Source organism: Meles meles, chromosome X (genome assembly GCF_922984935.1).
Source record: "Meles meles chromosome X, mMelMel3.1 paternal haplotype, whole genome shotgun sequence".
Classification (NCBI taxonomy): Eukaryota; Metazoa; Chordata; class Mammalia; order Carnivora; family Mustelidae; genus Meles; species Meles meles.
This window is the reverse complement of record NC_060087.1, coordinates 116,602,587-116,674,675: the sequence shown is the minus strand read 5'-3', so window position 1 is coordinate 116,674,675 and position 72,089 is coordinate 116,602,587. Positions and strand designations below refer to the sequence as shown.

At 43.8% G+C, this 72,089-nt stretch overlaps 1 protein-coding gene across 4 annotated transcripts; it reads right to left on the bottom strand.

Moving 5' to 3' along the window:
• Positions 1–15,243: 15,243 nt before the first annotated feature.
• On the bottom strand, positions 15,244–68,493 carry SLC9A6 (solute carrier family 9 member A6). Of its 4 annotated transcripts, none has more exons than XM_045994973.1 (17): positions 68,448–68,493; positions 68,077–68,301; positions 57,134–57,333; positions 55,451–55,528; positions 55,096–55,172; positions 54,522–54,634; positions 51,487–51,592; positions 47,718–47,859; positions 45,135–45,240; positions 44,757–44,845; positions 41,842–41,955; positions 36,797–36,908; positions 35,756–35,909; positions 30,394–30,424; positions 28,071–28,150; positions 22,126–22,231; positions 15,244–17,979 (listed from the first exon to the last, which is right to left on the bottom strand). In XM_045994973.1, the coding sequence occupies exons 2-17, from the start codon at positions 68,243–68,245 to the stop codon at positions 17,707–17,709; spliced, it is 1,950 nt and encodes a 649-aa protein (XP_045850929.1). In that variant the 5' UTR covers positions 68,246–68,301; positions 68,448–68,493; the 3' UTR covers positions 15,244–17,706. The 4 variants fall into 4 exon arrangements, with proteins under 4 accessions (XP_045850929.1, XP_045850931.1, XP_045850928.1 ...); XM_045994975.1 differs by lacking the exon at positions 68,448–68,493 and adding an exon at positions 31,562–31,651 and having other exon boundaries at positions 68,077–68,416; XM_045994972.1 differs by lacking the exon at positions 68,448–68,493 and having other exon boundaries at positions 68,077–68,416.
• Between the last annotated feature and the right edge of the window lie 3,596 nt (positions 68,494–72,089).

Here is a 72,089-nt window from a genome sequence, read left to right as displayed (position 1 = left end):
GAAACACCATATGGTAGATGCTTTGAGAAGTTGTAAGAAAAGTAGAAAGTACTTAGGCGGGGAAAGCTTCGTCTAAAAGCATGAAATTTGTCTAGAAAGGGATTAGGCTGTTTCTTTGAAATGCTTACTAGAAAACCGAGTCTAAACCAGCAGGATTAGGTAACAAGAGCGGCATTATCGAGGCAGATCCCCGGGGGAGATCTCTTTCTGGTGTTTACCTACCTTTAGTGCAGCTCAAATCCCGAACGTGCATCCGCAAGGCCTTCCCGTGACCTGCTCTTGCTGAAACCTTGGTGCCCACCACTCTCTGCCTCGTGCTCCAGGCTCCAAAATACAGCATGGAATGGCTTCTCGTTCCCCAGAGGCCCAGAGGTATGTGGCCCCCTGCTCACTGGGGTTCCTTGTTCTCGAAGTCCTGTCTCCCCTTCAAAATTCAGTCTCCTTTGCCTGTTCCCTGCCCCTCGCAAGTGTGTCCAGCACCACCCGCTTTCTGTGCTACCCTGGGCTCTTACACATGGTTCTCCTATTGTACGTACCACACTCTCCAGTCCTTTATTTGCTTATCTGACTGATTTCTTCCAAAAGACCACGAGCTCCTTGAGGTCCGATTCGTCTCTGGATCCCCAGGGCAGAGAGCGTGCTGGTGCTCGGGAAGAACCCCAGAAACCTCTGTGAGGGTAGATGCCCAATCATGGAGACACCTTACTTGCCCAGCTGTTCTCTTTTGAACCAGAGCTGTGTTTTCCAGGGCTAGCCTCAGTTAGGGCTCCAGGTGAAGGCCTCTAGAATACACAGCCTTGGCTTCCTCAGCACAAAGCTCCCGTCAGCTGTATCACTCGCATAGCTCTTCCGTTAACCAACTTAATTTCTTTCTTCCTTCTTTCTTTCTTCCTTCCTTTCTTTCTCTTTCTTTCTTTCCTTCCTTCCTTCCTTCTTTCTCTCTTTTTAAAGATTTATATATTTATCTCAGAAAGAGAGAGAGAGTACGTGCATGAGGGGAGGGGTGGAGGGAGAGAGAGGATCTCAAGCAGACGCCACACTGAGCTTGGAGCCCGACGCAGGGCTTGATCTCACAACCATGAGATCATGACCCTGAGATCTTGACCTCAGCTGAAACCACGAGTCGGACGCTCAACCGACTGTGCCACCCAGGCGCCCCTTCCGTTAACTTTCTTAACTGAGCTCTTGCATACCAAGACTTTCTGTCCTTCTCCTGGAAGTCTCCCAGCCAGCTCCCTCTTATGCTCCGGGGGCCTTCTCTTCAGGGTCTCCTCTTTCAAGAGGCTGTCCCTGACTCCCCAGTCACGGGTAGGTCTCCCCACGACTCTGTCCTGGCCCACAGTTCTTTTGCTTTGTCCCCCTCAACACCATCTGTAATGGCTGGCCATATGTCTTGACTTGTGCATGATTTGCTTCTCCCTACTGGGGGGTTAGCTCCATGAGGACACAGGACGTCCTTCTGACCCACTGTCGCGGTCTTGGCCTAGCACAGCACTTGGCACGTCAGCCAGCTTTCAGTAGCTATCTGTGGGATGCATGAAGGAACGCAGTGAGGTCTAGGTATCGTAAGCCAACCCACCCGGAATGCCTCACACAGTACTCACTGCCTGTAGGCACTCTGTGAATGTTCTCTTCGTCAACATCTCTTCAACCCCGTGAATCCCAGGAAACGACTGGGATAATGAAGCCACATTCGCCCCACTCCAGTGCTTCCAAAGATGCTTCGCTTCACCCTCAGACAAACATAAAGGGAGATGACTGCCCCCCAAAAAAGGTTAGTTGTCATCTTTCGTACCCAAATAAGACGGGCGCGGAGTTGACAGCATTCGTGTTTCCTTCAAGTGTGGCAGAAGCGAACTCCCCCACAGCCCGAGCAAAGGGAAAGACCAGAAATGGTCACACATAACCTTAAAAGTGGCTCTGACCAGGCTGCAGAGCGAGACAAGGCCGGGTTAGGAGATTATGCCCATATAAGGCCCTGCAGGCAGCTCCCAGTGGAGCCTGAGATAATTTGGCACCTCTCAGCAAAGGCCAACAGGATTGCTTTTGGGGCTTTGTTCACAAATATTTCTCGCTCTGCTGTCTACGTTTTCATCTAAACATTTGAGGAAAAACCTAATACCGCCCTACATATCCCAGGCCTCAAAGATTCTTGAAAGAAGTGCTGAAAATAACCCAAAGGCAGCCGTCATGGAGATGTTTGTTGGAGGCTCCCTGGAGCTCGCCCCAGGTGGCTGGGGAAGAAGCTGGGAGAGGAGGCCAGGGCTCTGGAAACCACCTGAATTCAGGCTGAGACCTGCTTTGTTTTTTTTTCTCTCTGCCAGTGACCTGCAAGGTGATGGGAAGGGCGGTTTGGCAAACTTCCTGTGAAGAGCTAGATAGCATTTTCGACTTTGCGGGCCATACGGTCTCTGTCACGACTCCTCAACTCCACTGTTGCAGAGGAAAGGCCTTCCGCCATGTGTAACCGAATGAGTGTGGCTGTGTCTCAATAAAACTTTATTGATCAACATTGAAATCTGAATCTCATGTAATGTTCACTTCTGAAAACACTCCTCTTTTGATTTTTTTTAAACCATTTAAAAACGTTAAAGCCTTGCTTAGCTCTGGGCAGTACAAATACAGGCAATGGGCCAGATCTGGACTACGGGCCACAGGGGACTGACCCCTGCAGTAGGCAGGACTGCGCACAAAACAGCTGCAGGCCTTTGGACTCACTTGGATTTTTCAAGCTTGCTTCTGCCACTTTTTGGTTGGGTGGCCTCTGAGCCTTAGTTTCCGCATCGTGCCAGCTCTGGAATGAGGGTTCAAAAAGACAAGGCATGGACAGCACTCGGCATAATCTTCGGCACACGGCAAGGACTCTAACCGCGTCAGCTACTGTTATCTGAGATTCCCTTTGATTCGTGTTGGGATTCTCCCTTCTGATGAGCCAAGCGCCTAGCATAGTACCTGGCACACAGTAGACACACACGAATTGTTTGTTGAATGAATGAAAGGCCCCCCACGGAAATGCAGCCTGCGATGCCTTCACTCACTATGCCTAGGCTGGTGAATTTCCACCTGCCTCAATTCCAAACTCTCAGTTTGGGCCCAGTGGCCTGATAGGGTCATCACTGGGGACCGGAGCCCGAGGCTAGACTTTGTGCCATATCGGGATGTAGAGGGAATAGGTGCTCAGTAATTCCTTGGCAAATGAACGAATGAATGGATGAACCAATGAACAAATGAATGAACAGCTATGGCCCAAGCCAAGTCCTTTGGTGTTTGAAGTCCAAGAAAAGAGACCCCTTCTCCATCATCTCTAGATTTCATGATGTTGGGGGACACTAGACGAAGGGACCCCTCTGAAAATCCACTTGCGGAGGCACAAGGTCACGGCCCAGCACTACCTGTCTGCCTTCCGGTCCTGACTTCTGCTGGTCCCACCGGGGCTGCCGGCCTGCCCGCCACCTGCCTCCCCAGGAGACACAGCTCTTGCACAAACAGACTGGGGCTTTTTGGAGCCAAACTGCTCTCTGCAGACACATCCCCATCCAGAGGGCCGCTGCTCCAGCTGCTAAGGTAAAAGAGGGGTTAGCCAGTGATTCAGGCCCATGTCCTTCATGAGGGGAAGCCATTTATTTTTTTCATAAACAGCATATGGTGTTCATCTCCCCCTCAGCTGGAGGCTGTGGGGATTCCTGACATCATTTTAAGTTTCAAAGTTTCTCCCAGGTTCTGGGGAAAAAAAAAACCTGCAGAAAACACGGGAGGGGAAATCATCTTGAGCCACCCTTGGCAGTTCTGAAACCACGAAGAGCATCATGAGCAGATCAGAGGCTCCAGCAAAGAGCTTGCTGGAGAAAGGCCCCGGCAGGGCCCTGCCAGGCCGATATGGTGCCGGTTTCCCCACCCGGAGACATGGCGCGGGCGTCAATGGGCGCAGTGTCTCGACAGCTGCCTGCCCGGAAAGCCTCAGCCTCGGGGGACACCAGGAAGGGGCCTGTGGGCTACGTGAGCACTAACAAGACCCTTAGAGGCTTCCAGCTGTCCTCCAGAGGAAGGCTTGACTTGGCTCTGACTACAAATACTGTCAACCACATCATAGCTGTGTCACAAAAGCGCTCAGAAAATGGAAAATGTTCAGGGCATTTGTGGGAACCAAGAAGGAGCCAAACACAGGCATGGCATCATTTTTCCCACCACCCAAGGAGCCACCTTCCCAAGTCTCGAAGAGGCAGAAAGGGGAAGGGGGGTCAGGGAGTCTCGTGCCCACGGAGCAGGCCTCTGTGAGCCCATGGCATCAGCCACTGCTTAGGATGAATAATAGTGATAAAGCCCATAACAGCTGCCACTGAGTGTTCCTGGTAGCCCAGGCGCCATCCTAAGCAGCTGTGTGACCTCGGACATTCCCTGACCCTCTCTGAGCCTCAGTTTATAGTTTATCTGGAAAAGAGGGGTAATACCAGTGCTTCACTCAGAGGGCTGTCGTAGGGCCTCATTGGGGCCATATGTGTGAAGGGCTTAACCGTGTCCCTGGCCCCATTAGGCACTCCGTACATGGCGGCAACTGGTCATGTAAAAAGTATCCAGTGATTAGGATCGAAGGGGAAATGAGAGTAGTCTGAGCTCTGTCTGGCTTCTGTCCTCCATCACCTTCCCTTGGCTCTCAGACACAGACTCGTCCAATTCTCCCCTGACCCCCAAAGAGGGTGGGCAGAGGGCAAGGGCTGAACCATCAGGGCGGGAAGCACAAAGCCATCTCTCGTGGCTCTGTGTGCCCATGAGTGGCGACTCTGAGCAGCCTGCCTCTTCCTTCCTCCTGGCCAGGTCCACCCTCTGCATCTCCCTGGACAACGTGACTTTGGCCCGCTTCCCCAGTGAGAAGTTGGCTGTGGGCTACCTTGCCAGGCTGTGTAGCTGTGAATCAGAAATGCCAAGGCATCCGAAAAGAAAACCCACCCCTTCTGTGATGGCCCACCCCAAACAATGCCCCCAGAGGTGTTTCTGGAGGTAGGGCAGAAGAGGAAACAAAAATGAGGGGCAGCAACGGGTCCAGGGAAGGGAGTGTTTTGTCTTGGTGTGTCGTTCTGCTCATTCTTTTCATTCTCAGTAAGCATCTACTCTTCTCTGAGTAGTATGTCTCCGGCACGGGGGAAACGGGGCAAACAGGACGAGGTGACCACGCCCAAGGGGCGCCCCGTCTAGTGGGGGAGCTGGACAAAATAAACAAGCGCTTCCAACATGCCCTGCAAAGTTCTCCGCAGGAGAGGAGCACAGGGGGGCGGCGGGCCCCCGAGGAACAGGTCCGGAGCTCATCTGGGAGTGTGTCTGTTTTAGTCTAAGAAAAAGCCAGCAGCAGCAGCAGCAGCAACAGCAACAAAAAATAGGCTCTCATGAAAACAAGCGGAACTCAGCAGCCCAGGAAACCAAATGCAGCTGGTGCAGAACTTGCAAACGAGCCCGTTCGTCAGGCTCCTGGTGATTCGGGTTTTCCTTCTTGTCCACCATCCCTGAGCTTGCCGATTAGGCTCAAGGCTCCAACCCGCCAGCAGTTCATCTTTAAGAAAATGCTCATGATTTGAGGTTATGAAATACAAAGTAAAAAGACAAAATCCTGTAGACTGGGATTCCAATTTTATAGAACACTTTGTTTCTGTACGTGGGAGAGCAGGTGCATACCCAGCAAAAGGGGTGGGAAGGAAACACATCAAAATGTTAATGAGGGTTGTCTTTGGGAAGTATTTTTATATCTTCCTGTTTCTTAAACATTTAAATGTTCCCACACTGAACATTATTAATCTTTATTATCTGAAAAACACTGTCAATTTCAAAAGTGGAGAGCCAGCCAAAGGCTCATGCTGTATGACTTTGTTTATGTGACATTCTGGAAAAGGCGAAACTATAGGGACAGAAAACGGGTCAGTGGTTGCCAGGAGTCTGGGGTAGGGACTCAAGGGAATTTTTTGGAATGATTAAAAACATTCTGTATTCTTGTGGTGATTGCATGACTGTGTGTTTTTCAAAACTCATAGAACTATACACAAAAAATGATAAATTTTACTGTATATAAATTGTTCCTTAATACATCAGAGTTTTTTTTTTCTTAATGTTGGAGTGTGGATCATTTCTCCAGTTCTATTATCTTGGGACAGTCCAATAAACATAGGAAGATAATGAATATTTTGGAGTATACAATTTCAAAAAGAAGATCAAAGAAAAAAAGAATTTTTCCTATGCCTGTCAATCTCCCCACGTTCAGCCTTAGATGGCTGGGGCTTGAGTTTTGTTTTTCATTCTTTGCTCCTTTTTTTAAAAAAAAGTCACTTGAGACCAGGATTTATGTGAAAGACATAGTTTTTCTTGGTATTTAATGAGGCGACTTTAGTATGAATTCAAGTATATGATTTACAACTGGAGTGATATCTTTATGAAACATTTCCATCTGTGACAACACCTAATAAAACTTTTTATTGGAAACACCACTTGTATGGTTAGAGCAGACTGTCAAAGTCATCCCCCTTGGACCGGACACATCACAAATTGATCATTTATACTGTTGCTTTTGCCAATCGCATACCTACAATCAATCAGAAGGGGAATGGAGAAAAGGGCAAGGCAATGACATCATTTTCTTTATGAAGCTTGGAGTTTTCATTTACTGCAAGGGACACAACATAAAGACTATCTTAGAGTAGGAAATTATATAAGCCTGAAGTTGGCAAGAAACGAAGATTATCTGTAGAAGGCAAGAGGAATACCTAGACACAGACCCTCCCTCATACATAAGGACCCGAGGGCTTACTATATCTACAGCATAGAGACAGGCACTGTGATTCCTGTCCTAAATGACCAGGGTAGGCCCTGTCCAACTCAGTCACGTCATTTAAATAGTTGTGACTGCTTTGAGCTTTATTTAATAGAGAACAGGTCATTGTCCATCATTAAGACATCAGCAGCTGTATAACTGAGATAGAATCTGGGGATGCCTGGGTGGCTCAGATGGTTAAGCCTCTGCCTTCCCTGAGGTGATGATCTCCAGGTCCTGAGATCGAGCCCCACATTGGGCTCCTGGCTCGGTAGGGAGCCTGTTTCTCTCTCTGCCTCTCCTCCCTGCTCATGCTCTCTCAAATGAATAAATAGAATCTTTTAAAAAAAATTGAGATAGAATCTAAAGCTACCCTTTGGTTTCTTCCTAAGGTCGGCAACAAGAGAGAGTTCTAATGTAATCCGTCAATGCTATGGAGGAGGGGGATAACTGCCTTAGTACAGAGAGGGGAGCTGTTCCAGCTCCTCTTTAATTTGCCTGTAAATTCTTCTGTTCTTCCTTACAAGTGGCTCCAAATGTGTGGTACAGAAACTACATGTACAGATGCTTTTGCTTCAAATAAAATCAGTCGAGAACCCACAGAGAAATACTGAGAATCAGAAAATAATCTAAGTGACTGATCCTGGAAAAGGGTGTAATGAAAATGGAGTGGCATGGAGTTCCCCACAGGAGAAAAAAAACTGGCCATGTTAGTCTACTTGGTTTGCAAACTAGGATTTTGAAACTCTAGACCCATCTAGCTAATGGCCCCCCGCCATGCTCGCTTGGAGACCCAACGTACCTCATGCTCAATGTGTCCCAACCTGAACTCCTTCCTTCTCCCTCTCCCTGCTCTTCCTGAGTTCCACATTGTGGAGAATGGAACCACCACTCACCACTCACTTGGGCCAAAAACCTGGTCATTATCCTGAATGTTCCACTCTCCGTCACTCTTCCCTCTCAGTCGGTAGGGTCTCTCCTAAACCTGCTTTGGCCGTTCCCTTACCGTCACTGTTGGTCAGTGATGTTCTCCATATTCCTGGACCCAGTGGATGCCTTTCGGTCTATTACTTGACCTCTTGACTGATGTTGACATTTTCGACCATCCCTTCCTTATGAAAATTCTTTTTCCCCCTTGGTATCTGTAACACCACCACTTTCTTATTGTTTCTCACCAACCCCTCAAGTTCTTCCCTCCCAGCCTCCTTTTATTCTACTTTCCCTTTATTTATTTATTTATTTATTTATTTCTGAGATTTATTTATCTGCCAGAGAAAGAGGTGGGGGGAGAGAGAGCACAAGCAGGGGGAGCGGCAGGCAGTGGGAGAAGCACACTTCCTGCTGAGCAAAAGGAGCCCGATGTGGGCCTCGATTCCGGGATCCCCGGATCATGACCTGAGTCCAAGGCAGACGCTTAACTGACTGAGCCACCCAGGCACCCCTCTACTTGCCCTTTAAATGTCACTGGTTTTTGTTTGCTCTGGTTTGGTTTTGGTTTATTTCCTATTTTATTTCTAGGACCTTTCTGTTGCAGACCAGGATCTCTTGGTGACCTCATCCACACCCAAAACCGAGATCTCTCTCCTGTGCTTTGGGCTCAGAGATCCAACATGGCCTTTAAAGCTGAACTTAGCGCCCCTTTACTGCAGCTCTGTCCCTATCACTAATGTGTGAGCTCCTCGCGAGCACAAACCTTGCCTTATTCACCTCTGAATTCCCAGTACCCAGGGTAGGCACTCGAAGTTTGCTCAATAAATAAATGATTAATAGAATCAAGTAATTAGCCACCTATGAAAGGTAGAGGTTTGACTCCCACTATTGACATCTCTACTAACAGGTCAGAAAAAGTAGAGCCCAGCTGGTTAGAGTACAGAGTAATGAGAGCAAGGTTGCCGGCTCCATCATTCCGCAGACCAGCCAGCTTGTCCTGGATGGTAGCCATATGCCAACTTTGAACTCTAACCGGCCATCTTGGAAATGTAATGGTGGTCACCAAGGGCTGTGGGTGAGAACAGAGAATCATCAGCCCCAAGGGCGGTAGGGTCTGACCCCAGCCCATCATTGTCATCTCTCTTTGGTGTCTCCACCTGAGCTCCCGTTGTGGGGTGTGGTTGGTGTTGGTTCAAGAAAACCTTGGAAAGAGAGAGAGAAATTTTCTGCTTCCTCAGCATCTCCAGGGGCTACACATCTCACTCCTGCCTCTCCCAGGAAAGTCTAAGGTGAGCCAAGAAAATTTTCTTTATAGTGTGAAGGGCATACTTTGTGATATTCTGAGTTTAATGCACATTTTTAGGTCAGCACATTAGTCCTACAACTTCTGGGCGGAGGACTTAAATCCTGCTGGGGAAGGACTGTAATCCTGAATTAACATAAAAGAAATTTAGGAAATATCTATCAGGACCAACATTACATTGAAAAAAACCCCCAAAACCCAAAACCTGACACCTCTCTGCAGATCATCGTTCTCTCCAGGTAGTTCTTTTTTTTAAAGATTTTATTTATTTATTTATTTGACAGACAGAGATCACAAGTAGGCAGAGAGGCAGGCAGAGAGAGAGGGAAGCAGGCTCCCCACCGAGCAGAGAGCCCAATGTGGGGCTCAATCCCAGGGCCCCGGGATCATGACCTGAGCCGAAGGCAGAGGCTTGAACCCACTGAGCCACCCAGGCGCCCCTCTCCAGGTAGTTCTGAAGTGACTTTTCCCAATGACCCTGGAGGCAACGAAGACTCCATTTTGGAAACATTGGCTGGGTGAGCTGGTGACTCACACCTCAGATGAATTAATAAAAGTTAAGAAAACAAAACCAGATGTTTCCTTCACTTCACTATAGGCCTCTATGCTTTCGTTGGTCAGTTACACTGTCCGTTGCTGATTTCCTTCTATTGAGGCAAGAATCAATTTTTTAAAAAGTTTGAGTCCCTGCTATTTGGCTCGAACTTCCACAAAGACTGCAGCTCCGGCACCGACCATTTCGGCAAAGCTACGGCAGACCAGAGAGCTTGCAACTTGCTAGAGAACGCTTGCGACAACCTTTGGGGGAAAGCAGGGTGAAGCAGGCTCCGCGCTCACAGATCAACCTCCACGGAATCAGCAAGGGTCTGGCCAACCAGCCGCGGCTTCCTCTCCAGATCCAGTATTCATTCCTTGGCCCTTGACCCTCCCAGAAAATGCTAACGACTGCATTTTAGCGAGCCCGCAACATATATTTTCATTCTTCTGGCCAGACCACTGGAGGATACAACGAAATCCAGAGTGACGCACTTTTAAATTTCCTAATCACACCACCCATCGTTCCCTGAGAACTTCGGAAGCTTTCTGCTTTTTGTAAGGAGGGAAAATAATTTATTTTTTCCTCCATCTATTGTACTTGGGTTAGAGCAATTATTTTCCCCAGACACCACCCATAGCAGAAAACTCCAGATGTTCTTGGGTTGTAATGGGAGAATGGATTACAAGTCCTGGCGTTTCTCAAACTTGGCATCCTCCCTCAACTTTCTCACTGGGGGCCCTCAGCCCCCTTCTCCCACACCTTTCCCAACTGGGCTCTGTCTTTTCTTACCTCAGGGATCCAGGGGCGAACGTATCTCTGTACCTTGACAGCTCCATCCCTTAACTTCTTTGTCATGAAAGTATTTTCTAGAACTGCAGTTACTGTCATTCTGCCCCCCTCATTTGCCCAGCTCCAGGTGGCAGGGTGTCACCATAACCACCTCCCCCGGCCCCACCCCCCAGTCATTCGCTACAGTTAGTCACTGAGTCCTGCGGGGTCTACCTACTAAATGACTTTTTTCTCCCCTGGGCCAGCTGTCTCACCTGGCCAGGTGTTCTAACCATTACCCCTGCATCCACTTTTGCCCCGTCTCGAAAATCCATCTTTCCTACTGTATCCGCAAGGAGAGAAAACTTTCTAGAACCCAAATGTAGTCAATGTCTTCCATACACTGCCACTCCCCGGGAATGTAGTGGGCATGGTGGCCCGGGAAAATTCCTTACACTAGTGAGCAATGTGTAAGTGCTCGTCATAGGAACGGCAGGGCCTTCCCAGGCTTCCCAGCCTCCTGATCCTTCCCCTCCCTGTGCGTTTACCATCTGGACTTCCTTCCGTCATGGTGCCATGTTGGCCCTTTACTTGCTGGTCTTCCCCACTGGGCTGTGGACCAGGGACCTGTTTCAGTGATGGGTCTGCAACACCTGGCACAGAGCAGACATTCAGAACTGAATAGTAACAGAGACGACACCCATTCCCTCGAAGGCAGCATGATAGCCCCCACTATGGCCCTAACAAATTAGCATAGACTCAGGGGCTTGTCCTCTTATGCTTCTGGAAGGCAGAAGTCTGAGCTGGTTTTACTGGGCTGAAGTCAAGGTGTCAGCCAGTTGCATTCCCTCCGGAGGCTGTAACGGGGAGAATCCATTTCCTTGCCTTTTCCAGCTTCCAGAGACGGCCTTCCTTTCTCTTCCGATTTAGCAACGTAGCATCTCTCTGACCCTGTTTCTGTTGTCCTAGCTCTTTCTCTGAACACGGCGGGGAAAGGGTCTCTGGGTTTGTGAGCCTGTGTGATTAGACTGGGCCCAGGAAAATCTCCCTATCTCTTGAGATCAGCTGGTTAGCAACCCAACCTACAGTCTTAATGCTCTTTGCCAGGGAACCTAACAGTCACAGGTTCCCGGGATGTCCCGTGGACATCTTTAGGGACCATTAGTCTGCCCATCGGAAGCAGGAGAGGGCGAGGGAATTCCATCTGAAGTCCCTTGCTAATGCTTTTCACACAATTGCAATACTTTGACCTAATGGGCCACAGTGGCCTGGAGATCAAAATTGTGACTGAGTCCCCTCCGTGTCCCCAGTGCCTGGCCCAGGGCTCAGCCCATTTGACATGCTCAGCGTTTGCCGACTGGAAGTCAGGGAGTAAAGGATCAGTTGGCCGGAATGTTTAAATCAACCTCTTGGCTCCCCTTAGAAAATGGAGCTTTGAGGGTCGAGGTTTCAAGCAAGTGTTAAAAAAACAATTTTGTAGCACCATCAGGGGTCCAGTTGCCATTGTCTTGCTTTCTCACACTAAACCAGCTTTAAAGTTAAAAAAACAGAAACCGGGGCGCCTGGGTGGCTCAGTGGGTTAAAGCCTCTGCCTTCGGCTCAGGTCATGATCTCAGGGTCCTGGGATCGAGCCCCGCATCGGGCTCTTTGCTCGGCAGGGAGCCTGCTTCCCCCTCTCTCTCTGCCTGCCTCTCTGCCTACTTGTGATCTCTGTCTGTCAAATAAATAAATAAAATCTTTAAAAAAAAACCCAAAACAAAACAACAACAACAAAACAAAAACCAAAAAACAGGCATCTTCCATAATTCGACAGAAGTCTTCCAGATTTTTTCAGATGAAAAAAACAGCTCACATGCTTTTTGCCTAGTCTACACGGGAACACAGCTGTATAGGAAATTCAAATGAATAAAAAAAAAAAAAGCATGCTATAAAGCCTCGTGACTCCCAGAGCAACCAAGAATTGAATCCTTCTCAAGCAATTTTTGTAAGATTAGTATTTAAACACACAGCAAGCCACTTCAGTTCCAACAAATCTGGAGAAATTAAATCTTGTTTCCAAGAAGTGCTCACTGAGCCTTCGATGCATTTTTTTCATCACTGCAAAAGAAATAACTCGCACAAATACACCGTGTCACTTTAGGGGGAGCGAGCGCCCATCCGCCAGCACCAAGTGGAAAATGAGTAGACCCGGGGTCCAGGCGGACGCCAGGGGCAGGACTCCCCGGCCACAATTGCAGTATGGTGCGTGGCAAAGGAGAGATGGTCTTTTACTAGGCAGACAGAATTGTCCAGAAACTGTCGGGTCTCACGGAGTTCCGGCTACAGCCATGACAGCCGCAGCTAAGCCGGTTCTCAGAGTTCAGTCTGCACCGTGGCAACGGCTTGGGACCCCTCCAACTTGCTGAACGGGAGATTTCAAAGAAAAGCAGCCCGGAGTCGAACCATGGTCTGTAAAGTTTTTCCATATTGTACTCAGATAGCACCTCATCAGCAAAACCTTACAGGGTGCACAACCTCAGTTTCGAGAGCCTTCGGAATCCTGGTCAAAATGTTCCGATGCACATCACTTCGTCTGCTCCCCTGAGCGGGGCTGGCAGCTGCATGGGGCCGGAATCAGAATCCAGCACCTACCACAGTGTTGGCACCCAGCAGTAGCTCAATAAATGTTTACTGAACCAGTCAGCTGGCATCATTTCATAAGGGAAGAAACAGGCTCAGAGAGGTTTAGGTGGCTTCCGGAGAGCGCCCAGGGGCAGGCAGGGCAGGGCCTCAGGCCTATCGCTTCTCCTGCTCCATGCTTAGAAGGCCTTCCAAACCCAGCTAAGTAAAAGGTCAGGAGGATGTTGCGCTTCTTTTCAACACATTCATTGAGCATCTACCCTAAACCAGACCTTTCCGCCACTCTTCCTTTTTGCTGTCTGCCTGGCTGGTTCCTTCAAGCCTTCGTGTTAACGTTATCTCCTGAGCCTTCCCACACTCCCCCTGCCGCTCCTCGTGCCCACCACCCTCCACCATGTTCCCTACCTGTCCCTGATCCCCATCTCTAATTATTTTGTGTGCGTATTTATGGTTGGCCTGCTCTGCCGGGAATATAAGCCATTTGCCAGTTATTTAAGATAGATATTCCCCTGCTGGGAGGCAATCAGCGTTTCCGTAGCATATGCTCTGTGAAAGCAGGGATGGTTGTGGAACTGTCTGCACGACAGCCACCGTGTGTGGTACAACATAAGCTCTCAAATATTTCTTGAATGAATTCACTTTATAGCTAAGGAAGCAGAAAGTCTCAGCAAAGTCAAGTAACCAGCTGACATTGTGTAACAGTGGAGCCTGGGTTTGGAACCAGATCTGTGTAGCTCCAAAGCCTGGGATTTTTCTGCTCTACCACGCTATGTGGGCACAGAGCCACTCTTTAGGACCACACGCTCTGCCACAAAAGATGGCCCCCCCTTTGGTGAAAATGGTGGAAGGCAGAGTGGGGAGGCATGGTGCTAGCCAGGCTGCCTTGCTTATGGACACAGGAGGGCACTTCACTAAGAATTCGAGAAACTTCCCAATCGGGCAAACTTGTGTTTGGCAGCCAACAGTGCAGCGAATGGAGGGACAGAGCTGAGACTTCATGCCTTTCCCTGGCCTCATGTCAGGCAGTTGGTGGGCAGCAGAATGGAAGCCCGCAATTTTCTGCACTCTCCTTCTAGTTCTCAAGATGGATTAGCCCGCAGACCGCCACTGGAGCCACTAGAGGAGTGGCTAGCAATCTAGACTTTGGATCAAGCCTGGATTTGAGTCCTGGCTCTGTCACTTCCTAGCAGGGTGGCGACCTCCCTGCACCTTACCTTCCACGTCTGTGAAATGGAAAGAACAGAACATACTCCCACAGCATGATTCGGATGACACGAAAATGTAGCTCTTCGAGAAGACCATGTACACACACAGCCTGTATCCAAGAGGGGCTCAAAAAAAATGGGAATTAGTATTGCTATCGTTTCCAATTTATTCCAAGCCTCATACCTTACACTGCATCATCTGTGTGGGGTGCCTCCTATCAAGGACTGCCTGATGGAGTTAAAACATCTGTACTTTCATCTCTTTTTGTTAAATAAACTTAGGTTGAAGAAAGTAAGCTTAAGTAACTTAAGTGAACTTAAGAAAACAATGCTCCCAACATGGGGCTCGAACTCACGACCCTGAGATGAAGGGTCGGTCGCACGCTCCACCGATTGAGCCCACCAGGCGTCCCTACCCTTCATCTCTTTACACTCCTGCGCTGAGCCAGGTTAACAACGTACTTACTCAGATCGAAGGTCAGATTTGATCTGTGAATTAGAAAACATGGTTTGTTCAAGAAAAGAGAGGTGTGTGGGCTCACCACCTGCGTCTCTCACTGGACCATGAATAAGAAAGCTGGCTACAAAACAGAGTGCTAGTGTGGTTGGTGCCTTTACTAGACAAAGTTGCTGTGAGCAGACCCTAAGCTATAAAACTGCTCAGGTACAGAAAGAAAGATCTCTCTAACTGGGGAAAGGGCTGTTTGTGTGAGCGTGCTTTCAACTAAACTTGGAATGGCTTTTCTACCTAACGGGACACAGAATCTACTCTCGCCACATCATGGAACTGACATTTTCATGACATTATCCATTACCGAGCTAACAGGCTACAAATCAGTGTGACGGAATTTGAGTGCTTTGAGTCTTATTTCTTAAATGGTCCAATTGTGACCACAAGCAAATATGTCCAGCCTTACACATAAGCCCCTTGGTTGGCAGTCCCACACGTTACGTTCTGGTAGGTTTCTGTCTGCTCTTTTTTCAAACATCAGTCTTCCCCGCTTTCCCAGTAGGTATATAGGTAGAAAAATAAATGAAGTCAGCACTCTTTACTTCTCACTAGAATAAACTGTGACTCAAATACCGTGAGTGGTTATTTGCAAGGCTATAATTTTTTTTAATGACAGATTTTCCTAAAAGAAACCACTATAACATCTGTCCAAGTACTCCAAGGGAAAACAAAAAAATACATACAGATTAAGTCTATTTCTTTAACAGCACATTGCCAAACACGGACGACGAGGATAAAATGCCAAGGAACCTTACAAAATAACTTTAAAAGATGCAATGTTTGAGTCACTCAAACGCGCAGGGTTCACAAAGAACAGAACAGTTAAGTCCGAGAGCAGCTCTTCTTTGTGCGTGATGGTAATAACTCAGACTGTCCTTCATTCGAGTTCACTCAGGTGTCGAAAACCGACGGGCATATGAGCACAGTTTGTTGGTTCTTCTTTGCTTGGAGATGTGCACACAGATTAGAGGAGAAGAAAAGCTTCCAGATGCTGATATAAGCACAGCAGCCCTGGTTCCCCTTTGATAAAGTACGAAGGCAGATTTAGTTGACTCAAGCTGTATCGGTTTCCCTAAGAAAAAGTCTGATGCATGCTGAAAGAGACAAGTTACTGACTGTGTCATGCTAAGTATTTACAGCCATTTTCCTAAAGTGAGCTCAGTAACCTGACAGAATAAAAAAGGTAGTTGTTAATTTCTTGTATGACCTTTTACAACTTGAATAACTTCATGGGTGAAGGACGCTGAAGTTCAAAGCCCCTCAAACACACATTAACAAGAAATGAGAGACTGTATGAAGAGGCGCGTGTCCTCTTGAATGCACACGTCACGGGGCTCCTGCATAGCAGGAAAGTCGCTACCACTACGTAACAAATGGTGATGCCAACAGTTAGAGCTGCCGCTCAAGAGTCCGACAGGAGAATTCCCTTAAAATCTCAGAGTGTTCGCAACAGTACAGACACCTTGGGGAGAATAAGTACATATTTTGTTTGGAAAGACATCTTTTGCTGGGAAATTTGAACATCATGTAAACACATCAGTTTGCAAATCGGGTTAAGATTTAAGGTAATGCTACTCAGACCCGAGGCGGGGGGAAGACCCACACAAGTTTCCATTTGTCTTCAGAAACATTAACAACAGGCCAGGATCCACATCAGAACGTATCCCCCTTTGAAGCATTCACTGCACCTGTAGGATTTTTCAGCATTACAAAATAGAATCTACTTTCATTCTCTGAATAGGAAATGGGAAGTTGCTATGTATTCTTCCTTGAAAACTGTAAAAGAAAAAACAAACCCACACCCACACACACCCACACGGCAGCTTCGGTATTTCATATTAACATGTAACATGGAGAGGAAGACAAGTCTAGCCGGAGCACGTAAAGGAACACTGCCCTTATGATGAGTTCCAAAGCGGTGCGCTTCTCCCCGACTGACCTTGATGTAGTGTGGAACGATCATGGGAGTCATAAATTAACTTTAAACATCAACTACAGACTAACGAATGACAATGAGACACAGTAAAGTTCAAAAATTTTACATTTTGCTCCTGTTTGGCTGCTAAAGAGCAGCGATTTAAATCGATATAAAAACACCTGACCACAAAGCTTGCTATACAGATAAAGTATATAATCCAAAAGTAAGCAGCACTGAGTTTCTTATTTAAACTTATCTGGTATGGAATATTTACACATCTGGGAAGAGAGCTCTCCGAAGCACCCCCCCTTCTCTTGACTCCGCTCCCGCGCTCTGCCCCGGCCCCCACCAATGCAAACCACCTGCTGTGTGCCATGTACACCCGTACTTTGGCTAACCTGGCAGGATGATACGACTCCTTCCTATGGTCTTGGTCTGGGAGAAAAGCAACACAGTCTTGGATGTCATTTGTAGCCCTTCTTTTCTGAATACCAGTGTGCTATAGTCAATGAATCTGTTCTTTCACAGCAAGGGTGGGGGGAAGAGGCCCCCCAACTTCACTCCCAACTCCCAACGGGACAAGATCCGAACACCATCAGCCTCTAATGCCACAACAGGCCACCAGAGAAAAAGGAAAGACAAAGGTCACGACCAAGGCAGTAGCAACGAACACAAGTTTCTCAACAGAGGAACCTATCCATCCCTGGGCTTTCCCAGAGATAACACTCCCTCTTTCCTCTCCCTCCCCTCCCACGAAAAAAAATTAATTCACGGCACAAGAACTTGGTACTCTGGTTAAGTATCAGGTAAGTGTAAGAAAGAGTAAATCTGTCACTTCGTGTACTTTAACTGAGACGTAAAGCTAACGGAACACACAACATCACTGTGAAAATAACTTTTTTCTAAAACAGATCCAAGCTACATAGTGCAGCCAATGAAACATAAAAGAATAGTTTGTTCACAATCTGCCTTGTACAGGATATTTATATTCTCTCGATGCCATATAAAGAGTATTTATACAGCTTAAACATTCAGAGACATGCACTGGGACTTTTTAGGTAGTACAAATTTCTTCACAATCACATGTGCAAATTTTACAAATCACTAGGTGAGTATTAGTAAGCTTAGGCTGGACTGTGTCTTGTATTATCTAACAAATTTAATGGGGGCTCAGAATCATCCATAGGAAGAACCAGGCGTGTTCCCCGAATGACCAGTTCGTGGTCCCCAAACGCAAGCTCCCGATCCAAGGCATCTTCAGAACTGTTTCCCATAAACCTCCTAGGGGCACCAGATGCTCCCGATTCGGTGTTCACAGTGGAATCCCCATACGTCAAACTAATATCGCCATCATTGAGAATAAGATCGGAGTCATCGTCTTTCAATTGCTCCTGGTTCTAAATGCAAATAAAATAAGTCTTAAGAATTGCTATGTGACTGACTCAAGAAACATTTCCAACAGAAGAATTTTTCAAGGATTCGTATTAAAACCCTTCAGGGCGGGACGCCTGGGTGGCTCAGTGGGTTAAGCCGCTGCCTTCGGCTCGGGTCATGATCCCAGGGTCCTGGGATCGAGTCCCGCATGGTCTCCTTGCTCGGCAGGGAGCCTGCTTCTCTCTCCACCTCTGCCTGCCTGTGTACTCTCTCTCTCTCTCCTTCTCTCTGACAAATAAATAAAAAAAAAATTAAAAAAAAAAAAAAAGACCCTTCAGGGCTAGTCTGCTGCCTTCAGGATAAAGCCCACAGTCCTCACCTTGGCTTAAAAACACCTCGTGACTCAGGCGTTTCACCATCCCCCCACCCCTTCCCGCTCTGGCATCTGCCTCACCCACTCCAGCCGCCCCACTGTGTGCCTGCCATTTGAACTGCTGACACGTACCCAAATCACTCATGCTTTCCCTTACCTTCTGTCTCCCCCGCCCTCCATCCTCTGACTAGAGCCTGCTTATCACTGAGGTCTTGGCTTAAAAGAAAGTCCCTTCCTGCTGGAGGTCTTCCTTGATCTTGCAAAGCTGGCCAAGGTGTGCCTCCTGTGCTCTCTCCTGGTGTCCTGCACTTAGCCCGGGCCCTGTAGTGCCCTTTACCCTTGTACCACAGCTGCACACACACTGGTCTGCTCTCAGCCCACACTAGCTTCTGAGCCCCTTCTACGCTCAAGTCCAACGACCAGACGGCCTGGGGCACACGGAAAGTATTCTCCAAATGTAAGGTCAATGGATCACTGAGTGGATGAGTGGATTTATGGAAATGAAGCTTTTACTTCAGTATGAACAATGCCTAGAGATACAATGTTCCCCAAATGTGTTGAAACCTCACCATATACTTGTCTCCCAGCTCAATAAGCTTTTGGTTCTCATGGAGACTTTGTGGCCAAAAGTGGAGAATTAAATAAAGTTCTACAAAAGGGTAAAAATCAAATACACACACACACACACAATGCCATTTTGGTAAATAAAAGAATGTTATATATGCATAGAAAACTTTGGAAGGGTAGTCAACAAGATGACGATCATTAGTTCTGCATGATGAAATTGCTAGTGATTTTTATTTTCTTATGTTTTTGTACTGAAATTTTATTATATTGAGTACATATTACTTTTAAAAATCAGAAAGTCATCTTTTTCTAATACAAAGCATAAGAATCATTCTAAACGCTCCTACGGATCTGGCAAAAAAAAAAAAAAAAAAATCTGTGACTAATATTCCTTGAGGGAAGCAGAGCTGATACGAACAGCGGACATCCGTCTCTCCTGAGCTGCGTGTCTGAAAATCTTAAATTCGTCTGAGAGAGTCAGACTGAGGAGACTGTTAAGCCTGGGTGGCTCAGTGGTTTAGGCCGCTGCCTTCGGCTCGGGTCATGATCTCGGGGTCCTGGGATCGAGCCCCGCATCGGGCTCTCTGCTCCACGAGGAGCCTGCTTCCCTCTCATTCTCTCTCTGCCTGCCTCTCTGCCTACTTGTGATCTCTTTCTGTCAAATAAATAAATAAAATCTTTAAAAAAAAAATAAACACCAATTTAAAACAGTTTTAATCTGCTGTTGCTAAATATTTGCCTAAATACTCGAAGCCATGTGAATTAAAAAGCAAACAAACCCATTCTACTAACCAACCGTAAGGCCCTCCTGCTCTGCAGAGGATGACATGAAGGCCCACCAGGGTCTGTCACCTCACTGAGCGATACTCAACAAAAAAGCTCGGGGGTGTCTTCACACCAGCAAGGGGTCTTCAGCACCTTTAAGGGCTGTGTTGAGTGTGAGGTTTGGGGCAATAGCTATCAAATTTTAGAATGCATATATGCCTTTTGACTCAGCAATTTAACCCTTAAAATCTATTTTATATACCTTTATATACTTGGATAAATTCACAGGTACAAGAATATTTACTATAAACACGGTTTGTAGAGACAAAAAAGGAGAGGAAACAACTTAAAGGTCTATCCATAGGAGACTGATTAAATCAATGCTGGTCTAGCCACACTAGGCAGCCATGAATAAAGAGAAGATAATGGGTCTCGTGTAGTCATGGAAAGGTAGCCACGATATATCACTAGGTGAAAAATGCAAGTAGCAGGACAATGCAATTGTGATCTCATTTGTATAAAACAGTAAGAAAGCTACACATGTAAATTTGTCTAAGTTTGTGCAAAGCTATATATACACATGTAAGTAACGTACTTCCTGTGTATCACGAAGCATACACAATAAATCGTTAATAAAGACTGTTTCCGGGGGGATGTAGGTGGGAGAAGGAGGAAACTAATTTTTCACTTTGTACATTCCATGCTGTTTGAATAGCTGGCCACAAGTAGAGTTAACTTCAATAATTAAAAAAGTAGGTGTTAATTAACAAATGAAAAAACATTAAAAATTAAGTTTTATGGTTGTTACAGGTTACATGCTGTCCCCCCCAAAGATGCTAAAATCCCAACCATGAGTACCTGTAAATATGACCTCATATAGAAATAGGGTCTTTGCAGATGCTCAAGTTAAGATGAGGTCAGTAGTGTGGGCCCCGATCCAGTATGACTGGTGGGTGTCCTTAAAAAAAGGGGAAATTTGGGGACACACACACACACACACACACACACACACGAGTGTCATGTGGAGATGAGGAGAGTGATCTATATAACTCATCTACTACAAGCCAAGCAACACCTAAGACCGGCAGCAAACCATCAGAAGCTAGGGAGAGGCCCAGAGCAGACTGAGCCTTATGGCCCTCAGAAGGGACCAACCCTGCCCACACTTGGACCTCAGACTTTGAGCCTCCAGAACTATGAGACAACACATTTCTGTTGAGCCATTCAGTCTGTGGTACTTCGTTACGGCTACCCTAGGAAACGAATATGACAATATTGTATTTTGCTATAGTCCGCAGGATGCGCAGCTGTGGAACTCTTGGCTTTCGGTGACCGTGAGTGGGTCTCTGGAATCGAAGAGCTGAGGCTCACTGACTGAGCTGACAAAGCTGGCTGTCCCTCTGCGGCCTCGTAGGCTGACAGGGCACAGAGCACAGGGAGGCTGCTCGACGTGGAGAGCCTGGGCCATGTGGGAGGGAGAGACAAGATAATACGGGTGCTCCCCCACCCCCGGGCACAATCTGTCGGGCAGCTGCATGGACTCAATGTCCCACAGAGCTGTAGGGCACCCCACCCTGTAGGTGCCACCTCTACTAAGACTCCTCTGCCCGTCCCTTCTCTGTGGGCTCTGCTCTAACATACCCCAGAGGAGGGCATAGGGAACCACACGGTGCCTGTCTACACTGCTTCGCCACGACCTTGTTGCTCTACTCAAGCTGTTCCATCAGACCAGCCCGGGTGGTGGGCTTAATCTGGGCCCTGTATCTGATGCCACAGATGATTTTGGAAGGGTTGGGTTGGAAGCAAAGGTTTTTAAAAAAAGAACTTGAAAAATAAGATGTTCATATTTTAAAGTAAAGGCTGTCAGCATTTGTCATTTCTTTCTGTGTTGTGATGCATGTTGAATCACCAATCTCATGTTGGCAGCTAAGGGAAAAAAATATGGACTCTAGGTTCTATCTCGATATGCTCTTGCCGCCGAGCAATGCGGAACACCGGTAGATAAACTCTCCCTGATGTCCAAATGTGGCGGGTTTGAAGTGAAAGACCATCTGTTATACTTTAGGGGTATCAAAAATGGTTTTATTAATCCTCTCAAAATGACTGTGACCACTCTAATTCATAGATGAAAACATAACACATTCAATACTGAGCTTGGGCCACATACTGTCAGTAAATGAAGACCAGTGGGGAAATAGAATTATTTACTAAAATCACTGACAGTAAGTGAGGCAATACACTAGATCTCTTTTCAAATGAGGTTTCAAAGACTGTGAAATTGTACCTCTAGATTTCTATATGTATCTATATGCATTTTCTGGCCGGGCAAAATAGGCTTATATTCCCTCTCATGGATTTTATACCTTAAAGGCCGGTGAAGCAAAACCGAACCAGTGATGTATCCACAGAGCAGAAAAAAATTTAACTTCATGAAGAACTTAGGTTTTGGATAAAAGCAACTTACTTCATAAGCTTGGGGGCTGGTCAGGCATCTGGCGATGGGCCCACAGCAGGCAGGGAGCGTCGTAGTGAGAGGAGGTCCACTGTGCGTCAGCAGGGGCTTCAGATAGCTGCACCCCGGGTTAAGGAAGAGCCACGCCCCTTTCCTCCCAAACGCCAAACCAGTCGTGTGCTGACCACCACCCTCACGGCGTACCCACTGCTTCTGAGGGCCGCGGAGGGCTTTCACATATGCTGCCTCATTTTGTGGCCACTGTATGCCAGTGAGTCAACAGAGCGAGATTTTGTTACCATCTCTGTTTCACAGAAATGGAAACTGAGGCTCAGGGAAAGGAATGACCCGCCTAAAAGTCACACAATGAAGCAAGTGACGGACCCATGCATGAACCCAAATTGGTTGGACTCCAAGTCCTGCACCATGTCTACTGCGTCCTATTGCTGTTTTGCTTTTACTAAAAGCAAAGGGAAGACAGAATCACTCTCAGTTTAGCACTGAAGGAGATATGGTAGAAAGTACGGAGTGGGAAGAGTCAGAAAAAAGATGAAATTTTCCAGTTGCAGAATTTCGTAACAAAAATGGTTTTAATCATCTATTGTGAATTCTGTTGGTATCTTCAATGAGTTGAAAACTTCGTATCAGAGAAAATTCAATTCTAAAAACGTTAAAAAATTATGTATCATGAGTTCCTCTATCATAGACCCTCATTTCAGTGTTCATTTACTTTCCAAAAAGTAAAAACAGACATGATAACATGCATGATACGCAGAAGAAAACAAGAGGGAATCATAAGAAAAAGTAGAGACAATGGGAGAAAGACACACATATATATTCCCCACTTTCTGAAGTCACAACCCAAAGCCTTGGGTTCTCAGTTAAAAATGAGGAATAGTGGGGTGCCTGGGTGGCTCAGTGGGTTAAGCCTCTGCCTTCAGCTCAGGTCATGATCTCAGGGTCCTGGGTTCGAGCCCCACATCGGCTCTCTGCTCAGCAGGGAGCCTGCTTCGTCCTCTCTCTCTGCCTGCCTCTCTGCCTACTTGTGATCTCTCTCTCTCTGTGTCAAATAAATAAAATCTTTAAAAAAAATGAGGAATAGTCCTGGGGCACCTGGGTGGTGACTCAGTTGGTTAAGCGTCCAACTCTTGGTTTCACATCAAGTGGTGATCTTGGGGTCATGGGATTGAGTCCCCTGCTGGGCTTCACACTCAGCACAGAGTCTGCTTGAGATTCTCTGCCTCTCCCTCTGCCCCTCCCCCTGCTTGCACACACACACTCTCTCTCTCAAATAAATAAAACATTTTTAAAAAAAAATGAGGACTAGGGGCGCCTGGGTGGCTCAGTGGCTCTGCCTTCGGCTCAGGTCATGATCTCAGGGTCCTGGGATCGAGCCCCGCATTGGGCTCTCTGCTCAGCGGAGAGCTTGCTTCCCCCCTCTCTCTGCCTGCCCCTATGCCTACTTGTGATCTCTCTCTCTGTGTCAAATACATAAATAAAATCTTCTAAAGAAAATGAGGACTCGTCCTCTATCTATTAAAGAAATGAAAACCCTCCTCAGAGAAAACACTCCAGGCCCAGGTGACTTCACTGGTACAGTCTTCCCAGCACTTAAGGAAGAAAACATACAAATCCTTCAGAAAACAGAAAAGAGAAAAATTCTTTCCCATTCATGTCATCAAACCAGCATTATCTTGCTATAGTTGCTTGACAAGGACATTACAACAATGACAAAAAAAAACCCACAAACCAGTATCACTCCCAAAAACAGACACAAAAATCAGACACAAAATATCAGTAAACTGAATCTTGTGACACACAGAAGGGATGGCGTATCACAACCGAGCGGGATTTGTTCTAACCGTCCAAGACTGGTTTAATATTCAGTCAATGAAAACAGCACAATGACAGATCAAAGGAGAACAAATTAAATACACGATCGCCTCAACTGATGCAGAAAGAGCATCTGATAATATTCAATGCCTGTTCATGCTAAAATCTCTCAGGAGACTAGAAATAGAAGAGGATATCCTTAACCTGACAAAAGCTATCTCAAAAACCTATAGTTATCATCATATTAAATGGTGAAATATTGAAAAATTTCCTCCTGAGGTCAGGATCAGACAAAAATGTCCACTATATCACTTATACTCAACATTGTACTGGAGAGGTCCAGCCAGTGTAATAAGACATTAAAAAAATGTAAGGTGTTAGAAAAGAAAAAAAGACACATTATTTTTCACTTGATTTTATGAGCAGTAAATACAAAAGAATCTATAAACTATTTGCTAATAATCAGTGAACTTGACAAGACTGCTGGATACAAGGTCAATATATTAAAAACCCCATTACAGATCTATATATTAAGAGCAAACAAGTAGAAAATAAGTACCTTTTGCAATAGCATCAAATACTTAGGGATAGTAAATACAATAAAAGATATGCAAGACTGGTCAATGAAAACTATAAAACATTAATGAGAGAAATTAAAGATCTAAAGAAATGGAAGGACATACTATGTTATTAGATTGCGAGACTCAATATTATTAAGACGTCAGTTCTCTCCAAATTCTTCTATTGATTTAATACAAACCCAAGAGAATTACCAGCAGGTTTTTTTTTTTTTGGTGAATGGATGAGTGAGTGAGAGTGTGTGTGTGTGTGTGTGTGTGTGTGGAAAGTGGCAAGCTGTTTCCAAAATTTAGATGAAGATGCAATGAACCTAGAATAGTTAAGGCAATACTAAGGAATAACAAACCTACAGAAATTCCCCTACTGGACAGCAGGATTTATTACAAAGTACAATCATTAATAGAGTGTGGTATTGATGTGAAAAAAAAAAAAAAAAAAAAAAGACAACGAGAGAAGAAAGTCCAGAAACAGACCTCCACTCGTATGGCCAAGTTATTTACAAGAAAGGCTCCATTCCAATTCAGTGGGTTAAGGACGGCATTTTCAATAAATGGTGCGGGGTTAATTGTATACTCATACGGGAAAAAAGTAGGTGTTGACCCATACCTCACACCATACACAAAAATTATTTTGTGGTGCGTCAAAAACTTCAATGTGATAGCTAAAACAATTACACTTTTAGGAGAAAATATAGGTTCTTGGGATATGAAATATAAAAGCATTATCAAGACACAAAAGCACTAAAAGAAAAGACTAGTAAGATAAAACCTCATTAAAATGAAGAATTTCTATTCCTTACAAGACAGGATTAAGAAAATGAAAAGGTGAGCTATAGACTGGGGGAAATATTCATAATATATACAACCAACAGAGAACCCAATTCAGGAATATAAAAGAACTACAAGTCAATACGAAAAAGGTAAGACAAATCAATTAAATAATGGGCAAAAGAACTAAACAGAACTGAACACACTTCATAAAAAATGAAGTCCAAATAGCCAATAAACATATGAAGGAATGCTTGATCTCACTGGCCATCAGAGAAATGCAAATTACACCACATCCGGTATCACTAGGCACCCATGGAAATGGCTACAATTTAAAAGATTGATTAAATATCAAGTTTTGGTGGAGATCGGAACAAGGGGGACTCCCTGAAGTTGCTGGTAGGAATGTAAGTTGGTTATGACCACTCTGGAAAACTGGTTGGCAGTACCTATAAAAGCCGAACAATACACTTGTCCGAAGTTTTTCCCCTAGGTATATACCCAAGAGAAATGAGTGCTGAGGGTCACTATGAGATGCATATGTGAACTTTTAACTTTGTTCGTAATAGCCAAAAGCTGAGAACAACCCAAAGGTTTATCAAACAGTAGAATGGTTGGAAACAAGCAAACCAACAAACCTGTAATATATTTGCACTTTGGAATACCACACAGCAATGAAAAAGAACGAATTACTGGTATAGGCAATGATATAGACAAATTACATGTTGCTAAGTGAAAAAGTAAGACAGAAAATAATACACAATACATGATTCCATTTATATGGAGATCAAAACCAGGTAAAACTAATTCATGCTGCCAGCAAGCAGAACAGCGGTGCCCTTTGTGGGGGGGGGGGGAGGGGCAGGGAAGGCACTACGGACTATAAGAGAACACGGGCAGCTTCAGGGATGCTGGAGATGTTCTCTGTATCTTTACAAGGGTAGCAAGCACACAGCTATATACACAGGTCGCAAGCTTAAGATTTGGGTATATTATTTCAGTTATATATCAATTATAGCGATCTGGCTACCCAAAGGATCTGAAATCCAGAATGATGAATGATTACTTCTACTAGGGTACTAGGTATTAAAATTACTGGGTTTTGGGGCGCCTGGGTGGCTCAGTTGGCTAAGTGCCTGACTCTGGGTTTTAGCTCAGGTTATGATCTCAGGTCGTGAGACTGAGCCCCACGTCAGGCTCTGTGCTGGGCATGGAGGCTGCTTAAGATTCTCTCTCTCCCTCTCCTCCTGCCCCCCGCCCCTCCCTGCCCTAGCTCGCTCTCTCTCAAAAAATAAAAAAATTACTGTGTCTTAGTCTAGCAGTACTGTGTCAAATCTTGGTGTTTACTTCTATAAAAATATACAGAAAAATAAGCTATTATTCTGCCCTTTCTCTACATCAGGATTATTTAGTTGTTTCGTACATGTATTATACAGAAAATGTGCAAAACATTTTATGCAGGAAACATTAAACAATTTTTGTTAAATCAGAGGGAAGAAAAAGCCCCAAGAGATATGGGAGTGGCTTATACCCAAAATGCTGATAATGGAGCCAGAAGTAATGACATAATCATTAAACAATTTTAAAGAGGCAGGATCTCTCTCCCTACTGGGAGGCTTAATACCACAGATATGCTTGTGTTCTTGTTTCCACAGAGTAATTTAATTTTGAGTACTTGCAAAAAGTGACTGCAAAAATCTAGCAAATGGAATATAGAAAGTAGTAGCTTCTAATGGTAAGTGCCAGTGCATTTTTCTTAAATACACAAAGCTTTCATCAGCAAGTCGAAAGCGAGGGAAACATTTTTTACGTGGTTGTCCCAAACTGGCTTTGGTGGAACACAGACCGGGTTTTGATTCATTTACTAAAAAGCCTCAGCCTAAAAGAACTGCATGCTCCCTTTTCCCAGTTCAATTTTCAAATAAGAAATTGATTTTTAAAAAAAGATTTTATGTATTTGACACAGAGAGAGAGAGAGACAGCACGAGAGAGCATGCTCATGCACAAGCAGGGGCAGAGGGAAAGGGGGAAGCAGGCTCCCCGCTGAGCAGGGAGCTCAATGCCAGACTCAATCCCAGGACCTGGCACCATGACCTGAGCTGAAGGCAGACGCTTAACCCACTGAGCCACCCAGGTGCCCCTAAGAAATTGATTTTAACAAATAGTAAGGGATAAAATATTTTCTGAAAGGCATGATTTAAACAGGTTATAGAACATAACACAACCTAAAGCAGCGCTATGAGGAAGACAGTTATAACAGAAGACAGAGATTTGGTAAACAATGAAACACTGGCACCTTGAGTGGATAGGCGGATCTTCCAGTCTCCTGACAGGTCAGGGAAAGTGGACCCACCACTGGCTACTGCGGTATCTAAGATGACTCTGTTTTCGTCTCATCTGCACGCTTTTCCCTGAGGTTGCCTTTCCTCTTTTACCCTAGCACACTGACAAGGACTGGCAAATAACCTTTTGCAAGATTCACTAAATTCACTAAAAGACAGCGACTGCTCCATAAAGTCTCCCATAAGGGCTCGTGAGGCCCATCACACAGCTACCTTCTGCACTAACCGCTCCCTGCTGGCATTGTGGGTTTTCAGAGGGATTCATTTGTGGGGATTGTCTCTCATAACCTTCTCCATCCGCCACACTGAAGGGTAAAAGGAAGACCAAAGGTAGGTTTTGTATTCCACTTCAGGAAGGGAATGGTCAAAACAGCCATCCCATTAAATTGTAACTGGCCATGTTTACACTACCATTTTTCCCCTCAGTTAAGGATACTTATGGTCAAAGTTGTACCATATCCGGAAAAGCCAGGCACTCTCGGCTTTGGTGGTTCTTCTCTCATTTTCAGGGATACCCTGCAAACAGATAATAAAGAAATCAATCCATACACCAAGATAAAGAACACATTTATTTAGAACCACTTCTTTTTAGACTTGGAAATATAGCCTACTTCACACAAGATACCCTCTATTACGGGTAGCATTAGACATTTAATAGCTTGTATACTGCAGCTTTGGAATACGGAACTGAAATGTTTTTCTGAATACCTCTATTACTCAGGCTGCCTGCTGATTTATGAGTCTACTGTCATTTAAAAAATCAATGTGTGATAATTCGCCCTTAAATCTGCAAGACTTACACCCACAATGTGAATTGCATCTTAATAGAAAACATCACATCGACATCCCTATCTTTGGGAGTTGTAATGGGTCCCAAAAGTAACGGGCTTCTGCAAAGATGCTATGTTCTTAGAACACTAGCAAAATGAAAGCAGGCAGAAAAATTCCATGGTAAGCCTGACCGGCTAGAAGGGAAAACTAACAAAGCAAGCAGGCCTCTTCTAAAATAGCTTCCAAAAACAAACTGGGTCCTTATTTGTAATGTGGTACAGTCAGCAGTGGGGCAGTTAGGTGATCTGGTTCATGTCAGCTCTGACATGAACTAGCTGGACAAGTCCCTTCCCCTCCCTGAGCCTGGATTTCTTTGTGCACACAGCGTGAGGGGTAAAGAATCTCAAAGGCCCTTTCCAGCATGGATATTCCACGGTCCCAGGCTTTCTGAAGGACACGGAGTTTAGATTCTGGGTTTTGGTTCTTTGCTGTCTTTCCTGATCTTCAAAATAAATAAGTAAATCTTTCTCTCAACATGTATCCAAACATACACAAAGAATGTTTGAGAATACTGCATGGGTTTACAAGAGCTGAAAAACACCTGCACTTCCGTCCACACTGGTACACAAAGGTTTGTATGTCTCTGTGTTTCGAAGAGCAATGGGTCTATAAATCTCACGATCCCCTCACTACGTAAACACCTATACCCCTAACCCTAAATACTTCGTGCTTCCTAACACGTTCCTCTCTGCTTCCCAGCGGACACTCGGAATACTGACTACATGATGCAACAAAGCAAGACTCCCACAGGGTTTTGAGGGCAAGGGAAAATGGTCTTTTTTTCTGTATCTCACAGGTGGTACTCACCTACCTTGTTTTCTTTTGCCCATCTCTCCTCTGTGAGGAGACATAGCAGGGAGAGACTTACGTGGACCATGACCAAGCACTGGTCTGGTGAATTGTATGATATTTGATTCTTGTTGGGACACGGGGGTGGAGGCCAGAGGAACTAGTACCCCTTAGAGACTACCCCAGCACCTCGGCATCATGGGGATTTGTCCAGCCTGGTTTGCACAAGTATTTCAAGCCCATGAAACTATACTAGTCTGGTTCTGACCACAAAAGAGGCAAGTACTTACTGTATTACATACACACTCGTCACTCAACAGCTAACAAAATTAGCATTTAGGAAGTGAATCTGAGAATTTTTTTTTTGAACCACACCCGGAAGACAAATAGACCACTGCTTGTTTGAGACAAGAAAAAGAATGTGTTTTGGAAGAGAGACTTTCCATCTTTCAAAACATTATTTCTGTGATTTCCCATCTAATGTTTAGGATGGAGTCACGTATTCAGTGGTGCTCAGAAACCATGAAAAAGCAGATGGAAAACACCAGAAATGGGTGGCCAGTCTGGAGAAGGCACCTACCAGGGTCAGGTTCAGAGGAACAAGTGAGAAAAAGACACCTAAAATTAAGCAAGGAGACCTGGCCAAGGTAGAGGCACGGGGCAAGAAAGTACATTCTCCTGACCAGCCAGGGAAGACTGGCTGAAGATCGCAAAGCTTCTAGGTGGTTCTCAAGGGCAGCTGCTGGTCATCCAATCTGAGAGTTACACAGGAAGAGCAGCTGGAGTGGAGCTGACATCAGAGACAAGCCTTCATGCGCAAACCAGAGTGGAAAAAGGCTCCATGTGCCAGAGCCGCCACTTGAAAACTAGGAGTGCTTAAGGGACTGTTTCACTCCGTGGCCAAACCCAGGCTGGCCCACAGATAGGAGAGCTGTCACCCCTGATAACCACATGTGGTCTAAAATTTGGTTTTCTCCCTATCAAGCAGTGAGAAAAGCCAGGAATGATGTCAGTTAAAAGCTGGTGCAAACAGGACAGGGTCTAAATAACAGTGGCATGAAGTCCACGGCAGGCCATTTCCTTTCCGAGCGGCTGCACATTCGACGGGAACGCTAGAGACAACATAAACGCATATTTACCAAGTGCTCTTGGTCGGAATCAACACCAACCCTAAAGGAGAAACACAAAAGGCAAATGAGATCCTGAGGCCAAAACGAGGTCTAGTCCCCTGTGCGCTGTGTCAGGCCGCTACTTTCCCCAACACGCAAGCTATGGAATGGTGAATCTTTTCTTGCTTCTCTCTGGTTGTTGATGTAGATTTTTGGCTCCTGCCACTTTCCTTAGCAACAGCTTGGATCCCGAGGCAGGCAGGGTCTACTAATGATTCTCTTCCTGCAATCCCACTTACCAGTTTCAGAAAAATAACATTCTCTTCCCTGAATGGCAGGGCACTGGAGGCTGGATAGGAACCACTGGGTAGTTCCAAACACAAGGCCGGCACGGCGCAGTTCCAGGAGGGAGCTGCGTGTTTGCGGACCTCTCAGCTCTCATGGCAACATTCTGTTATGATGACTGAAGAGAGGGCCCAGTTACAGTTGTTTTCACAGGCTAATGGACAGATATTAGCCTGGCTTCTTCATAATTATCTTTTATCTGCTTAAAATTCCTGCTTTCCGTCTCCCAGGGAACAGCTTCATTAGGAAGCTCTCTTGGACTCCTCTCTCGCAACAGCAGCTCCCACCAACTCTGTCTGTTCTTTCTCTACCCTGTTTCTCACATCTTCTCTCCTTTCCATTCCAACAGCTCAAGCTCAGGCCTCACTGTGACTCATGAGGTCTGTCGCAATTGGCTGTAAGGTTGTCTGGCTGCCAAGATATCCCCTCGAGTTAGCTGTCTAAAGTACAGAACTCACTGGGTCATTCCCTCGGCAAAAGACTTTGAGGGTGGCTCATAACCCAGAGGGCCAAGACTAAAGCCCTTTGGGTGGCACCGAGGACTCTTAAGACTAGTGACCCCTGCCACTCCAACCTAGCTTTCCACCCTCATGTCCCCTCATTCTCTTCTACATACCCTGTATTAGCCATCCCCACCTACACCTGTCCCCAGCCCCATACTCTCTCGAACCTCTGTGCCTTTGCCCTCTATCTGAAATGCACCGTCCCTCATGTTTCTCCTACTCTTTTGGTAAGCTCCAAAAGAACCATTCTGCGACCCCTGCAGGTGGAACCATTCTTTCCTCTGTCCTTCTACAGCACTTTCTAGATTCCTCTATAATAATACTTAGCACAGTAGAGTTTAATTATTTACCTGTCAGTCTCCCCAAATAGACTGTGAGCTCCTTGAGGGTAAAGGCCATGTCTCAATTCATCTCTGTAGCCCCAGAGTCTAGCACAGTACCTGATACACAATAGGTGCTCAAATGTTTATCGATTAAGGTCACTACTACAGACAACACAAAACAAATAGCAGTGTGAGTAGCTGTAGCAGTAGCATCCCAGAATATGAATACACCAAAGGGAGGAAAATGATGCAAGACCTCATCTGGAAGGCGAGTGAATCATGGTCAAGTGCTTGAAAACAGATGGCCATGACCAGATTCGTAATTCAAAAGGCTCATCTTGTCTTTGTTAAATGGCCAGAAGCTGTTTAATACCTTCTTAGCCATAGTAAACTCTAGACACATTTGTGCATCTCAAGTGACATCTAGTGGTCTTGGCGATAGCACATTTGGAATACTCAGACGGAACGTTCCTGGAAGCCAGCTCAGTGTAATAAACATTTACAGAGCAATTATTATCTGCCAGGCACTGTGCTAGGCACAGGGCATAGACATGAATGAGACACAGCGCCTGCCCTCAAGGAGCTCGCAGACTAGTGGGGGGCACAGACACAACTAGAGCGCAATCCCCAGGGGCTTTGCAACCGGGCAAGTCTGGGCTCCAGTCTGGCCTCGGCTCCTTTCTAACTGGGTGAACTTAGCTATGCCGCCTGATGGGCCCCAATTTTATACCTGGAAAATGGGGACCATATCCATCACACAGAGTTGATGCAAGGATTAAATGAGAAATGTAGCTAGAGAGTTTTGAAGCATCTGATGCCTCATCTCACTCCCACTGGACAGTCGCTCTTCGGCCATTACACGGCTGGCCGACAGGAGTGCTGTAACAGCCATGCCCGTGTTAAGCAAAGGGAAGAGGGGGTCTGACAGAACAGGGCAAAGGGAGGAGGCGTCTGAGCTGTGCTATTTCCTGGGAGGGCGGGTTAAGGAGAAGTCCAGGCAGAGGAAACAGTATGAGCAAAGGCTCGGAGACCGAGAAGTGCCAAGTCTGTGCGGGAAATGACAGGGAGCCAAGTGTGACTGTCACAAGCTACGTGAAAGGACGCAGGAAGAGCCGGCTGGCTGGCTCTAGCTCACTGAGGAGCCTTTGTCTGCACAACAGCTGGAGCAATCCTTTCATACGGTCCAAGAGATCATGTCACTCCCTTGCTTTAAAACCCTAAAAGATTTCCAATTGGATTTTAAAATCCAAACTCCCCACATCCTACAAGGCCAGATAGCAGAGCTCCCCAAACTACGGCCCACAGGCATCCTTGGCCTCTGCCAACCAGATACCCATCCGGTATGCCTCCTGTTTTGCTGGAACACAGCCAATCCAACGGATTTACTCTTTGTCTATGGCTGCTTTCACGCTAGAGTTGAGTAGTTGAGACAGAGACCATACGACCGGCAAAGCCTAGAATATTTACTATCTGGCCCTTTACAGGACACATTTGCCAACCCTTGCCCCTGTAGGATCTTGCCCATCTCAGCTCCTGCCTACCCTTCAATCACTATATTCCAGCTATGTGGGCTTTTTTTTTTCAGTTTATTAAACAGGCAAAGTTTGCTCTTGCCTCAGGGCCTTTGCACTTCTTTTCCCTACAGCCTGGACCATTCTTCTTCCTGCTCACTGTTTAACTCATAATCTCTTGTCATTCAGTTAGACTGAGCTCCAGTGGAACCTCAGAGAGACGTCACCCGAGCTCTGCATATAAAAGTCACTCTATCCCCAGTCACTCTCACAGTACTGTGTTTGTCATCACAGCGCTAAATTGTTTTCTTCATATATTTGTTTGCTGGCTTATTGTCTGTGTTCTCCTACTAAAGTGTAGACTTTTCTATATTACTGCTACCACTGTATCCCTCCAGAGCAGGGTCTTTTACCCTTTGAAATACTGATATCTTGGTCCAGACAATTCTTTGCTGTGGGGGTGCCGCTCTGTGCCCTATAGGACGTTTAGAGGCATCCTTGGCCTCTGCCAACCAGATACCAGGAGCAGCCCCGTCTCTTTGTGACAATCAAAAATGTCTCCAGACATTGTCAAACTGCACCCCTCCCCTGAGAACCACTAAGTCAGCGCCTAAAATAGTGCTTGGCACGTGGCTGGCGACCAATTGGTATTAATCAAATGAATGAATAAAAGACACATTGGAAATGCTGTACCAAGAGCTCCACAGACATTAGCTCACCGAATCCTTACAGCAACCCTCAAGGAGGCAGGTACTATCACCCACACGTTACCAATGAGGAACCTGAGACGTAAGAAGAGTTAAGAACTTGCCCAAGACCACAGAATTGGAGAACGAAGGAACAAGAACTCAAAGTCAAAACTCGGTCTGCATGAATCTTAAACTTTAAGGACTTCTTGGCAGCTTCAAAATTGTACTAGACAAATCCGGGGGGGGGGTAAAGGAAACTTAAAATCCAGCCCCTGCTCACAAAGAGGCCAAAAAACCCCCAAACAAGCACAGTAAGAACTAACCCAAGATCGTAAGGCAATGCATGTACATAAGCGCCAAACTATGCTCCAGGACAGGCAAGATGGCACCGAAAGGCTCGCAAATCTGGTGAGGAGGATTCAACTCTAGGTGGGGTTTTTTTTGGGGGGGGGGTAGGCATGGGTATTTTGTGTGGAGAGTTGTTAGGAAAGAGAACTGAGTCCAAGGAAATGCTGAGACTCTACCGAAGAGCATTATTTTTCATAAATTATCTTATATGTAATTTTGTTCTTCTCAGTAGAATAAGGACGAATCTTCATTTACAAGCTCTTAAGGCAGAAAGGAGTTTAATTCTTCCAAAAGTGAACACCTTCATTTCTTGATGCAGCGCAGTCTACAAGAAATGAGGTGAGACCCGAGGCTCCTCTGTCTGCGACTTCTCTGTATGACCTTGAACAACTTAGAAGCTTTTAAAGCCACTATTTTCTCATTTGTAAAATGGAGCTATTTTGATTAGATGAATACATGAAATGTACTTAGCCCAATGCCCAGCACATAGTAGGTGCTCAACAAATGCCAGGTCCTCCCTGAAGTAATGATCTGGATTAGAAGAGCATTATTTGCAATTATATACAATAATAGCACAGAAATGGTAAGAAAGGAGTTTGAAAAGTAAAAAGAAATAAAGACAATAATAACATTCAAAGTGTGATTTAGGGCCGGCTGGTCTCTAGAATGTTTAAGGGAAAGGCATAATAAAATGGAAAAAGTAGAGAACAGATTCTATAAAACATGAAATACTGTTTTCTCTAATGAACCCTACACATTCTAGAGGCTCAGCAGAAGGTCTATGATGTTTCAGCCAAACACAGAACTAAAATCTACAAAAGCTTTAGCAACACAAGCTGCTGTATCCATGGAAACAATGCAGTACTCCTGAGAGACAGGGAGCTTTCCAACTGAATACATTAACTAGTATGAATTTAACACTAAGACCTTGCAATCTTGGCCTTGGACTGTCAGGTTAGAGACAGTGCTGATCACAAAGTGGAGAGAGAAGGGTAACGACTAGTTATCTGATTAGGATTGGAATAAACTGGACTGTCTCATATGCCGCAGATGAGAAGAAACATTTTCAGTCTGATCAGGTGATATGGATCAAAAGCCTTAAATACAGGCATATCCTTTGACCAAGCACTGCCACTCCTAGGAATGGATCCCAAGGAAATAATCGAACGAGTGCACAGTGGTGTGTGCATTTTTATGAATGCTCACGCTGTTAATGGTAACACTTAAGAGCAAAATCCTCAAATGGTAATGGTAACAGAAAAATCCTAGAAATAATGCAAAAATCCAAAGATAGGGATTTGGTTACATAAATTACGGTGTATGTAGCCATGAAGTTCTGATGTAAATATACTTCCTAACATAAATGCTCACACTATAATTACATTTACAAATCGCTTTACAAGAATACCTGCAGTGTTGCCCCTTTCTGTTAAAAATACATGTTAACGCATAGCAAGAGATCTGGACGGACATCCCTCAAAGTGTAAACAACGATGTTTAACTTTCTTTTGCACATTTCTGATTTTCTCTGTACTGCAGGTTACATAATTTTTTAAAAGGAAAGAATAAAACATTATACATTTGTCAAAGCTTGAACTTTTTTAATAATGGAAAGAAAAAAAACCCCTAAACTCGAATCTAATATGAAAATGAGCTCCCCAGGCACTACCTACCTTATATGCAAGCATGAAAGCATGGCAGTCGTGCCACCGCCAAATACCCACACGGTAAAAAACACGATCAGAAGCGTGGTGCTGAACATCATTTGCCGCGCGTAAGTGGCAGTATCGCGAATGGCCAAGGCAAATGCCATCGCGCCACGGAGGCCTGGAAGGGAACGAAAGAGCCTTCTTCAGTGACTCACTACTAACGCGAGCTTCAGAAATTCAGAGAAGTAAGGCACATTCTAAGAACTCAGAAGCATGTGAACAAATATGTAATATATACTAATGCACAAAAGGAGATACAGATACAGAGAATGAGTAGAGGATCCTGACAGGCGCTGACCTTTTAGCAGTATTTTGAATTTTAATTTCAAACTTACACGCAGTGACATCCACTCTCTTTGGGCGTACAGTCCCATGAGTGTGGACAGTGGCTAGAGGCGTGTGTCCTTGGTACTACATCTTTGGTACTACATCCTTGGTACAAATTCCTTGGTACTACATCTTTCTAGTCCCACCTCTCTGTCACCCTGCCAAACCCCTGAGCTGTTCTCCACCACTGTGCTTTTGTCTTTTTGAGAATGGAACCCTTTGAGACTGGCTTCTTTCTCACGCAGCACAACGCCCCTCAGGCACTGTGCGTATGCATCCCCAGTTGGGCATTCCAGTGCTAAGGAGCACCCCATGGCCTCATGGACATCCTACGGTTTGCCTATCGGTTCACCCACTGGGCTGTTTCCAGGTTTTGGCAATTATGACTACGACTGCCATAAACCCTCACATACAGGTTTCTGTGTGAAAATACATGAATCCTTATCTTCTCTACAACATGTGACATATTTCTGAACCAGGAATTTGAAACCAGAAAAAAATTCTGACAGAAGGGAACAGGACACTATAAAAAGAATTTTCTACTGGAGGTTGCAACTTCAATGTTTAAGGGAGTCATATTACTAGCACATCATTCCTGTTTAAAACCAAGCTACCAAGCTAGCATATGTGTTGTGAGTGGTTCCGTGGAATGGGCCAAGAGAGAAAGTTCCAACTTACCAGCAAACATCATCATGTGCTGAAAATTTGATCCAATCTTACTTCTTCTACCCAAATTAAGTAAGAGGGACAAGGGGTAAATATTAGCAGCTCTTCCCAAGAAAATAGCAACCTAAAATTAATAGGTTAAGGCTAATTTCATTTTACTATTAATATTAACTAGACTACACACTCAAGACAGGGAAAGGCTATCTTTAGCAGCTTGGTCTCTGGGGTGCCTGGGTGGCTCAGTCAGTTAAGCATCTCTGGATTTTTGGCTCAGGTCATGATCTCTGGGTCATGAGACTGAGCCCTGTGCATGTCCTTCCATCCCCAACCCCACATTCTCTCTCTCAAATAAATAAATAAAATCTTAAAAAATAAAGTTCAGTCTCTAACAGTCTTTTGCTAACAGAGCGCTGTCATAGAACTTTCTGCCATGACAAAAAATATTCCGTATCTGCACCCAACATGGTGAGTGTCTGAATGTGACTTGTGTGATGAGGAACTAAACTTTTAGTTTTATTTCATTTAAATTAACTTAAATTTAAATAATTACATATGGCTAACCGGTACCAAATTGGACAGCTCTAACATACAGGAAATTCATTAGATGAATAGAAACATTTTTAAAAGCTGATCTTCTTTGGTATAACTGTAAGATTATTAATGTAATAGGTTAAGTCATCTTAATTTAAGTCAGTGTTGGTGGGAGGGAGAGTAATACTGGCTAAACTTGCCCTTGCTTCCTCAGAACAAACAGATGGGCAGCTCTAACCCCTCCTACCATTGATTTTCCTACTGGCCCAGGTGTGTTCCTCCAAGTCTACCATATCCCCACTGCTTCAAAAGGAAGTCTTAATGGGAATGCAGACTGGTTTTAACTAGAAACCAATCCTCGTGTCTTTTTGCCCACTTAGCTGTGTAGAGACTCCTGTTTTGCAATTACAATTTTTATGATACAATCTCCACCCCATTTTCTAAAAGGGATAAAAAGGAGCATTTAAGACAAAAAACAAGACAAGGTAGGGGGAGCTGGGGGAGGAGAAAAAACAAACTAGGTGGAGTAAAGAGTGTTGACCTGAGTAACGTTGGAAGTGGACAGAGTCTGTAAGACTAAAGGCACAAGGAACTGCACAAAGGCATCATGGGCTTTTGGTCAAGTTGTTTCCCATGGGAGTACTGGTTAACAATTCTGATGCTCCTACGTATGCTGGAACAATTAAGGGAATGGGATGGTGGACAGTGGGAGCCAGGTTTCTCACTACTGGAATGCAAATTCATGGATCATCAAGAGGAGGAGGCCAGGATGATGCGTGTGGTAATGGATTAGAGTTAGAGACATCGGTATGAACTTATGCTTAGATTAATAGAGATATGGATGATTACATACATACATGTAAGTATATGTACATATAGGAGCTAGTACATACATACATCTTTCCTCCCAGTGTCAGCTGAGGGTGCCTAGAAGCCAGGACACCCCAGTAACACTGAAGACACTTACAGCTCAGATCTTGGTTTCTAATACCATTCCCCAATAAAAGGAACCAGGGATCCTTGGGAAAATGGCTGATTTGACATTGGAACAGAAAATACACAAGATGAGCATGAAGCATCTTCCCTAGAAAGTAAGGCAGTGTTCAGAAAAAATTTCGAAACACACAACGATGGGAGTGTGCCAAAGGAACAAAGTACCCACTGAATGAGCTCCTGATGGCCAAAGCTGGAACAGTATGGGCAACAAGATTCTTAAATGTACTGATGTATTATAACCCGAAGTATAAAATAAATATCAGTGAGTCCTTACTGATATAAATGAAAATAAAACAACAAATGGAGGAGAATAGATAAGTCCCCCATGCAAAGAATTCTAAATAATTTTGTAGATACTATGTCCTTGAGAAAGTGGAACCTAACTTCCTGCCGTAATGGTGACTCCCTTCCAAGTGGGACAATAGAGAAAGGGGAAAAAAATGAATGACTTTACAGTGGTGCAACCTGATAAACACTATCTCGGTCAAGTGATGAATGCTAATACCAACATTATTCACGTGCTAATGAATACATGCCCTTGATCTAATGTGATGAGAATGGCATCTTACCTCTGCGTCTTCCTCCCAAATAATGCACAACCCCAGTCTAATCATGGGGAACACATCAGGAATTCTAGTCGTGACACATTCTGCAGCGGCCCTTCAAAACTATCAAGGACCATCAAAAAGAAGTCTGTGAAACTGTCACAGTCAACTGGGACCTAAGGAGGCATGACAACTAAATGAAATGTGGCATCTTGGATGGGATTTTAGACTAGAAAAAGGCCATTAGGGAAAAACTCTTGAGAATCTGCTTGAAGGACAAGCTTCAGGTAACGGTAATGTGTCAATACTGGTTCATTAATTGTGATGAGTGTACCATGCTAATGTGAGCAGTTAATAACAGGGGAACATGGCTGTGGGGTATAGGAGAACTTTCTATATTATCTTCACAATTTTTCTGTATTTCTAAAACTAGTCTAGAATGCAAAAGTTATCAAAAATAGTGATTCCCTAAAAAAAGAAAGAAAAGAAAAAAAAAAAAAGAACAACGAAACACATGGGCCAATGTGGCAGTGACGGCTAGTTATATCCCCAATATGCATCCCTCCCTTCCTCTCTAGCAGCAGACCCTCCTCACTTTTACCTCCAATTTTCATCTGCATACACAGTCCCCGAGAGAAAGAACAGAATCCCCAGCTTCTCCTGCAGGTATGTGTAACCCAATGGATGTTAAGTGGAAGTGATGTGTGGTTGTTCTGGGTCATGTCCTTGAAGGGAATTGGCAGACACAGGGGAAAGCCATGCTGGCCCCTAAGAATAAGGGCAACTCCTGAAGGATGGTTTCAAGAAGGCTGCTTGGGTCCCTGAGATGCCACACTAGTTCAGACTTTGACACAAGAAAGAAACTTCTATTTTGTTTAAACCTTGGTTAATTTGGGTCGTTGTCACATAACATCAAGCCTATATCCTAACTAATAGAGCTGGCAAGAGGACAACGCTCTCCTGGTAAAAGTCAATATTCCTGGTAGGCTTTTGCACTGAGGAACCTGAATTCCTCACAGACTCAGAAACATATAGAGAATATTTAGCCTCATTTCTGGATAAGTAAGTAGATCAAGCCAGTTGACAGCTCCAAATTTTCTCAAAGACTAGTGGGATACGAAGGGACTGATCTCATGGGAGTCTTCAACTAGGGTTCTTCTCTTATTAATAGGGTTTTCTCTTTTTTCTGCCTGAAGTTCATTCCCAGAAGACTAAAACACGACAGGATGGCATTTCAGTAATACCTTATTTTCTAATAGAGATCCTATTTAGAGTTGGAATTTAAAAAATATTCCTGGTACTCTTTGGCAGAAACTTCATTCTGAAGTAGTTTTTAAAAATATTTCTTTTGGAAACTACTAATTCAAATATCCCCCTCTCTAATCACACTCTCTGCTTCCATGTCTCATGTTTATCTATCCCCCTTGGATCCCTCCCCCACCTCCATCTCCCTGGGACCTCCCATCCAAAGAACCCTCAACTCTTCCCTCAAACAACTAGTCCTCTCCCTTCCTCACTTCCTTGCTCAGCCACATCTTAGTAACACTCTTCCTGGTACCCTATACTCATCTGCCCCTCTCTGGGTTTTCACTGCACTCACTTGACTAAACCCCAAACCTCGAAGGACCCGTCTCTCGTCTCCATGCTTCCAGCCAAGTACTCCCGGACAAAGTAGTACCGCAGGGCAGACCGACTCTGCCGTTCGCACCTATTCCTCAAACTCAAAAGCATCCTTAGTACTGCTCGGCAATTCTACTGCATTTCTTCAGTCAACTCACTCACTCGCTTGCCCATGCTCTCTACGTCTATTTCCAAACCCTCTCCTCAAAACTCCGATCACCTGTGGGAGCCAGCCTCCAAGATGGTCCCCTAGTATTCACACCTTCGTAGAGTCCCTGCGTACACTGTACCAGCGGCCATCAGTGTGACCAATACAGTGTGGAGGAAGGGATGACAGTCACTTCTGAGATCAGGTTTATGAAAGGCACATCAGCTTCCATCTTCATGCTCTCTCAGCTCGCTCCCTCTGGGGAAAGTTATGCTGTGAGCTGCCCCACGAGGAGGTCGCCTGGAGAAAGGCCTCTGGCTAAAGGCCATATGAGTGAGATGGGGAGGATCCTCCAAGCCTCGGTCAAGTCCTGAGAGAGGAGAGCCCCAGTCCAGAACCTGACTGCAACCTCAGGAGAGAGCCTTGTGCCAGCACCCAGCTAAGCTGTTCCTGGATTCCTGACCCTCAGAAACCATGAGGTAATTTGTGCTTGTTGTTTTAAGCTACTACATTTTAGGGTGCTTTGTTATACAATAGATAACTGATAGGCCACCTGCTCCTCCCTCCCTCTCGGCAGATGCTCTCACCTCCTACTTTACAGATAAAAATAGAAGCCATCAGACAGGAACGCCACCTCACAGGTGTGTACCTGCATCTTTACATTCCCCGTCCTCTCCTGCAACAATGGCCGAGCCGTGCCTCCTCCCTCTGGACGCCAACCCTTCCCCACACATGTTAGATCCCATTTTCTCCTGTCTTCCCCCAAGGCTGGCACTACTCAGTGCCACTTTCATGTACTCAGCTTCTCCATTCTGACTGGTTTTTAAAGCCAGAGACAGAGACAGAGGAAAGCAGCCCCCTTCAGCCTTTCACCATCCTGCAACCACTGCCCCACGGTGCAGACTGCAAACTCTTTCCCAGGATCTGCTCTCTCTCTTCCCTTCAGCGACAAAGGACTAACAGTTTTATTTTGGGGGACTGCTGGAATGGTTGGAGACCTTTTTCTGCCATCTCAACCTGTGTTACTTGTACAATAAACAAAATGAAAAGAGAATAGAATACGTAGAATAGGAAAAAGAGTAGCAATTCTTCCTTTGTTTTACTCAGAGGAAAATTTTATATATTTAAATGTATTCTTATTAACCACCTCTCCAGAACACACGTGCAAATCTCAACCAAAAAGAAGTTTTCAAAATAGAACACATAATAAAGGATACAAATGCGCCCACTACAAATGTTGGGTTAAAGACATGGTTCTGGAAGGTGAACAGTGTCAGTCCCATGTAGGAGAAGATGAAATTCTCTGCCAAGAAATTGAGAAGCTCAAACAACTGAAACGAAATTTTGAAAGGTTAGTCCAGTAAATACATTAAGTTACGTAATTTGAAAACACGAGTATCACTAAGATAACAACGCAGACACTTCACATATGTAAAGCTCATGTATATCCCTCAAACAGGTGCTTCAGAGGGGAGCAAATGTAGGGATGACATTTCTAGTCCCACAGATAAAGCCAGAAATGTTGCCCCCGCACATCCCCCCATCATTTCCTTTGTCAATCCCCCAAGTTTAGTCATTGTCTTCCACCTCCTCCTCCAAAACCTGTCAAGTTTCCTATGGGGATGTTCCTTGTCCCTGCCCCTGGCTTAGTCTAAAGCTTTCAGCAAGCCCAAACCCTAATACTGCAAAAGGCCCCTAACTGTATCCTGCTGCCCCCATCCCACAGCCTCATCTGCTGAGTCTCTCCGGATATGGCAGTTGGAAGACACCTCCCTCTTCTAGGCTGGAAGACGGAGTTCAAATTCTTTTCTCTTGGCACTGAACGCTTCATGACAACTTCTGTATCACTGCCTTGTGTGATTTCACTTTTCACGTGGGTCTTAGCCCTTGTTTAGGGAGCAGGGGCTTGTGGGTTATAGCCCTGCGCTCCTCCCCTCCCCGGTTGCCTGCGTGCCCTGCCGTTCACACCACTGCCCAGGCAAGTGTTACTGACCCAGCAGGGACCTGAGACTTGCGACTTGACTTGCCGCATGAATGAATCCCAGGCCCTGTGTAATCCAGCATCCGTCTGTCTGTCGTAGTTATCTACCACTGCTCGTGCACACGAGTCTCTGCCCTACTAAACAGGGTAGTGGTTAAGTAACAACATGTGCCCAGGGGGCAAAATGCCTTGGCTTGAAGCCTGTTTTTCCCACTTGCTGGCTATGTGGCTTTGGGCAAGTTAAACTTTCTAAACCGGGCTTGCCTCATTCTTGAAAATGGGGAATTAAAAATGGAAATAAGTAAGTACATACTTAATTTACTTTAAATGACTTAATATGCTATAATTATACTTATTTGTTTAAGCATAATAGCTAAGCTTTATCTGGTTTTTACTATATGTCTGATACTATGCTAAGGACTTTACAAGCATTATCTCGTTTTAATCTCACAACTCCATGAGCTAAGTACTATCGTTACCCTCATTTTAAAGATGACAACACTGAAGAACAGACAAGTTATGTAACTTGTCCCTGGTCACACAGCCAGCAAGCAGTGGAACCAGGATTTGGAACAACACAGACTCTCTGCTTTGAACCACAATTCCAAGGGCTGGCAAATTTTTCCTATGAAGGATCAGAGAGAGAGAGTAAATATTTGAGGCTCTGTGGGCCACATGGTCCCTGTCAGAGTCACTCAATTCTACCAACGTAGCACAAAAGCAACCACAGACTACATGTTAAAAAGAAATGGGTGTGGCAGCATGCCAATAAAACTACTAATGGACACTGCAGTCTGAATTTCAAAGAATTTTCCTGTGTCACAAAATCATCTTCTTTTGTTTCCAACCATTTAGAAATGTCAGCAGCATCATCCTCAGCTCGCAGACCTTACCAGGAGGTCTGGCCGCTGTCTGCCAACCCCCGTGCCATACTTTGCCTCCTTCCATTCGCTGATGCTATCTACCTTTTTGTTCTGCCTCTACCAGTACTGTTTCCCCATGGCTTCTTTTCTTATCCTTTCTCTATGCTTTCCTGAATCCTTCCAATCTTTCTAGGTATACCATTTCTTCGATGATAGTTTTCCAACCTCCTCAAGCCTCAAACCATTTCCCCACTTCTCTGACCTCTTGTATGGCATATCATTTGAAACATGCTATCTACAAGTTCCATTAGTCTGGGTTTTCTAATGTTATACAAGCTTCATATCACCAACAAGACCAAAAGACCTTGTTCTTCTTTTTTAAATTCCCCACTCCACTGTCTAGAAAAATACCAAAAACCCCAGCTGATTTTCTTCTCTACACTTACTACAGTAAATTAATTCATAAAAGGGATTTGTAGCCTCAGCGTATATGCTTGGGGGAAAAAAAGTCTAACTCTTTTGAACAGTTAGGAAAAAGCACAGGTCACATACTAAATTTGTGGCTCCAGAAGAAAGACGAAAAGAATAAGGACATTTGCTCCTGCTTTATCGGGAGTCCTTTCCAGGCTAATCTCACTGTGTTCTAGTCGTTTGGCAAAACTGAAAGCATCTAATCATAATCAGGTATGCATTTAGTTCTATTCCAGACACTTCATAGCATTCATTCATTTGTCCCAAATGCCTCATGAGACTAGGAAATGCTACGCCTATTTCCTCTGTAAGTCCCTTCAGGTTCCCTGAGCACCCGATCACTTGGCACCATATGAAACCCAACCACGGGCGTAGCTGACATTCCTGGAAACAGAGCAGCTGCGAGGTGCCCGTGGGAGGTTGATCGTCTCCATGTCACCCAGCAGCAGAGCCAGTCAGATCAGAAATGTATCTTGTTTCTATCACTCAGCGGTCCTTCTAGGCAGACCTGAGCGAAATTCTAAAACGTTCCTCTTAAAAGCAATTTGATTAGGAAAACAAGGAAGGGAAGCCAACTGATCACCGGAGCCACAGTAATAATGGCCCCTAGCTATTCTGATGAACTATCTCTACCTTAAACGCTGCCACCCTTCCACCTGCCAATCCCATCTATCCTTGGAATCAAAAGAAGAGGAGCTGAAATGAGTGGACATCATCTGAAACCAAACAAAGATGGTTTTTCAGTAAAGACAGACTTTGGTTTTGCTGCCAAGGAGGAAACATTTATTCACAAACTATAATTATAAGCTTCTCTTACCTGTTTAGTTCTATGCTGAGACTCGGTGGACAGATTATTGTAGGTATAATGGGCCTGTGTGATGCCGCAGAACAACACCGCAACCACACCTATAAAGACAACAAGTTCCAAGTTCACATCAAAGGGACTTCCCGACTTCCATACTGAGGCTTGTATTTTACAGAAGATCATATGCTTAGTGTTGAAATTTCCAGTTGTGACTTACTTTAAGAGGATCCACTTCCATTAAAAATCTTTTTTTATATTCTAAAGTGACAGCACAAATCCCAACGCTAACAAGTATGTTCAAATGCTAGAGGATGTGTCCACAAGTGGAAGCAATGACTGGCAAAGTCACTCCCTATGAAGGCTGACGATCAAAAGGAGAAAGGACCCTACCTGTGAAGCCCCATGCTTCAGCCAAGAGGAAGGTACTCCAGGACATCAAGAAGAACAAGCCTGTCTCCAACAGCTGGAACTCCCGTAATTTGGTGAACTTTGTCACGTAAGACTGTCAAGGTTGGTAACAGGATCTCATAATACACAAGTAAGACTATAAAAAGTAATAGTCGAGGCAGGGCAACCATGAAAGGGCAAAAAGGGTTCTTCAGGGGCGCCTGGGTGGCTCAGTGGGTTAAAGCCTCCGCCTTTGGCTCAGGTCATGATCCCAGAGTACTGGGATCAAGCCCCACATCGGGCTCTCTGCTCAGCAGGGAGCCTGCTTCCCTTCCTCTCTCTCTGCCTGCCTCTCTGCCTGCTTGTGATCTCTGTCCGTCAAATAAATAAATAAAATCTTTAAAAAAAAAGGGGGGGGGGCGCCTGGGTGGCTCAGTGGGTTAAAGCCTCTGCCTTCGGCTCAGGTCATGATCCCAGGGTCCTGGGATCGAGTCCCGCATTGGGCTCTCTGCTCGGCAGGGAGCCTGCTTCCTCCTCTCTCTGCCTGCCTCTCTGCCTACTTGTGATCTCTGTCTGTCAAATAAATAAATAAAACCTTTAAAAAAAAAAGGGTTCTTCAATCTAACACAAGACACAGAATAAGGAGGCACCAAAGCGAAAGACTTCTTAAAAGGAGCGTTGTACCAAGGAGTCCGCAGTCTCTGCTTCCATGAAGTCACACAGTTTTGTCAATCCAATTGTTTTATGGGTATCACGTGCCTTGCTGGAAACCACATCATAAAGGACAGTCAGAGAGGCGAGCAACAGATCAGATACATGACAGGCCACCTCTGACTATTAATCTGCAACCCAAAGCAAGACAGCTTCCCTAATTACAGCAATTTTCAATTACTAAGAACGTGGCATTTCCATGAGATTTCATGTTTACTTGCTCCCCTAGCACCTCTGTGATATAGAGCATTCCATGATGAAGAAACTGTGGCATGTCACTCACTTCTACGATTCTAAAAATTATTTGTTAGTCGACCGGGGAAAGACCTGTGCAGACCTGTGACCAATCTCAGGATGGAATCTACGTCTGCTTCAAAAAATGTGTACCACAGCAGAAAGATGAACAAGATACACTCCCTCCCCTCAAGGAGACTGCAATGGGACAGCGGTATGATTTGTCCTGGCTCCTCCTTCAGAACTTTGTACTGTCTCTTTGTGCCTCAGTTCACCTGTAAAAAGCTGTAAGACAAGTCTCTTCCAGCACAAGGCTGAAGGAGAGCAAACTTACAGATCCTTGAGAAAAAGTATTTGTTGTTATTATTTTCTTTAAAGACCTTACTTTTAAGTTATCTCGGCACTCAATGTGGGGCTCGAACTCAACAACCCTGAGGTCAGGAGTCACACATTCTACTGACTGAGCCAGTCAGGTGCTCCCCAAAGTATTTGTTTTACATGAAAATATCTTAGATGTTTCAGAGTTGGAAGCTCTTTAGAGACCATCTAGTCCCACTCATCTTTCCTGCTGTCCCCACCTGCCACCTTCCTACACTGAGGGCCCACGGGTGAAGAGCCAGTGCTCCCATAATGGAAGCTCCAGGAAGGCAGAGGCCATGTCTGTCTTGCCCACCTTTGATGTCCAGAGCATAGCAACTCACATGCAGCAGGCCATCAAGAAGTGCTTTCTGAATGAGCCCAAGAATGACTTGCCCAACATTTCTAATACCACACCAGTGGCAGTGTCAAGGACTCTAGAACTGAAGGTTAAAACCATTGAGAGCTGAGATGAACTCCCATCTGTCCCAACCCAGGAAGCTGATTTTGTTCAATTGACATTATGGTCATACATTTCCTATTTGTCCCATTCAACAAAGAGCAAATGAATAGCAGTGCAGAATACCCAGAGGCTCATTGAAATATATTTACCTTTATATCAATTTAGCATATATCCATAAAATTCACTCCCAGAGGGTCACTGTGTCTAATTAGACTCTGGTAGTGAAAGTTGGAGAGCATGGAGCCCAATACAAAAATAAGGAAATTCCTTTATTTATTGGTAAAGATGATCACATAATGTTTTCAAACCAAGTCCTTGATTATAAGGTTAATAATTCTAACACAATGGGGTCATTGGGTGGCTGTCGGGTAAGCAGCCAGCCCTTGGTTTCAGCTCAGGTCACAATCTCATGGGTCCTGGGATTGAGCCCCACATTGGGCTCCACACTTCATGGGGAGTCTGCTTGAAGATTCTCTCCCTCTGCCCTTCTCCCCCCTCTCTCTCTCTGAAATAAATAAATAGGGGCACCTGGGTGGCTCAGTCAGTTAAGTGTCTGCCTTCGGCTCAGACCATAGCCTCAGGGCCCTGGGTTGGAGCTCTGTGTCAGGCTCCCTGCTCAGTGGTGAGTCCGCTTCTCCCTCTCCCTCTGCCTGTTGCTCCGCACTGCTCATGCTCCTCTCCCATGCTGTCTCTTTCTCAAATAAATAAAATCTTTAAAAAAAATAATTGTAACCAAACAGCAATTATGGAATAGGAGAGACCATGGAATACAGTATTCAACCACTTTTTCAGTTAACAAGGAAAGATTAACAAAAGGATATTAAAGCAGTCACCACGCCAGTAGCGGCACCCATTGCGAAAGATCCGCTGAAGATCCCAAGGAAAATCCCAATAGACTTGAACATGGCTGTGACATCAAAGGTGTGGCTGTTGTCTCCAGCTGGCTGGTATGCCACTATTGAGCTACAAAAGAGAGATCGTTTTTACTTCTAGAAGCAACTTTTACTTCAAAAACTATCTTAAAAATAATAAATGAATATATTCTCTAGTGTCGTTGAGCTCAAAAGATGAAATCAGGGCTGGAGGAGGGTACGGGGGGAAGGGGACAAAAACTTTTGATTTGAATTGCCAAAATAAGGACAAAGGTTACCAAAACACCCTGTGGTGGATCCAGCTAGCAAGAAAATTCAGCTTTTACTTTAAATGACAATTTCAGGAGATTGAATGTTTTAAAGTCTTCTATTGTGAAGTTGGATCGAGCCTTTTTCTCCAGCGTCAAGACACTGCAGTACTATTCTTCTATGACTCTGTTCAAGACTTCCTAGCACTGAGTGCCTACAAGCCCTACCATACTAATGTGAACAAACTAATGAAAAATTCCACTTGTTTTCAGCAGAGGCATAAGAATATAAAGAATACTGCTCAATACTCAACCTGGTCACATTTTGTTTTTCCTATGGGAAAAAAAAGATGACTGAAGTACCCTTTCAACTTTTAGAATACAAGAATGGGCCCAATGCCTAACATCTATTCACTCACTGAAATAGACTTTTATAGGGAAAAGGGCTTGAAAGTCCATCCAAGGAATTAGAATCCACTCAGCTTACCCAGCTGGATCTCTACCTCAAACTTTTGAAAGAAAGTCACTCTGCAAGTGGCCAAGACACGCAATTACAGGAGACACTCTCCATCTTGAACTTACAAGTCCAAACCTGGTCTAAAATGCTTCTTTTTAAAATGGGCACCCTGGGAAAGAGAAGTGGCTGAGAAAATCACTGTTGCCAGCAGGCATCTGGCGAGAGTGCCTACCATTAGTAAATCAGTTCTCATCTCAGTTAATTGACATATCAGTGTTTTTATAAAAAGTGGACTCAAAGACATCATACAAGTCATGTCAAAGAAAAGAAGAAGAAAAAAACACATGCCCAGGAATATAATGAATTTTCCCTGTGGTTACCACAATGCCTTTTAAGGTTCAGGCTGAAAAATGGGCTTGCTATACCATATACACCAAGTTCTTTTCACACCTCCACAGTTAAGTTTAAAAAATTATTTTAATAAATATGAAATGGCCTCTAATGTCATGCGATCTTATCTATACATAAAGGGTCCCACCACTTTTTATGGTTTTTAAGATGTCAAAAATGGTCCAAATGGATATAACCATTTGTTTAACCATTTCCCTACTGCCAGACATGTAAAACTTGCTTCTAATATTTTTGCTACCATAATAAACATGTGAAAGAGCATTTTTGCATTTTTTCCAAATTTTGGACTACTTCCCTGTGCTACATTCCTGGAACCTGGGTATTACTATACCTATGGCTCCTTTTACATGTAGTGCAACTGCTTTCAAATAGACCTATATTACATTTTTGGAGGGAAATAGGACTATATCTCTCAATTTTTTACTGATTACATCCACTGGCCTAGAAATTCAACTTCTAAAAATCATACAGAAAAGCTCATAAGGATTCACAGAGATTTACACATAAATATGTTCACTGCAGTGCCATTCACAATAAAACAGTATTAGAAAACATTGAACATTAAACGGTAAGGGACAGGAGAGGTAAATTTGTGGTGTACCATACAATGGGATGGTAGAAGTATTAACATAGTAAAATGTCCAAATGAGAAAAGCAAGTTACAGAAGAGTCTGTTTAGTACTGTCCCTTTTTTGTTTAAAAATTATTAATATGGGGGTGGGAGAATGGGGTAACTGGGTGATGGGCACTAAGGAGGGCACTTGATGCAATGAGCATTGGTGTTCTATGCAACTGATGAATCACTGAACTCTACCTCTGAAACTAATAATACATATGTTAATTAACTGAATTTAAATAAAACAAAATTAAATTTAAAAATAAAATAAAATTGGTCTATTTTTTTAATTGTGAAAATTAACATATTTATATGTATGTTAATATCCTAATGGAAAAGCCTCAGTGAAAATCTTAATAGTGGTTATTTGAGAGCTAAAATTTCAGGAATGTTCTACTTTCTAAATCAAATACGTTTGAGATTGTTACAAATGTATTAATTTTATTATCATAAATAATGACAAAAAGGTAGAGTGCAAAAGAGCAGATGATACCAACTGCAATGTTAAGAACAATGTACAAGTGAGCTTGGTTAAAACACCAGGGTGTCTCAGTTCTGGCACTATTGGTATTTGGGGTCAGGTAATTATTTGTTGGGTGGTGGATACAGGGCTAGATATTTGCTTAGTAGGAGTGGGTTGGCAGGACCGAGTCCCTCTGAGGTTCACACTCATTTTTTCACCAGCAAACACCTTCTACTAACATGTATAGTAACTTCCATAAGTAGATTAAAGTATTGCTTATTTCAGTAATTGTCTTAACACTTCTAAAAATTCTTTCACCAGCAAACACCTTCTAATAACATGTATAGAAACTTTCATAAGTAGATTAAAGTATTGCTCATTTCAGTAATTGTCTTACCACTTCTAAAAATTAAACATTTCTGCAATGCTATGTTAAATATGAGAAATACAAATTAAGCTACCATGAGATATTGCTCAATCCTCAAAGTGGCAAAAAAGTAAACGTCTGACAAATATTCTGTTGGGGAAGCTATGAGGAAACAGACACTCCCATAATTCAGTGGTTAAAGTGCAAAGTGGCATAATCTCTTTGACAGGCAATGTAGCAATGTCTACCAAATTACAAATGTATTTACTCTTGAACATACTAATTTCACTTCTGGAAAGTTATCCAACTAATACACCTATGCATGTATAAAACAGGTGAGGTCAAGGTTAATCACTGTAGCATTGTTTGGGATAGCAAAGGACTGAAAACTCTCTAATGCTTCCAGCCATGGGAGACCGAGTAAACCAACTTTAACAGTTCATAGTACAGCACATAGGGTACTCAGTAGCTGCAAACCAAGAATGAGTAAACGTTCTGCTTCAACATGGAGAGAGAGCTCCATGATATAGTTATGTGAGAGAAAGCTAGGCACAAACTACATTTAGCATGCTACTTTTAAAATAAGAAATAAGAGGCAAATGAGAATATTTATTCATACGTGTGGTTGCATTTGGTTGAAGAAATATGAGGATACATAAGAAACTAATCAAAATGGTTATATACAAGGGGCTGGGGGAACAGGTGGATGAGAACAGGATTAAGAACATGACTTTTCTATGTTATATCTCTATACATTTTTTATTTTTGAACCATGTAAATATTTTATCTGTTCCAAAATTTTAATTAAAAAAGAAAATGTTCACATTATCATGTTAAAATAGAATAAAAAAATTATATACACACCACAGTCACAACTGTGTAAAAACAGCACTCATCATGCATAGAAAACAAGAATAAAAGGCAGTGTCTTGAATCTTTAAAGTAATTGTCTTTAGGTGTGAGCAGGATATACCATTTTTTCTTCCCCTAATTTTCCATGTTGTCTGTAAGTATGTATTTCTTTAAGAGGGAAAAAAAACAATGCCTCAGTCTTTCAAACATCTGCATTTGTAATGTACTTCATTCAATAAGCGACTTTTGTTCCTAGTACCCCAATATTCAAAATATAGAAGATAACAAGAAAACAAACACTTACGAAGACAGCACTATGGCAACAGCATCGTTGAGGACACTCTCTCCAAAAAGAAGGGCATAGAGTTCAACATCCACTTGAAGCTCGTGGAATATGGCAAGGACAGTCACTAGCACGCAGAAAAAGTCAGAGAAGTATTTAGACATTACAAATGTAACACAGTGCCCTTCATAGATGATTATGATGGCTACTTAGAAATTCATCTCTTCCTCTTAGAATCTGATCCCAACAAACATTCTCTTACCATATTAAAGATTCAGTATGTTCCTGTCAATACTGCTCTTTTTCCTAACTGTGTACCACAATATTTCCTTTATCTTACAAACAGCTGAAATTAACCTTGGAGGACTGAGCTGACCTACATGTTTCATGCAAACGCTAATCATCTTTGTCTTGCACATTTCTTTTCCATAAAGAATATATACAGAACTTCTTACAGACCAGGTGATCATTAATCTGATGAAGAAGGGTATTACAAAAAGCATCTCTTGTTGCTAACTTCATTTTCTCCTTGGAGCCTTACAACTTGTTTCTTTTGACTTGCAAATTTCAGGCACGGTTTAGTTTAGCAAAGATAGTAGGAAATGAAAGCACAAGTATGGTTTTGGGCTGAGATAAAATTTATGACAGGAATTACAGCTGTTATATTTAACTTAATAAGAAGCCAATGACCAGGCTACAATCTGAGAAGATTTAAAAAAAAAAAAAAACTTCTAGGCAACAATTCCATGAGAATTCTTAGAAAATCAGATGAGCTGAAGTTGTAATATAACTTTAGTTGCTGAGTCACATACAGCTCACTCACTACATAAACCCCAGCAGACATGAAAGATTATTATAATCTGAGATGGGAAAGCCCCTTCAAATGCCAACCAATAAAACAGGAAACTTGCATTTTAAAAGATGTAGTTTCTACTGCAAAGCATTTCATCTGGAATATACTGACACAAAAGCTTACTGAGAAAAGGAGGGCAAAAGCAGTGCTAAAGAATTTCGTAAAGAGAACCTATGGCTCACCCTTCTATTGCAAAATAACAGAATTATTATAGGGGCAAATGCCTATATAACTCAGAAGAAATGTTAACTGTCCAGCTTCATATGAACAGAACACTTTTGCTTGAGCCATTCGGGAAATACCTCTATCAACACAAGCCCAGAAGGTTGAATTAATGTAGCCAGTCCAGTTGACTTAGATTTCTCATAGATGTTGAAAAGCCAAGGACTTTGCTTCTCATCAAAAGGATGCAGAAAACAGAGACTACTGGCTCCTTGCAAAAACCATCTTATCTTCATACAGATAATGGGAGCAGCTCTAAATAGTAAGGGGATAGCATTGATGGTCTTGAAGGGAGCAATTTGATTTTCAGTTTAAAAAATGCTAAAAAACTAAAAATTAAAAATAAAAAAATAAAAATAAAAATGCTGAACTATACAAATGCCTCTGTAAAATGCCCTCTGAGTTTTATAAAATCATTTCATATAGAGTAGAGAACATATTTTCCTACTTCCTATATATAACGTCCTGTGTTATCAGAGTTAACACAGGAATTCAGAGATAAGCTTATTATCCTACCTTTAATTGTGCTGCATGACAATTAAAGAAGATGATTAACTTACAAGGGCAAAAAGTCAAACAGAACAAATCTCTGCCAAGGTCCTAAAGCCCAGTGAAAGAAACCTTGCATCCTTCGTTCAAAAACTCCAGTCTTTGGTCCCATCACTAGGTCTTCAGCCTGCATCTTCTCGAAGTTGCTACCGTGAACGTAACTGTGAGGCTCATCAATACTGTATTAGGAAAATTACCACCTAACTTCATAGAATTGTATTCATTCTCCAGCTGTGTTCGTATCAGAAATATTTCAGGGGCGCCTGGGTGGCTCAGTCCGTTGAGCATTCAACTTTGGTTTTGGCTCAGGTCATAGTCTCGGGGTTCTGAGATTAAGCCCCTCATGGGGCTCTGTGCTCACTGCAGAGTCTGCTTGAGATTCTCTCTCTCTATACCCCCAGCTCCCAGTTGCTTGTGTGAGTGCTCTCTCTCTAAAGAGTTCTTTTTTTCAAGATTTTATTTATCTGAAAGACAAAGAAAGAGAGACAGAGGGTGCACAAGCAGGGGGAGAGGGAGAGGGAGAGGGAACAGTCTCCCTGCGGAGCAGGGAGCCCGACAGGGGTCTTGATCCCATGACCCTGGAATCATGACCCGAGCAGAAGGCAGACGCTTAACCAACTGAGCCAATCAGGCACCCCAGCTCTCTCTCTCTAAAATACATAAATAGGGGCGCCTGGGTGGCTCAGTGGGTTAAAGCCTCTGCCTTCAGCTCAGGTCATGATCCCGGGGTCCTGGGATCGAGCCCCGCGTCGGGCTCTCTGCTCAGCAGGGAGCCTGCTTCCCTTCCTCTCTCTCTGCCTGCCTCTCTGCCTACTTGTGATCTCTCTCTGTCAAATAAATAAATAAAATCTTAAAAAAAAAATAAAATAAATAAAACCTTAAAAAACTATATCATAACCATAAAGCTGATTTTATAAAAACAATTCTTTAATGTATAGTAAGGCCCACCAATGACGCTAAATCACACTAATGGTAGCACAACTGCCTTCTAACGATCACGTAAAAACTATTTTTCTTATTCTTACATGCAGATAGCTGAATATAAACAGAGGTTTTTAGGGAACTGGTCTTCTAAAAGCATGAAAGGAAGTGTACCATTATTACCCATTTTAACTAATCTAGTTCATATTCTCCAAATACCCAATTACTCAGATAGACACCAACCTGAATTTCTGTAGAAAAGGCCTTAAGAGCCATCGTCTAAAGAGCATCAAGCTGAGGACCAGTAATGGCAAATGTAAGGAATAAAATAAATAAAATAAAATAGGGTGCTTAAGCCAGACCCATGAATTTTGTTTTTTCCTCTACAATTGGAAGTACAGTACTATGGGAATTTATGAATTCTACACCCAAAGGAAGGACTGCACACATGTGCTTTTGCTAGCAAAATGCTGTACTTTAAGTATGAAGTTCCGCTCTCATGGACACATACCTGGGTCAGTTGCTGATACAATGGCACCAAACAGCAGACAGTCTGTAAAGTAAAAATCTCCCGCAAGCTGTCCAGTTACTTTCATCAGTGTGACACAGCCATACATTATTGACCTGCTCAATAAACACATTTCTACTTTAGAAAAAAACAGCAACTGTTAAATATAGAAATATAGAAAGAATATAGAATATATTCTATAGAAATATAGAATATAGAAATATAGAATATAGAAAGAATATAGAAATATATAGAATATATATATATTCTATATAGAAATATAGAAAGAATATAGAAATATAGAAATATAGAATATATATTTCTATAGAATATAGAAAGAATAAGATGAGTCTACTGTAGTACTTTGTGACTAATCCCAAATTTAACTCATTTCATTTAAATATGGTAATATCTTGTCCTTAAGGAGAATTCAAACAATTTATTATCTACATGAACGCATTTTATTGAAAAAGGTCCTCAGGCACACTCAGGAATACAATACTACATAAATCAAATTTGCATTATTTAAAAAGTATAATTTGAAGGATAAAAAGTGTTTTAACTTTCAAGTACTTACCCAATTACAAAACAAGAAATTGCAGTTCCAAGAAAAGCATATGCTAGGATCGACCCAAGGTTTCGAAAGAAATGTCTCTAACAAAAAAAAAAAAGAAAAAGTTACAGTGTGTTAGAATACTTAACTGATTATTTGAAAAAGAAAAGGCTTTCTATTCTAGTATGCTTTGCTAATATTCAATGCATTATTCATTAAAGGAAATAAGAGAAAGAATTTTTGTACAGGAATAAATTTCAGCAAGGAGAGGAGAAGGGAGGGACAGCTGGAAAGAACTGCCTGTTTCTGAAGTGTCAGACATGATAAAGTCCATGGAGTTTAAAGTTGTTCAAAGTATATGAAATATACAAGCACTTACTCTTTTCAGACTATATCCTGCATAAAATATGATAGGAGGAAGTAATATGTTGAAAAATACTTCTGGATCAAAGGTAACCTGTTAAAATAAAGAGTTCTTTTAGATGAATTCCCTTAGAAGACCTTGTATTACATTATCAAATTATGAAAAAAAAAGATTGAATGTTAAACTGATGAAAGGCAAGAATATTACTGTGGTCACTGAAAAGTACTTCATATAGGATAGCTGTTCTATTTCTCAACCAAACGACAAGGAGACAGTGTTGGAGCAATCAGTTAAGTCATATCAGTGGGAAGGGTAGTAAAATACTAGGACACTAAAAAATCTTAAAAATGGGGAAATCAGGGGCGCCTGGGTGGCTCAGTGGGTTAAAGCCTCTGCTTTCGGCTTGGGTCATGATCCCGGGGTCCTGGGATCGAGACCCGCATCGGGTTCTCTGCTCAGCAGGGAGCCTGCTTCCCCCCCCCCCCCACCCGCCTCCGTCCCGCCTGCCTCTCTGCCTGCTTGTCATCTCTATCTGTCAAATAAATAAATAAAATCTTTAAAAAATGCGGAAATCATGAACATTTCTTTGCTTTAAATTCAGGAGACACCCAAACTAGGTAACAAAATTTGGAGGCATACCATTATTGCTGGCAAGAAGAAACAGCCTTCTTACACAGTAACGCCTCTAAGGGTATACAGCATAATATTATGGCAAGAACTTTCTGTGTGACTAAGATTTCTAGTCCTGATGGCCCATTTCTTTTAATATCTACTTCTTATAATAATATAGATGACCCTTTCTGTTCATAAGGCTGCAGCAGGATCTGACATGAACACAAAGCAACTACACACATACCCATGCTAAAACTTCATTTACCAGAACTTTTAAGGAACTGGAATTTTCCACAGGTGGAAAGAACTCTCCCCGCAAAGCAAACTAAGCTTGTACGAAACTGTAAAAAGCATTAAGGATGGTCAGAACCACAACCAAGTAGCTCTGGAAGCCAAGTTCTGCCCATGCAGAAGACAGAAGTGGAGGCGCCTGGCCGAGGGTGGGCGGCAAACAGGAGACACGAGCAAAGAGGCCCTGAGGAGCTTCATGGGGAACTATGGCAAGGACAGGAGGAAGCAGCTCCAGGAATGTCAGGGTGCCAGTGAGACTGCGGCACAGCCTCCTCCGTAAAGCTTTATGCACAGCATGGTACAGTAACTGGTTCTCAGCATGAGGCCCCTGAAGTTGTGCCAGATTATGAATCAAAGAAAGATTAAATTGTCCTCCATATAGAACACAGTCAAAACAAGGAAGAAATAATATTCAAAGAAATATTAATGGAATATTTTAGGTATTATCAAATAAACTCAATGTGCTGAAGTACCATAAAATTCTAAGGACCATCTGCTAATTGAAAGAAATGCTTATAAATTCTGCTTAAGTCAATACTAGTCACCATTTATTACAATTACAAACATCACAGAATGAAACAAAAAGGACTATAGTACTTATTAGCCTCAATCAGAAAATGAAGTGTACAGATGTCCATTTCCTTTGTATTATATTACACACAAATTGAGATTTCTCTCCATTTTAAGAGACTGATTTTCAACATCATTAAAAATTCACTATTTGCTTCCTGAACCACTTTGCTACTAGTTACACACTTAAAAAAATCCAAACATGCCCTTTAATGAAGAACTTACCTTTCTAAGCATTTCATTATCTTGAACGTTATTGAGTTCATGTGAACTAATTTCTCCTTTAAGTGTATATTCGTAAAATTTTCCACTAACATTTACCAATAAGGTAGTTGGGCTTGACTGCACTTCACAGCTTAGGGTCACATTATTTACGTCACTTGGAACATGAATGCCGTATCGAAGCACAAGGCCCACCAAAAGACCTGGAAATAATAAAAGAACCATATAAGCTCTTCTTCTGGACAAAGACTATTTCTTTTATACCCCACACATACCTTTGGATTGTTAACAGAAAAACTCTTATGATAGTCCTCTGTGGTTCAGAACCAATTTCTAGACCGAATGCAGTTACATTTTAAAGTAGTATTAAATTTGCAAATCTAAGAGTCTAATATTCACATAATCCAGTGGGACGAGAGGAAAAAACATTCCCTAGGGCACAAGCATATATCACTGCATCTCTAGATCAAGATATAAGTAGGTAATTAGGAATGTAACAAAATAAAAAAATACCTTCAAATTATCTGCGCACAGAATATGCTCCAAGGTATCCCAACCTGACAGCGTAATCCTGTTAGAAATGTGTTTACCACCTCCACCTCCATCCATCAGGTCATAAGACTGTTAAACACACGACACTTCCCAAATTATTCTTACAGCATCTGGCTAGCCAAATAATACACGTTTAACAGACTGGAATGTCAATAGCATTTGAAGAGCAACTGAGCTCTTCTACCACTAAAAGCTCAGATTTTAATTGAAAAATATGTGCTTTGGGACACCTGGGTGGCTTAGTTGGTTGAGTGTCTGCCTTTGGCTCAGGTCATGATCCCCACGTTCCGCACTGTGCTCCTTGCTCAGCGAGGAGCCTGCTTCTCCCTCTCCCTGCTTGTGCTCTCTTTCTCTCTGTCTGGCAAATAAATAAGTAGAATCTTAAAAAAAGTTAAAAATATTAAAAAATAATATAAATAAAAATATGTGCTTCAAAATCAAAACATGGAAAAGAACTCCTCAGTCCAGCACTATGACATCAACGTATGGCTAGAATTATACTTGGATCATCGTACTGATATTCAGATGTGCACCATGTTCTAGATACTAACACCTATATTGATCAAACTGATAATGGCTTTATTGAGATGCAATTCACACACCATGAAGTTTACCCTTTAAACCACACAATTCAGTAGCTTTTAGTATAGTCAAAAAGTCATATATTGATCACCACTATCTAATTCTAAAACATTTTCATTGCTCCAAAAAGAAACCCCATATCTATTAGCAGCCACTTTCTTCCCCGCCCCCTCAAACTCCAGCCCCTGGCAACCACTGATCTGTTTTCTCTATATATAGGTTTGCCTATTCTGGATATCTCATATAAACAGAATCCTACAATATGAATTTTCATGTTTGGCTTTTGTTCACTCGGCATCCTGTTTTGTACAGGATTTATGAATTCTACACCCAAAGGAAGGACTGCACACATGTGTACATCCCTGTTGTAGCATGTATTAGACATCACTCCTCTTCGTGGTCAAATAATATTCCATGGTAGAGCTATATTTCAACTGCAAACTGAACTCAAACTTCTGGAACTTCCCTTAACTCCAAAATGTACAGCATACCTCTATCAGTTACACCTGACCTTCCTGTTTCCTTTCACACTAACCCGCCAGCCACTCTCTTAATATATGTGATTAGAGTACTATGCTGAGTAGGCCCCCAGGGTTCAGAGATGAAGACAAGTCCTTCCTTCAAGGAGCTCTCAGCCTAGTTAGTGAAAACAGACTGAATAAACAATTACAGTACGGTGTGTACACACACACAAACACACACACGAGGTGTTAAAAAAACAGAAAAAAGAGGTACCTAACCAAACCAGGGGAAGTGAGAGGGGGAAGTGGGATGGGGGGGAAGTGGGATGGTGGGAAAGTCTTTCTAGAGGTTTCACCTAAGCAAGGAGACAGAGTAAAAGAAGAGGTTTTCCATGGAGGAGGTCCAGTAGGACACACCCAGTCATGGAAGACAGAACAGCCCGTTCAGGGAATCACACGTAGTTCAGTATGGCTGGGTTATAAAGTGACAGAGTTGAATGTGAAAGATCCGCAGGAGCTGAGTCATAAAAGGCCTTGCAAGCTGGGGAAGGGAGTTTAGACTTTATCTCGAAAGCAAAAGGAAGTCATAGAAGGGTTATAAATAAACAGGGGCTTGACATCAGATTTCTATTTTAGAAAGACTGGTTGCTTTAGACCACAGTGGTTTGAAAGGGCCAGATAGAAGGCCATTGCAGTCTTTCGGGGACTAAGCTTAGGGCTTCATCTAAGAGGACAGAGAAAGGGATGGAGACAGATTTTTAGAAGGTAATTATTTTTTACAAGAATCAGTGACTGAGTAGACCAGGAGGAAGGGAGACTGGGAGAAAGACTAAGAGGAGCCAAAATGACTTAGCAACTATGTATGTAAGCTGGCCTGAGCAACCAGATAGGTAGCAGGGCTATTCGGTGAGAAAGGGAACAGGTTCACAGGGGAAAACATACAGTTCTGTTTCAGACCTGTTGAGTTTGATGTACCTGTGACAACATGCACAGTTGAGTGTGTGGGATCTGGAGCTCAAGGAAGTAGGGGGTCTCAAGTGGAGACGGCTGAAGTCAGGTGCCTTTGAGATTACCTGGGGAGCAAATAAAATGGGAAGAGGACTATGGATATATGCCCAGAATTTTATCCCAACATTTAACAGCTGTGAAGGAGCTGGTAGAGGAGGAGGAGCTGATGAAGGAGTGGAAGGAGGAACAGGAACAGGAAGAGGAGGAAGTAATGAAAACTAGCTAATGCTACAGCTAAGTCAAGGAAGACAGGTGTTAAGAATGGTCCATTGGGTTTGGGAACGAGGAGCTCACAGGTGAGCTTGGTAAGGGCCGTTCCAGTGGAGCAGTGGGGGCAGAAGCCAGGCCAGAATGGGAAGTGATAAATGTGGGAGGGGGACAAATGTGGCAAGTGGGGAGGGTGCAGAGATGAGGGATTCTTTCAGGCAACTTACAGTCACACATTTTTTATTCTTTTTTTTTTTTTTTTTAGATTTATTTATTTATTTGACAGACAGAGATCACAAGTAGGCAGAGAGGCAGGCAGAGAGAGAGGAAGGGAAGCAGGCTCCCTGCTGAGCAGAGAGCCTGACGTGGGGCTCGATCCCAGGACTCTGGGATCATGACCTGAGCCAAAGGCAGAGGCTTTAACCCACTGAGCCACCCAGGCGCCCCCAGTCACACATTTTTTAAGTGAGCAGCAACGAGTAACTGCTAAACAGTACGATGACCTCAAATTTTTAGAAAGTTTTTAATAAAGTGCCAGATTGAAAATAAATGAAAGGGGCACCTGGGTGGCTCAGTGGGTTAAGCCTCTGCCTTTGGCTCAGGTCATGGTCTCAGGGTCCTGGGATCGAGCCCCACATCGGGCTCTCTGCTCAGCGGGGAGCCTGCTTCCCCCTTCCTCTCTGCCTACCTGTGATCTCTCTCTCTCTGTCAAATAAATAAATAAAATCTTTTAAAAAATAAAAAAAAGAAAAAAGAAAGAAAAAGGAAAATAAATGAAAGGAAAATATTTGCAAGTTGAAAATCTGTTAAGGGACTAATATCCCCATATATATATATATATATGATAAGGACAAAAAATATCCAAAATACACATAAGTCAATAGCAAAAAAAAAAAAAGAATCCGATATAAAACGGCCGGAAGATCTGAACATTTTTCCATAAAAAATGGCCAGAAGACCTGAACAGACATTTTTCCAAAGAAGACATAGAGGGCGCCTGAGTGGTTCAGTGAGTTAAGCCTCTGCCTTTGGCTCAGGTCATCATCTCAGGGTCCTGGGATCGAGACCCGCACTGGGCTCTCTGCTCAGCAAGGAGCCTGCTTCCCTCTTTCTTTCTGTCTACTAGTGATCTCTCTCTGTCAAATAAATAAATAAAGTCTTTTTTAAAAGTTTTGAAAAAGAAGACATAAGATGGCCAGTAGGTACATGAAAAGATGCTGAACATCATTAAGCACCAGGGAAATACAAATTAAAACCATGATGAGATCACCTCACACCTGTCAGAATGGCTAAGATCAAAAAGACAAGAAATAACAAGTGTTGGTGAGGCTGTGGAGAAGAGAACCCTTGTGCACTATTGGTGGGAATGCAAACTGTTGCAGCCATTATGAAAAACAGCATGGAGGTTCCTCAAAAAAATTGTTAAAAACCTACCATATATGGTCTAGCAATTCCATTTTTGAGTATTTACCTGAAGTAAACAAAAACGCTAACTCAAAAAGATATATGTACCCACAAATTTCACTGCCACATCATCTATAATAGCCAAGACATACAAACAACCTAGGTGTCCATCCATGGATGAATGAAGAAAATGTGGTGTATATACATAACGGAATATTATTCAGTTCTAAAAAATGAAATCTTGCCATTTGCAATAATATGGCTGGACCTTGAAGGCATTAGGCTAAGTGAAATAAGTCATATAGAGAAAGACAAATACCTTATGATCCCTCTTATATGTGGAATCTAAAACAAAACAAAACACCAAGCTCATAGATACAGAGAACAGACTGGTGGTTGCCAGAGGAGGGGTGTGGGAGGTGGAAGAAATTAGTGAAGAAGTAAACAGTTATTTAAAAATTTTTTAAAAAAATGAAAGATACACTGTGAGGGTAGCTAACCTCTAGAATACAAAATAAGAAAGGGATGGTTGGGTATGAGTTGGGTTTGATAAGCACAACCTCGGTGAGCAAAGGCTATAGATCCATAGTCACCCTGCCTACATGATAACAGAAAGAGCTCTTTTCTCCACTATCCTGTAAGGCCTCCTAATCAAGAGGCTCAGTAAAAGTCATACCCCCCCTTATATTTCTGTGCCAATATCATAGCTAAGCTACTACAAATAATGATAACAGTGGCACAAATTCTGTCCACGTCCTTAAGGCCGACTGTGGAAGGAATGGTATCCACCAGTTTTGCCCTCCGATTCAAAGCTGAAATGTCACTGCGTGCCCTGAGGAGGGCTCAGCGCTTGGACAAATTTGAAACACACACTTTGGCAGTTAAAATTTCAGCAAGGAGCATAATTACTTAGGTTGGAAAAAACTGAGATGCTTTTATTACAGCATCAGACATCCGAAAAATTGGAATTTCTCTGAATAAAGTTGATAGTTCAAGTTAATTTGGGTTCTGTGAAAGGTCAAATTGTAATCAGAGAGTTAAAGCAATTCTCAGTGAAGAGAAGTACACAAATAGAGTGCTTTGTTACGGGGATAAGGCGGAAACTTCCAGCCTCCTACACAGAGAGAGGCACAAAAAAATACTGATATCACGAAATGTAAAATTACCACTAACAGGCAACAAAGAATACCATCTCAAAGAGATAGCCTTCACAAAACAGAAAGGTCCCACCTCTCCTACACATTCCTGACCCTCATGTGCTGGACCCCCTCCCAGGGATAAAGAACTCAGTGTATTACCCAGGGTCCCAACACTGTATGGGGCTCACGGTCAATGGAAATTGGTTTTCTAAGGGATCTCAGCCCATTCTCCCAGGCTATGACACTAAAAGCCTCTGATAGTCAAAATATAGAAGGAATATTGCTAGGATATCAAATGTGGTCAAAATTGATAAAATTTCTATAGATTAACATGTGTCTGTATATGCACAGAGATTTATATACACATATGTATGTGCGTGTATTTATTATATAACATTTGTCTACTTCTTGAAGAATGCTGTTAGATTTTGTTTTAAAAGCTAATTCGGGGGCACCTGGGTGGCTCAGTGGGTTAAAGCCTCTGCCTTCGGCTCAGGTCATGATCCCGGGGTCCTGGGATCAAGCCCCCCATCGGGCTCTCTGCTCAGCAGGGAGCCTGCTTCCTCCTCTCTCTCTGCCTGCCTCTACGCCGACTTGTGATCTCTGTCTGTCAAATGAATAAATAAAATCTTAAAAAAAAAAAAAGCTAATTCGACTTCAAGACAACCAAAAAAGGCAAGGCCTTTGCTGACCTCTGGTTAGTTTTACATGTGTTTATTCAACTTTTTGTCTCCTAGCACATTCTCTACAGCAGCTCCTCCAACCTTTATCCTCCTTCTCAAATCTTCAATCTCACTATCTCCTTTTGGAGAAGCCACAGGCCATCTGATGTAAGCTGCCTCAATTCCAAGCCTCTCCATGTCAACACCAGCTCATTTCTCTTTAGCCCCACTCTGGGGAAAGATCAACCTCTTTTCAAAGGGAATTCTCTCACTTAGCCTCTTGAACTAATCAATCCCCATCTTAATTCTTTCTGCATGTATTATCTGACCCTCATAACCTTATGCAGTAGATATTATTGTAAATCTCTCAGTCATTGTTTCCTTATCTCTAAAATGGGGATAAATGACTTAGCCAACAGTATTTGGCATTAAGTGATAAAACCAGCACCGAATCTGGTTTTTCTATCTCCAAAGCTTCTCTAAAGTTCCTTTATTTTTTTTAAAGTAGGTCCCATGCTGGCATAGAGCCCAACACAGGGCTTGAACTCATGATTCTGAGATCTGGACCTGAAGTGAGATCAAGAGTTGGACGCTTACTGACTGAGCTCCCCCAAGGCACCCCAAGCCTCTCTAATTTTCTTATTTATTTTAAAAATTTTTATTGTGTTATGTTAGACACCATAAAATACATCATTAGTTTTTGATGCAGTGTTCCAAGATTCATTGTTTATGTGCTCCATGCAATCCATGCCCTCCTTAATACCCACCACCAGGCTCACCCATCCCCCCACCCCCTTCCCTCTAAAACCCTCAGTTTGTTTCTTGGAGTCCACAGTCTCTAATTTTCTAAACTTCTCACGTCACAATGAACTGCTCCAGTGGTTAAGGTTTCTACTCCCTCACAGCCTTCCCTCACAATCTACCTCCAAAACTCCTACAACCTAAGTATTATTTCTCTACATATATGATCTTATGAAATTTAGTACAGCAAGATGTAGGAGGAAAAGCACAAGTCTGAAAGTCAGATGTATGAATTTTGGCTCCATCAAGTTCTAGTCTGTGATCTAAGGGTCGATAAACCCTCCTTAAACCTCGGTTTCCTTATATGTAGTGATGATAATACTGTTTTATCTTTATACTTAAGTTTTATCACTTCAATATAAGGCAATAAGGTTAGGGGATAAGAGAATGGGGCTTCTGAGCCAGACTGACTGGGTCTGAATCCTGGCTCAATACTTACAAACTATGTGACTTCAGGCAGGTCATTTAACCTCTCTCTGCCCCAATTTTCTTATATGTAAAATGGGAGAGATAATAGTACCCATCTCACAAGGTTGTTAGGGGGTTTCAATGAACACATTAGAATGCTCAATGAACACTATCTATTAAGGCACTAGATCCTAAGAGCTTTGTGGGCAGGGATGATGACTCATATCTGTATTTCCCATCATATCTCATATGTCAAAGGCAATAATATTTATTGATGAATCATGTCAGTTAAGCATAGGACTCTGGATGCTGAAAGTTTCAGGCAAAATATTTCCTTCCTGTCTCTTGCTTCCTATAGCATCTGTAAACACACTACAGTGAGTGATCACTTTTCAGACTCAATTAACTACCCTGACAGTTTTTACTAACGGTGACTCACTTTAAGCTTCTTAAGCAAGCAAGCAAGCCCAGTGAACAGAACCCTTGGGTGCTTTCACACTGTGTTTGTAACTGGAGCAATTAGGCTATATTACAATCTAGAAACTGATCACAACTTAATCTTTTCTTTTTTTACTCTTGATTCTCAAAAAGATAAAGGAGAGGCTTGTTTTAAATAGCGTTCTTCCAGGATTTAGGTAGCTAAACCGACATCACAGAAATAAAATCATTGGTGGGCTGAATCGTGGAGGGCTGGATAGTCGCAGAGTAAGGAGCCTTTTCATCCAAAAGTCAAGCAGAAAAATACAGGTCTTAAGTTAATATATTAACAGCTATGATGGTCTAAGAGTCAAAGAAAAGGTAAATGGCAGACAGTAATTAGGATTAGAAAATATCGGTTTCTATGGCACTGAAAATACTTTGACCCAATCCCATCTATTCTCAAACTGGACTTGGGAGTTAGTCAGGAGGCTGTTTATCCACAGCCCCCAATGCCATACTGAGAAAGTGGAACAGGCTAAAGAATGCCAAGTCGTGGCAAATCAAGCCCAGATCTGACTCCCAGATAACACCCTTCCACTTGATATTCCACAAGAGACACCCTTGTTTTTCCTTCATAAAATACTAACACTAAGCTACTCCATTACCTTTTACTACCAGAAATGTCAGGAAATGCAGTCAGTAATCCCACTTTTCTATTTAGCTCAATAGTTAGAGGAAGTTAATGACATCAACTACCAAGGAGCAAATATTTTCAGGGCAATTCTAAGTCTGTATTTGATACTAAAAAAATACTGTGTTTGCCTCTTAACTTAAAAGACTAACAAATTAAAAGAAAGGTTTTGAGCCTGACCTGAGAAAATGCAGTATAGCAGCATTAATAATAGTATCAAAGCTATCATTTATTGAACATTTACTTAAGGGTCAGGTACTAAGCTAAAAACATTTCTTCCTCACAACAACCCTCCTGTCATTTCCCCCAATTTACAGGTGACAGTGTAAGAGGGTAAGGGACTTGCCTAAGATCACATAGAACAATTAGCACAGTGGGACAGGAACCCTGGTCTGACTCTAAAGCAGGAGTTGGCAAACCACAGTGAGGTTTTGTTTTTGTGTGGCCCAAGAGCTAAGAACAGTTTTAATGTTCTTTAGCTTTCTTAAAAGGAAAAAAAGAAGAAAATGCAACAGAGACCTATGTGACCCACAAAGTCAACAATATTTACACTCTGGCCCTTGACACAAAAAAATTGCGGACCTCTGGTCTAAAGCCCTGCACCTTTAACCACTACATCATACTCTCCCCATATGGAGCAAAGAGGCTTCTATGATCAGCTCCTTATTTTAACACCATAATACTCATTTGGCATTTAACTGAATTTAAGATGCCATTCTTTTCTTTCCTTTCTTTTTTTTTTGAAGATTTTATTCGTTTATTTATTTGTCAGAGAGAGAGAGACAGGACACACAAGCAGGCAGAGTGGCAGGGAGAGGCAGAGAGAGAAGCAGGCTCCCCGCCAAGCAAGGAGCCCGACGCGGGACTCGATCCTAGGACCCCAGGACCATGACCAGAGCCGAAGGCAGTGTATTAACCGACTGAGCCACCCAGGTGTTCCAAGACGCCATTATTTTCTTTATGTGACCTGTCTACCCAAGGAAGCTAAGCGCCTTGAAGGAGGGGCTCTTCTATTTCTTTGTATTTTTTGTGCTTAATACATAGTTGGCTAACTAGCAAATGTTCATTCAGTATAGCAAATACAGATTGTTATACAGAGAAATTATATATAGAGAGAGGTGTAGCTTAAGGTGCACTGCAAGTAAAATGCAAAAAAATACGAAGTATGAAAACTGCCCAATATGTCTAGAAACTAAGAATCCTATGGAGCAGAGATATTTGCACACAGGCTTAGAATCGTATTACCTTACAGATGAAAAATAAGCCTGAGTTCATGTATTTTCCTGATGCACACAACTACCTTGTTTTGCCAGTCCTGAGATGCACATATGCACGTTTCAGAAGTCTGTATTTACTGGGAAGGGCTGGGGAGGGGGGTCGTGGAGAAATGTCTCTTTTGTGCCAAGGCTGCTTCTACCTATTTGCAAGTCTGGGAAACAAAGCTCAGCAAGCTCATCAGTTTAAGCCTGTTCATATGAAGAGAATCTTCACTCATGGACTTCACTGAAAGGACTGTCTGTCCATCCTCATCTCTTCAGCCATCTACCCTCATGGTCACATTAAGACAGTCAGCAATATGCATCTTCACCACTCACGAGGCCTCCCAGCAGGCCAAGATGCCTGTGAGCCCATGGTTTGATTTGCCCTTCTTGCCTTAAGACCAAAATATAAAAATACATAAATAAGAAACCTCAAAAAGAAAGCACACTAAGACACCAGAACTGAAACCATTTACTGAATGATCCGTCAATAACCTTATGGCACCAGCAAGTCACCCATACCGCATATGCGTGGTGTTCCTAAACACTGTTTGGCTGAACTGTCCTGATCGCTATATAGTACAACACACTGCTGGGAGATCTTTAACTCCTTCCTGTCCTCACCTCGGTATGCCTGGATTAGGACGGTAGACCGCACGTATCCTAATCAGATATTACGAGCATAGTACAATAAATCAGGATGTCATTAAAAATACCCTAAGCCTTCCTGGTAGCTTTTTCGGCATTCGGGTTTTCAGTTGGGCAACAAGGGAGGTAACGTTTCCATTCTCAACCTCGAAAGGACAGGGCGTAGCAAGAGCTGGGTGATGGGTATAGGTGGACCCCGGCTCCAAAAGGACGCCAGATCCTGAGTGGTAGAGATACTACTGCAGCTTCAGTGGACCTTAAACAAACTGACACCCCGGAGAAATAGATCGCTACGCTGTCTTCCCCTCCCCCAGTCCCCAGTCCAATCTGAGACACCGCACCCACTCCCTTCCCATCCTTAGTCCCGGGTCCCAAGCTCCGTAGGCAGAGGCGGGGGAGGGGGGCGGAGGGTGGTGCGCGGAAGAAAAAGGGGGTGGGGTCGGAGGGAAAAAAGGTGTGGACCCGCAAAGGAAAGGGGGTGAGAAGCAGAGAATACGGGGGGCGAGGCAGAGAAACGGGGGGCATAGCAGAAAAAGGGGGGACGAGGCTGAGAAACGGGGGTGGGAGGGAAAGCGAGTCAGAAAATGAAAGGAATCAGAAGGGGAGCTGAACACAGGCCGAGGAGGGCCAGGACAGGAGGCGAAGCAGCCGGCGGGCAGAGAAAGGGGGAGCGCCAGGGGGCGGACATGGGTTGAGGCACTTGCCATAAATCATAGCCAGGCCGGTTTCATGCAGGAAGCGGGCCCGGCGGTGCTTGAAGAGCCATATCGTGAGAATGGTGAGGGTGAGCAGCAGGATGAAGATGAGCAGGTTGGCGCTGTCCTGCCGGTGGCTCTCTTCGGCTTGCTTCTCGGACACGATCTCCTCATCCATGGCTCTCGCCGCTCCGCCGGCGCCGTCCAAAGCCCCGGCCCAGCCAAAGACGCCCACTGCGAGGAGCAACCAGAGCGGCCGCATGAGCCGGCGGGCCCCGCGGCCGCGGCCGCCGCCGTCGCCACCACAGCCGCGGCTGAGGGGCGCCCGCAGCCAGCCGCGCCGAGCCATGACTCCCCCCACCCCCCGCCCCGCTCCTCACCCGCAGCCGCCCGCGGTCGGACCACTCCCCGAGGGCTCACGGGAAAGGGGCGGGGCCCGAGGGAAGCCGTCGGAGCGCGCTCCGCCGCCACCGCCGCCGCTCTTAAAGGGGACGCGACACTCCCGGCTGGTACGGCCCCATCCCTTTGCCCTTCGGGCCTCCACCGCACCTTCTCCCCCCAACCTCGGATACGCACACTCGGGGGCTTCCAGGGAACGAAAGGCTGTCGCATCCAGCCCACGGCTTTCTGGAAAATAAACCTCAGCTCGGTTTAATCAAGCAGAGGCGGATCGAGCTAGGTCTACTTTGGTCCTATTCTTAGAGCTCTCAGGGGACTCGAGCTTTCATAACCCATCTCAATATTGTCCCCCAGTGTCTCTTAACTGGATAAGAAGTTGTCCCCTTGGGGGACGCCTAGAACTCCATCTCTGTCATTTAAATCGGATTCTCCTTGTTCTGTCCTCACTGGGAAAAAACGAACACTGTAGTAGTTCATAAAAGAATTGACTCAAAGGCAAGGAATATGAGTGTGTCTGTACGTTCGGTTTTCCTTATATGTAAACCACCCGAGATGCGAGTCATCTTCTCACATCAGGAACCTGTACGGAGACACTTGTCCATCTCGCAAAGAAGATTCAGTGTGTGCTCAAACTTACCCAAGCTTCAAACCACTCCTCTCCTTCCCAAAGAGGAAATCTTTTGAGGTGTGGTGCATTTCTCTTTCTCTCCTTGCTCCTTTTTTCCTGCTGTTACAATGCAGATTTCCCCAGCTGGGAAGTCACCTTTGACATCATCTCTCATTTCTCTTCCTCCAAGTGTATTTTCTCTACTCTCAGCCTCTCCACGCCTCACGCCCACACTGAAAGATTCACAGTTCTCACCTTTTGGAGAACAGTGGCTTCCTATTTTCTCCATACTTATCAAATCACACCTTAGTCTGTGTGGGCTTTTTGTTCTCTCTGGACTTTCATTTCTACCTCTACATGAATGCACTACAAATCCCCAGCCCTGACCTGTCACTCTCCCTTCAGGCCTCTAGTGGTGGGATACTGATCACATCCTGTTGAAGGACCTACCAAGCTCAAAAACTAGAACTGCTTTGAAGTGAGCTCGATACCCCTTACAAACATGAATTCCTTCTCAAATTTTGCATACTATCAATGGTACTATCAATCCAATTCCTATCATTCTGCCTAGAAGTCCTGATTCTTAAATGCTATATCACCCCCTTGCTAAGACAAATAACATCCAGGCAACTCCAAGCTACCCCATTCTGGATTCCCTCCTGTTAACCGGTTCTTCATTTTAATCTCTTTAAGTTCTGTGAGGATAGTGAGCTTAAGAAAAAAGACCTAGAACAGGTTGTTCAACTCCAAATTCTGTCCCTAGCAGGTCAGGAACTGTCCCAGGGATTGCGAAGCCCATTTTCTCCTGTTAGTACCTGGGACTATCTGCATTTTCCCAAGAAATCTCATGGCTGCCTGTCCCCTACACCCTGGCTCCAGCCTAACCACACTGCCCTGTGCACACAGGGCTCTCCTTTAAGAAACCCAGGTGAGGATCCTTCCCAGTCTCCTCACTGCCCCCTCCCCAGGCCTAGCTTGATCACCCCAGAAGACCCACCAAATTCGTTTACTTGTTTCTTCAGGCCTAACCACCTACTCTCAGGCTGTTTTGCCTCAGCACAAAATCATTTTTCAGTCTCTTAGTGTTTGGAATTAAAAACAAAACAAAACAAAACCTGAAGTCAGAGATTGCTTGCCTGACCAGTAAGCAAATATTTTCAAGAGCCAGACTCTACCTCTGTCCACAGGCCCCAGCGACCTAGCAGCTACCCGCCCCCCCCCCCCCAGCCCAGCCACCTCTTTATATCACAGCTCTGGGAGGAATCCTGATCGGGTAATAACTCTACCAAGTGGGCCAATCCCCATGAGTTTTGGCTCCCCTGAAATGTACCCTTCTCTCAACCCAAACCAGTTGCTGCACTGATGTCCCCAAGATCTCCTCCTTTTTTTTTTTTTTTTTAAATATTTTTATTTATTTGACAGAGAGAAATCACAACTAGGCAGAGAGGCAGGCAGAGAGAGAAGAGGAAGCAGACTCCCTGCTGAGCAGAGAGCCCGATGTGGGGCTCGATCCCAGGACCCTGGGAACATGACCTGAGCTGAAGGCAAAGGCTTTAACCCACTGAGCCACCCAGGCGCCCTGTAAAGCGGAGTTTTTTTTTTTTGTTTTTTTTTTAACACAAAATGTAGTTTTTATTCTGGCCATGTTGTTATCACACTTACATCTCTTTGTCTTAAAAGCTGACCTTCAGGCACTTTCAAATCTTTTTTTTTTTTTCTTTTTTTTTTTCCCCTTTTTATTAATTTTTTCAGCGTAACAGTATTCATTCTTTTTGCACAACACCCAGTGCTCCATGCAAAACGTGCCCTCCCCATCACCCACCACCTGTTCCCCCAACCTCCCACCCCTGACTCCTTTAACAGCTACTTGAATCTCACTCAGATCATCACGTGCTCTGCGGCTGTTTCAGGCGGTGCCGTGTCACCATCCCACTTACACACGCACAATACCTACTTGCAACTCCGGCCCTGTATCCTGTGGCCTGAAGAGGTTGCCGCTCAGCTCACTTCCCCACTGTTGTTCCAAGCTCCTCATTCCTCCAGACCTCATTTTAAGTTCTAACACTCTCTATTCCTTGTCCCCTAATGACTTCCTCGTCTCTCCTGTACATTCACGGAGGATGTGGGCATCTGGGTCACAGCATCCACCCCCCGCCCCAGCCCTGCCTTCATCCTGGCTGATTCAATGTCCACACTGATAAATCACCTGGAATTTGAGCCTAGTCTCCTTTTTCACTGCGAAAATCAAGATCCTCAAGAAAATGGTTCTCACCTTCCTTACCCTACCACCTACTTAGCTATCCTGTAGGGGCCCCTCCTTTTTTCCTCCCTTCCAAGCTCAGTGAAAGACATGTTTCCTCTTCCCTTATGAAACATACACTGCAATCTGTGCTCTGCATTCCATCACCTTCTACTTGCCTCTTCCAGGATCTACTCCAACCATCATCTCCCTCCACCAACTCCAATGGCTCCTTGTCCACTAGCTTTCTTTTTTTTTTTCCCACTAGCTTTCTTTTAATTGAAGTCTAGTGGACATACAGTGTCACATTATCAGTTTTAGGAGTGCCACATAGTGATTCCACAAGTCTATATGTTATGCTGTGTTCACCGCAAGGCTAGCTGTCATCTCTCACCATGCGACACTACTACAATACCACTGACTATATTTCCTGTGCTGTACCTTTCACCCCCATGACTCATTTCTTACAAAACTGGCCCACTGTCTCTTCCTATTCTCCAAAACCATTTCCAGATCTCTTCGGAGAAATGGGCCATTGTCTATACCTGCCTCCACTACCACATTAGTTTTGTCTCCCCATCAGAAATGAACTTCTCCAAAGAGTTGTCTACATTCTCTACACTCCCATCTGCTAGTCCAGAGATTAGCAACGTACAGCCAACGGAATCCGGTCTGCCACCCATTTTGGTATGGCCTGAAACTAGGAATGTTTTACACATTTTTTGTAATGGCTGTACAAAAGCCAAAAGAACATTTTGTGACATATGAAAATGATGT

Bases quoted from the DNA above. Each gene is read 5' to 3' on its own strand.
- SLC9A6 (XM_045994975.1), bottom strand. From the start codon at position 68,416: ATGGCTCGGCGCGGCTGGCTGCGGGCGCCCCTCAGCCGCGGCTGTGGT. The intron at 31,652-35,755 runs GTAGGTAGTGCC...ATTGTGTATCAG, and splicing joins CTTTCATGCTTGCATATAAG to GTACTGTGCTAGACTCTGGG. The intron at 17,980-22,125 runs GTAAGTTGCTTT...ATTTGCATTTAG, and splicing joins CCAGCCCCCAAGCTTATGAA to AACCAGGAGCAATTGAAAGA.